Source organism: Rosa rugosa, chromosome 2 (genome assembly GCF_958449725.1).
Source record: "Rosa rugosa chromosome 2, drRosRugo1.1, whole genome shotgun sequence".
Lineage (NCBI taxonomy): Eukaryota > Viridiplantae > Streptophyta > Magnoliopsida > Rosales > Rosaceae > Rosa > Rosa rugosa.
The window spans coordinates 5,637,275-5,689,525 of NC_084821.1; the positions used below are offsets into that span (position 1 = coordinate 5,637,275).

The 52,251-nt window shown below is 37.5% G+C and overlaps 6 protein-coding genes and 1 long non-coding RNA gene across 12 annotated transcripts in view; 5 read left to right on the forward strand and 2 right to left on the reverse strand.

Moving 5' to 3' along the window:
• The first annotated feature begins 6,013 nt into the window (after positions 1-6,013).
• LOC133732535 (pentatricopeptide repeat-containing protein At5g55840) lies at positions 6,014-11,118 on the forward strand. 5 transcript variants are annotated; one of them, XM_062160108.1, is made up of 6 exons: positions 6,014-6,222; positions 6,535-9,945; positions 10,044-10,130; positions 10,240-10,328; positions 10,417-10,544; positions 10,645-11,118. In XM_062160108.1, the coding sequence occupies exons 1-2, from the start codon at positions 6,072-6,074 to the stop codon at positions 9,780-9,782; spliced, it is 3,399 nt and encodes a 1,132-aa protein (XP_062016092.1). In that variant the 5' UTR covers positions 6,014-6,071; the 3' UTR covers positions 9,783-9,945; positions 10,044-10,130; positions 10,240-10,328; positions 10,417-10,544; positions 10,645-11,118. The 5 variants fall into 5 exon arrangements, with proteins under 5 accessions (XP_062016092.1, XP_062016090.1, XP_062016091.1 ...); XM_062160106.1 differs by having other exon boundaries at positions 10,049-10,130; XM_062160107.1 differs by having other exon boundaries at positions 10,049-10,130; positions 10,659-11,118.
• A 970-nt stretch (positions 11,119-12,088) lies between these two features.
• On the forward strand, positions 12,089-15,256 carry LOC133733140 (protein NOI4). Its single transcript, XM_062160752.1, has 3 exons — positions 12,089-12,247; positions 14,024-14,209; positions 14,873-15,256. Exons 1-3 carry the CDS (start codon positions 12,242-12,244, stop codon positions 14,915-14,917), a joined length of 237 nt encoding a protein of 78 aa, XP_062016736.1. The 5' UTR covers positions 12,089-12,241; the 3' UTR covers positions 14,918-15,256.
• A 703-nt stretch (positions 15,257-15,959) lies between these two features.
• LOC133734219 (transmembrane emp24 domain-containing protein p24beta2-like) lies at positions 15,960-18,092 on the reverse strand. Its single transcript, XM_062161859.1, has 5 exons — positions 17,907-18,092; positions 17,222-17,425; positions 16,856-17,042; positions 16,643-16,750; positions 15,960-16,297 (listed from the first exon to the last, which is right to left on the reverse strand). The coding sequence occupies exons 2-5, from the start codon at positions 17,423-17,425 to the stop codon at positions 16,164-16,166; spliced, it is 633 nt and encodes a 210-aa protein (XP_062017843.1). The 5' UTR covers positions 17,907-18,092; the 3' UTR covers positions 15,960-16,163.
• A 2,152-nt stretch (positions 18,093-20,244) lies between these two features.
• LOC133728039 (uncharacterized) lies at positions 20,245-21,793 on the forward strand. The gene is made up of 4 exons (XR_009855564.1): positions 20,245-20,483; positions 21,243-21,431; positions 21,516-21,593; positions 21,730-21,793. It is a non-coding gene; the product is annotated as an uncharacterized LOC133728039 (long non-coding RNA).
• An 11,363-nt stretch (positions 21,794-33,156) lies between these two features.
• Positions 33,157-36,817, reverse strand: LOC133734218 (cellulose synthase-like protein E1). Its single transcript, XM_062161858.1, has 7 exons — positions 36,303-36,817; positions 35,455-35,923; positions 35,182-35,313; positions 34,875-35,087; positions 34,473-34,700; positions 34,027-34,368; positions 33,157-33,908 (listed from the first exon to the last, which is right to left on the reverse strand). Exons 1-7 carry the CDS (start codon positions 36,572-36,574, stop codon positions 33,345-33,347), a joined length of 2,220 nt encoding a protein of 739 aa, XP_062017842.1. The 5' UTR covers positions 36,575-36,817; the 3' UTR covers positions 33,157-33,344.
• A 3,013-nt stretch (positions 36,818-39,830) lies between these two features.
• LOC133734355 (cellulose synthase-like protein E1) lies at positions 39,831-46,738 on the forward strand. Of its 2 annotated transcripts, none has more exons than XM_062161991.1 (8): positions 39,831-40,911; positions 40,992-41,328; positions 42,078-42,218; positions 42,316-42,447; positions 42,539-42,748; positions 42,842-43,090; positions 43,377-43,724; positions 45,968-46,738. In XM_062161991.1, exons 1-8 carry the CDS (start codon positions 40,640-40,642, stop codon positions 46,523-46,525), a joined length of 2,247 nt encoding a protein of 748 aa, XP_062017975.1. In that variant the 5' UTR covers positions 39,831-40,639; the 3' UTR covers positions 46,526-46,738. The 2 variants fall into 2 exon arrangements, with proteins under 2 accessions (XP_062017975.1, XP_062017976.1); XM_062161992.1 differs by having other exon boundaries at positions 42,866-43,090; positions 45,968-46,737.
• A 4,443-nt stretch (positions 46,739-51,181) lies between these two features.
• Positions 51,182-52,251, forward strand: part of LOC133730215 (uncharacterized) — a 1,752-nt gene continuing 682 nt past the window's right edge. Inside the window, exons 1-2 of the mRNA XM_062157847.1 lie at positions 51,182-51,432; positions 51,631-52,251. The exon at positions 51,631-52,251 is cut by the window's right edge and continues 682 nt beyond it. Coding sequence (XP_062013831.1) covers positions 51,182-51,432; positions 51,631-52,251 — 872 coding nt within the window. The remainder of the gene's footprint in view (positions 51,433-51,630) is intronic.

The window sequence follows — 52,251 nt, forward strand, 5'->3', positions numbered from 1 at the left end:
CAAATCAGAAATTTCACTCAAATTAACCACTAAAATGACTATCATAACCTCATCTGACGTGGATAAACATATTTCCATAATTTCTATCTTATTTTTCCTCCAAAAACAATTTACTCTTTCCCCCAATACAATTCATGTGAAACTTTCCATCATATTTACCTCCAATTATTGTCTAACGATAGATAATAACAATATCCAACATTCCAGCATCATGTTTTCTTGAATAATTTTTATTGTTCTTCAAAAATTAGCCCAGAATTCTAATTAATTTTTAGAAAGTAAATTTAAGAAGAAAAAAAAGTTATTATACAACAAAATACTCTGAAAAGATGAAGCTTTTTTTTTTACTTTGTCAAAGGGAACCCAAAGGCTTTCTAGGCCCAAGATAAACCCCCTTCGGCGCATGTGAAATGCTCCAACTGTGCATTGCAGCACAGTGTCTGACCACTTTGACAGCTTCGGGGTTCAAACCTAGGTTGGGGAGCACACCCAACTAGGCAAGAACCACTAGGCCACTTGCATATTAACTGACAATAAAATAATAAGATTACAAAAATTATGGTAACTCAACCAAGTGATTATCTTAACACAAATAGACATATCAAATTATATAAAAACAGTATTATAATTACCTAAAAAAAGGTATTATAATAAAGATTAATAAATACTTTGTTGTAAATCATTTTTTTTTTGTTCCTTAATTTTACTTTGTAAAAATTAATTGCAATAATTTTTAAAGAACAATAAAAATTATTCAAGAAAACATGATGTTGGAATGATTACCGTTATTATTTATTGAGAAACAATAATTGGGGGTAAAATATCAAGGAAAGTTTCACAGGAATAGTGTTGGGGTTATGACAGTCATTTTAGTGATCAATTTGAGTAAAATATTTGATTTACCCCTGCACTTAACAGAGTGATAACGGAATACAGACGGAAGTACCTTATTGATGTGGTTTTAGAAGTTCAGGTCTCTATTTGATCACTTTGAAAGTCCAGGTACCAATCTGTCCGGTCCGGAAAAGTTCAGACCCCACCTATGATAAAAACCCTTAAATGTTTAGATATTTTGGTTGGGAAAATCTCACAAATTGTACCTGACGTATCGGCCACTAATAACTTTCGTACCTTAAGTTAAAAAAATATTAGATTGGTACCTGGACTTTTAACCCCGACCCAATATTAATACCTGGGAACAGTAAAGCCGTTAACAGGGTTAACTTTTCAAGGGTAGAGTCGCCCATTCTCTACCTATCTTCAACTCTATTCCTCTTTCCCAATTTTCAGACTCTCTCGGCAGGGACGACGACGTTGTAAACGTTGTGGGGAAGGAGTCTGTGAAGCAGATAAGAGGGTACTCAAAATTGGAGCTCGGGTCGGTTGGACCGGACAGCTCGTGGAGGCTCGGGGCGGAGATAAGGACAAGGGAGTCGGATAAGGAGAGTCTGAAGGAGTTGGTGAAGGCTGGGATTGATGTGGTGGTGTTGGATATCTCACAGATCCAGCTCATGGCATTGGTTGTTTGATGGTTCATTTTCGACTGCCATCAATGAACTTGCACGAAGACCTCCATTGTCGGCATCTTATCCGACCTACAGATTTTGGGAGCTAGTCATCTTCGTTCGAAGGAGCTAGCCGACCCTCTCTGATTTCATATACATGTCAGAGCAACCCCATAACAACCACCTCCCTCCAATGGGCTTTGTTAATTATTCAAAATCTCAACTGGGTTTTGTTGATTATATGAAATTTGACGTTTATTGTTAATTATGCTATTTTGTCTTCAGTGTTCAACTTAGACTCATTCAATTGTCAAACATAAACTGAGTTTTGTTATTTGTGTGAAATCTCAATTGGGTTTTGTTAATTATGTTAATTATGCAATTCTCGATTGAGTTTCTGTGATTGCATATGTGTTTGATCCATTTTATGATGAGTCTTGGAGCTAGAGGGAAGGAAGGCAACTCGCAGATGAGCTAGAGAGGATTTCATCCTCTCTCCCAGAAAGAAAAAGTTACAAATAATCAAATTCTGCTTCAATCCATTTTGCTATGCATCTACTCATCACACAACTACCCTTCAAAGAAAATTCACTTCTAGATGCAAATTAAATCCATATCATGATAACTACTGATACTCAATTGCGTTGCTTGTCTCGAAAAGTCAAAAGCATAATGGGGAGCTTTACCGAAGACAAATTTGGGTTTTTTGATGCCTATGAGGATATTGCATCAATGTCTAATGCAAGCTGTGAGAACATTGAGGTGTTGGATTCGACTTCTTCGACTATGAGTTTCTGGTGTTGCAGACAGTTTGAAAATTGGGGAAGAGGAATAGGTTTCCCTTGAAAGGACATGTTTACCCTTGAAAAGTTAACTCCGTTAACAGCTTTACTGTTCCCAGGTACTAATATTGGGTCGGGATTAAAAGTCCAGGTACCAATATGATATTTTTTGAACTTGAGGTACGAAAGTTATTAGTGGCCGATAGGTCAGGTACTGTTTGTGAGATTTTCCCATTTTGGTTTGTAGTAATATTTACAAACTTCTATATTTGGGAAAATTTCAAGAACAGTACATGAAGTATCGACCATTCTAACCTTTCATGAATCAACTTTTGAAACTATCAAAACGGTACATGAATTTCAAATCTCGACCTAATTTTGGTGTATGCTGTTACATGCTCCGTTAATTAATGTGTTTTCTATCAAATTTTTTAGGGTAAATCCGTCTTTTCAAGGATGATGGAAAAAAAAGAAAAAAAAAAAACCCAACCAAACTAAGCACCCATCTCTCTCTCTCTCCCTCATACTGACCGCAGCCGACCACGGTAGCTGAATTCCCATTCCCTCCGATGACCACACCCATCATCGAAAACCCATAAAACCCAGCTTCGCCTCACTCTCCAAACCATGTTCCTCCCTATCCAAACCCTCCAAATTCCTCTTCATCTCTATGGCCTCCCTCGTCTTCCTCTCCCTCTCCTCCACCACTCGCCACCGCCATCATTCCACCATCGCCGCCGTTACTCAGATCCAACTCGCCTGCAAAGCCACCCACTTCCCCGACAAGTGTCAATCCTCCCTCACCCAGCTCTCTAACCTTCCCCAGAACTGAACCCCAATCGAGACCATCAGACTGGCCATCCGGGTCTCCTCCGACGACCATCGGATCTACGTCGCCCCCTCCGTCGTCATACATCCACAACAACCCCTCATATGTTAGCCCCTTGTCACTGTCGATGAATTCGCCGTAGGTCCAAAACACCTCATCCAAAATGGCATTGATCTGCTCATCGCTGAACTTGGCCTATGGCCACCACAAGCGCGACAATTTCCTCCTTGTTAAGCCCTCCATCATGGTTGACATCAAATTGGTATAAAATCCTCTTGACCTTTTCTGATTTGCTCCCTTTCATCGCCATTATACCCCGTAATTAATTTTCTTCAATTCTCGGTAGGGTTGGAAAGGGAAGAAGAGGAAATTGGTACAGGCTGTGAGGTGATTGGAATAATTTTCTTCAATTCTCAGTAGGGTTTGAAAGGGAAGAAGAGGAAATTGGTACAAGCTGTGAGGTGATTGGAATAAATGGAAAAGGAGTGAGGAACCAAAAAAAAAGAAAAAAGGGGATCCTAATTCATATGGAGGGTTTAAATTTGTTGAATACGAAAATTACATGGGAGTTTGGTTTGGTGGGTGTGGATTTGGAAGTGGAGGAGATGTGGTGGTTGCGGCATGGAGGAAGAGTTGAGTCTGGGGGGGGGGGGGGGGAGGGAGAGAGAGAGAGGAAGGAAACTGTAAAAATACTATATTACCCTTTAACAAATAAATAATTACATAAAGTTAACGGCATCCGTAACGGCATGTACTCAAATTGGGTAGAAATTTGAACTTGATGTACCATTTTGATTTTAACAAAACTTGATTCACGAAAGGTTTGAATGACCGATACTTCATGTACTCTTCTTGAAATTTTCCCTTCTATATTCCATAGAGAAAATTTTAAAAACAGTACACCAACTAAAGCTCACTATGCATTTGTGTACACGAAGTTATAAATTATGAACTTTGGTACACAAAATTTGAAGCCCGACCTACTATCCGTACACGACGTCAATAACACCGTTAACTCTTATGTCATTATTCATTTGTCAAAGGGTAATTTAGTACTCTCTCACTCTGACTCTTCTTTTTGGTCAAAAAAAACAAAATCACCTCTCTCTCTCTCTGACCCTCTCACTCTCTTTCCAGTTTCCCCATACCCAAAACATGTCTAATCGAAGAGAACAAGAAAAAAACAACAACAACCCAGAAGGAGCCTTGACTTTAGATATGCACAAACAACTACTTTATTCTGAAACATAATTCTAAAAAACACCTTCAGAATTGAGATACAGAGCCAGACACATGGACAAACTATTATAGAGCTATTACTATCAAGCTTTTCTTCTTCAAGCACCAGACTCCATTAAAGCTTCAAGACCTTGCTCACTTGCAATTGCAAGGTTGCAGGTGCAGTTGACACACTTGTAGCCACCAGAGCCTCTCTCAGTAGCCACACCAGCCTCATGCCGTCCATAGTTCAGTTTCTGTGTTCCCACGACACCCATGACAAGAGTCTCAAAGGCCGAGCTCTGCTCTGTGATGTCTGGATAGTTGCCGCAGCCTCCGCAACCACAGCCGAGAAAAAAAAAAAACCATAAGTCGACGCCTCTGTAAGAAGAAGAAGATGGAGATGTATCGACCCTGAACCAAACCCAGAACCCGAATCGACTGATAAACCAAAACATGTTTGATGGAAGAGAAGAAGGTGAAAAAATAACAACCCAGAACCTGACTCTGGAGATTTCGGATATCAACATCAACATCCTGAAACGGCTGTCGGCGAAGTCTCTAGTTCGATTCAGGTGCGAGTGCAAGCCATGGGGCTCTCTGCTCACAGATCCCAACTTCATCAAATCTCATCTGGAGCGAAATCGATCATTATTCCAATCTAATCTCAAAACCAACACTCGGCTCAGATGAGGACACACCTCCTTATTTCGTTGAGCATATTTTTCAGGCTACTGAGGTGAATGATGGGCTGTATTGGCTGGTTGAGGATCATCAAATCGCTAGGTATGTGATTATCTGAGGAGAAGTTCAAGGTGATTGCTCCGCCCCCGGATGAGTGTTCCAGGGGCATAGCCTGGGTTAGGCCTTTGAAGGTGAACACCGGGATTGGGAGTAGATGTTTCGGCGGAGAAGCTTGAGAATTGAAGGGTGTGGATTGATGGTAATGGTTGGAATTGCAAAGGTGATCGGGATTGGGAGGGGGGAAGAGAGATGGGTGCCCATAGAGAGAGAGAGAGAGAGAGAGAGAAAGCTGGGTGCTCAGAGTAAAAATCTGAAGAGACCAAATTACCCCTCAAATTAGGCCAGGTGGCATTGAAACTAACGGCGTCATTGACGTAGTGTACAGATAGTAGGTCAGGCTTCAAATTTCGTGTACCAAAGTTCATAATTTGTAACTTAGTGTACACAAATGCATAGTGGGCCTTAGTTGGTGTACTGTTCCTAAAATTTTCCATAACTTAGAAATATGTGAAAAGAATTAGGGCATGTCATTTGCACTATTAGAAGTGCAGTTGTACATGGATTCTTAGAAGCAGACATTTCATACGTCTTACTCAAAGAGATTATGAATTGGTTCTTATAAGCAAACATTTGTATTTACATTCTTAGAAGCACACATTTAGTCAGATAAAAGACTTTTGGAGATGAATTTTTGTCAGTTAGGAGGCTCTTAAAAAGTTTGTTTATGTATCTTTCTTATAAGAAATTTTTGCTGCCGAAATTTCTTTAAAATAAAAAGCTTTTTGCCTTTTAAAAAGTTTGTAACGCTACTGAAATTTTTGTCAGTTAGGAGACTCTTTTTATTATTACATTTTCTATTTGAGCGGTAAAAAAAAAAAAAAAAAAAAAAAAAAAAAAAAAAAAAAAAAAAAAAAAAAAAAAAAAAAAAAAAAAATAGGTGGTCTCTCTGTTTTGCCTTGCAGACTGTCATGACAAACAAGCATACCACACTCAATGTTGCCTTCCAAGACTAAACAACTCTCCCAAATTTCCCACACAATTTCAAATCTCAGAGCTTTTCATGGTGGTTCCTCTCCAAATGTCAAAAGCAATCTCAAAGAAAATGGCTTCAGAAACAGAGCTCATAGAACCACCCAAACCTCAGGTATATCACTCTCTCTCTACTTCTCTCTCTGTTTTGATGCTAAAGTGTCAATTTTGGGAAGTGGGTGTTTGATTTTGAGACCAAAGTTTTAATCTTTAGGAAGAGGTGTCTATTTTGATGCTAAAGTTTCAAATTTAGGAAGTGGGTGTTTGTTTTTATGCTAAAGTTTCAATTTTGGGAAGAGGGTGTTTGATTTTGAGGCCAATGTTTTAATCTTTGGGAAGAGGGTGTTTGTTTTGATGCTGAAGTTTCAAATTTTGGAAGAGGGTGTTTGATTTTGAGGCCAAAGTTTTAATCTTTGGGATTGAACAGGTTCAGATATGGAGCAAAGCATATACTCAATTCTCACTATAGACCGATGGGAGTCACTGAACCACATGGAGTATAAGTTGGCTTCTCTTAGACCAGTGCATGGAAGATTGGCTCTGAAATTCTTCAACTGGGTCATTGAACAGCCTGGTTTGGAACTCAATCATCTCACTCATATACTCTCTGTTACAACTCATATACTTGCTAGAGCTAGAATGTATGACTCTGCCAGGTTAATTTTGGGGCATTTAGCACAATTGGGTGCTGACTCGAAATCTGTTTTTGGTGCTTTGATGGATACTTACCCTCTTTGCAATTCAAACCCTTCAGTATTTGACCTTTTGATTAGAGTTTACTTGAGGGAAGGGATGGTTGGTAGTGCTGTAGAGACTTTTTATTTCATGGGTTTAAGGGGGTTTAGGCCGTCGGGTTATACTTGTAATATGATCCTAGCTTCATTGGCAAAGGACCAGAGGGCTGCATCGGTATGGTCTTTTTTCAAAGAAATGCTGGCTAAGAATGTTTGCCCTGATGTTAGTACTTTTAATATATTGATTAGTGTTCTATGTGTGGAAGGGAAGCTTAATAAAGCTAGTTATCTTTTGAAGAAGATGGAAAAGAGTGGCTATGTGCCTAATGCAGTTACTTATAATACTTTGCTCAATTGGTACTGCAAGAAGAGGAGGTATAAAGCAGCTAATGATCTTATTGATCATATGGGTTCTAAGGGTATTGAAGCAGATGTGTGTACATATAACATGCTTATTGAGGATTTGTGTAGAAACAGTAGTAGTGCAAAAGGTTATTTGCTGTTGAAGAAGATGAGAAGGAAGAAGTTATCTCCTAATCAGGTTACCTACAATATCCTTATTAACGGGTTTGTCAAGGAGGGGAAAATTGGTGTTGCCACCAAGGTTTTTGATGAGATGTCAACGTTTAATCTTTCACCAAATTGGGTTACTTATAATGCTCTGATTGACGGGCTCTGTCGAAAGGGTAAGCTTGAAGAAGCTTTCAGACTCTTGGACATGATGGAAGCAGTGGGACTAAAACCTAATGAAGTCAGCTATGGTGCTGTTTTAAATGGGCTGTGCAAGCATGGTAAGTTTAATTTAGCAAGAAGTACTTTTCAGAAAATGCGATTGTATGGGATTGTTAGTGGTTGCATTACGTATACATCAATCATGGATGGGTTATGCAAAAATGGGTTGCTTGATGAAGCCGTGCATGTGCATAGTATGATGGTCCAGGATGGTGTGAATCCTGATATCATAGCATTTTCAGTGCTCATAACTGGATTCTGCAGAGCTGGGAGGATGAAACATGTAAGAGAAATAATGTGTAAAGTGTATAGAGCTGGCCTTACACCGAATAAATTTATATATTCTACCTTAATCAACTACTCTTGCAAGATGGGCAACATAATCGAAGCATTAAAGATCTATGCAGTTATGAATCGTAACGGTCACACTGCCGATCATTTCACATGTAACATTTTGATTACTGCGCTTTGTGAAGCTGGGAACCTTGGTGCTGCAGAAGATTTCATGCGTCATATGAGCAGCATGGGTCTGGTTGCCAATTCCAGTTCTTTTGATTGTATGATAAGTGGGTATGGAAACATGGGTGATGCGTTAGGAGCGTTTTCTATGTTTGATGAATTGATTAGATTAGGTCATCACCCTAGTCCATTTACTTATGGAAGTATAATGAAAGGGCTATGCAGGGGTGGTCATTTGGAGGAGGCAAGGAAATTTTTGAAGAAACTCCACAGCATTCCATCTGCTGTTGATACTGTTGTGTACAATACAATACTTTCTGAGACATGTAAGTCAGGGAATTTGCAAGAGGCTGTTGTCCTTCTTGATGAGATGGTTGAGAATAATGTGCTGCCCGATACTCATACGTACAGTAGCCTTCTTGCTGGGTTATGCAGGAAGGGAAAAGTGGTTGCTGCCATCCTATTGTTTGGGAGAGTTATGGAAAAAGGAATTTTGTCACCAAATCCCATAATGTACACCTGTCTAGTTGATGGCCTTTTCAAGATTGGGCAACCTAAGGCTGCTTCATATCTATTTGAAGAGATGGAGAACAAAGGTCTGTACTCGGATACTATTGCTCTTAATGTAATGATGGATGGATACTCAAGGATGGGAAAAATGATGAAGGCAAATGATCTCTTTTCAACTATGGGGGGCCGAAGATTGTCCCCCAATTTGGCTTCTTGTAACATTCTGTTGCATGGATACTCAAAGAAACAAGACTTATTGGCATGCTCACTGGTGTACAAAAACATGATCAGGGTCAAATTATTGCCTGACAAATTGACATGTCACTCTCTTATTCTTGGATTATGTGAGTCAGGTAAGGTGGATATTGGCCACAAAATGTTGCATAAGATGATTATGGAAGGTGCTGTACCTGATCTTTTAACATTCAATTTGCTTATTAGCAAGTATTCTGAGATTGGGAAGATAGGGATGGCATTTGAGCTAGTGAGTGTCATGAATCTGTTAGGAGTTTCCGCTAATACAGACACTCATGGAGCAATCTTAAATGGACTGTTCAGAATTTCAGCTTTCCGCGCATCCCGTAGTCTTCTGTATGAAATGTTGGCCAAAGGATTTACTCCCAAGTATACACATTATTTCACTATAATTAATGGTATGTGTAGAGTGGGAGATATACAAGGAGCATTTGAGCTAAAAGATCAGATGGAAGCTCTTGGTGTCACTTCCTGTGACATTGCTGAGAGTGCTATGGTTAGAGGGCTTGCGAAATGTGGGAAGGTTGAAGAAGCGATGCTGGTTCTTGATCGCATGCTTCGAATGCAACTTGTTCCAACTACTGCTACTTTTACTACTTTGATGCATAAGTTCTGCAAAGAAGCCAACCTTGCAGAGGCTCTAAGATTGAGGGGTGTAATGGAACACTGTGGTGTGCCACTCGATGTTGCTGCTTTTAATGTTCTCATTTCAGGCCTTTGTGCTAATGGTGATGTTGTGGCTGCATTTGAGCTGTACAAGGAGATGAAACGAAGTGGTCTCTTGCCCAACACAACAACGTACACTCTTCTCCTTGCTGCTGTTTCCTCTGGTAATAATCATATTGAAGGTGAAGAGATTTTGGGAGATTTATTGGGAAAGGGGTTGATATCTGGAAATTTGGATGGAAGCACCTTAACACTGCATGACCAATTGAATGTTGCAATGGGAACATTAAACTCTTGGAGGTGCAATAAATGGAAATAATACTAAACTTCGGTTGTGAAGCAACATCATTGATCGGGAGATGAGACTACGATGGGCCCTCCCAAGTAAAGAAATAAGCTTTTTTACTTGAGGTCTGATGAGAGATCGGATTGCCATGGGCTCTCATTTCTTATGCAATTCATGATACAACATGACCATAATGGTATGGATTACAGTTCAGTTTCAGTATCTTCAATTCTTTGTTCATTTTTAGCATTTTTTAACGACACATATATCTCAGAGTCACCTGTTTTCTGTTAGTTCAGATGAAATGCAGTCTACTAGATGCCTGGGTATCATGTTTCATGATGCGATATGCTTGCCTAAGTGAATCATGCCACGTGCTATGTAAGTTTGCCCGATTTCTTATATGCAGTGTATGCCATCTGATTCCATATATGTCATTACAAGGCTGTAAGAGGGTTCAATTGATGATTCAAGTCCCTGTTCTCTTTAGGTAGCAAAATCTTCTTTCAACTTTCAAGCAACGAGTACCTGGAGTGTTGCTGAAGACCCCCTCATGTGATGCATAGGAGTTTCTCAGAGGTATGAGGCTAATATTTAATTTAGGCAGCTCATTCTTTTATCTTGATGTCTGGTTTTACTTCATTGTTTCACTGCAACTATTTAACAGACATCCTCTCCCTCTTGGTCTCTGCACGATGGATGATCCATTACGAGCTCATTCTTGCACACACTTCTTGAGCACCATGGTTGGAAGGCTGGGATCCGTAATCAGTGCCACGCCTTAAAAACCAATCTGTAAGTTTTGCTCTTCCTAGAAACACATTTACAATGCTTTCCATCATCCCCCAAACTTTCCTGTTTTTTATCTATCTAAATTCCCGATTTCTGATTCCAGTAAAGGAATTATAGATCATCCTAGGCGGATCATGACTCATGACTCATCACTATTCAAAGTTTTATAGAGACATCACATGCCAATAAAGGTGGAGGAAACAGCTCTTTGATAGAGATAGAAGTTGGCCACTGATGAGGGAACCAAATGAATTGGGTGTCTCAAGAAATATCTATAGTTCACACTTTGATGATGGCGGCAAACGATATTGCAACGGAATATGCTGATGATATAAGGAAACCAAATGAATTGGGTGTCTAAATCAATATCTACAATTTGCACCTGGTGTTGGAGACACAGGGACTACACTGCAATGACATATGTTGATGATGGAGGCACAGGGGTCTACGTTGCAAATTTGCCAAGGAATGCGATGCCATCGCCATGGCAGACAGAATCTAGCTATTTTGGGATGCTATTGCTCTTGTTGACTTTGTAATAACAAATGTGCATTCCCATTTTCTCAATATTTGCTTTGCTTTTCTGATCAACAACCAGATTCCTCTAGGCTAAGCTAGGTTCAAATTACAAATATGTTCAAAGCTTGAAACTTGCAAGAAGCAGAGTGGTGTGCTTGACTTTTAGCCGCGTGCATTATGAATCCTCAATCCAGAGGGGCACTCTTTTCTGGTGTGTGATCATCCGTGTGAATACGTAACACCTGAATTTGTAATGCACGATTATGATTGCTCCGAAAACATCCAAACAAAGAAACAAAGTCCAACACAAAAATAAAAAATAATTGATTTTGAAAGAGGAACTCGGTAAAACCCGCATGCATAACCACTTGATGTGGTAAAGCTGGTCGAGCGGCTTAACATAGACCTCTATATCTAGTGTTCGAGCCCGACCCCCCACCAGTTTGAGGTTAGCAGATTTAAGGGGCCATCGGGTTCAAGCAACTGTGGCTGGAGATTAGTTTGACTTTGCCGAGATACTCTCATGGACCTCTGTTCAAATACTGATTGAGTGAGTGTGTTATTAATTCGTTAACATAATCGAAGTAGCTTGTTACCTCACCCCTAATAAAAAAATAAAAAAAATCCCACAGTCATATACATAGTTAACAACTCTCTGTCCTTTTGGTAAAATACTCGCACTAAAAACTATAATTACAGTATTTACACTATCATTTTCATCAAAAAACGACACTGAAAAAGCTCCATAAAATTAAAATTAATTATTATTATTTTTAATTAAACCCAACATTTTGCATTGCCAGCTAGTCCCAATGTCCTCTTTGCCTCCGTGCAACCCTACAGCTACTAGTCTACTACTTCCCTCACTCCGTCTGCCAGCTCACCACTCCGTTCCGTTACCATCCACAGGCCACGTCACTGCTGACGCTCGACTTAACAGTCTTTCCCTATTGTTTCCCGTTACCCCATTAACGCCGTCTATTTAAGGAAAAAAACCGTTAAAAACCATCAGAAAATATTCCCCAGATTTCACTTTTGCTTTGCAATAATAGGCCCATTTCTGGCCCAACTCTCTCTCTCTCTCTCTCTCTCTCTCTCTCTCTCTGGTTCTGATATTACTTTTCCGACTCATTTTTCTTTTTCCCGGAAAAAAAGTTCTCCTTTTTGTGATCATCGAATTCATGTCGGTACGTAATCCTTTTCGTCTTCTTCTCCCAAATCCAAACTATCAATTTTTTTCTTTCTTTCTCTGATGCTTAATCTGCTGGATTTGAGCATAATATATTAGATTTCCTTGTTAATCTGTATTAATTTAATTGCAATCGGCTCGGATCAATTTTTTTTAGTATTGTTTTTTGCGTTAATTTGGAGCAGAATTTTGTTGTTAACTGTAAAATCCATGGTGTTCGGTCAATTTTGGAGGAGCGGATTTGAATTCTTTAGTTTTTGTTCATTGGGAATAGTGAAGATTGGATTTTTTTTGTTTGTTTGTTTGTTTGTGATTGTTATGAAATTATTAAGTTTAATATTTTGAGTTTAGAATCTGTCTATTATTTTATCCAAATTGGAAATTATGGTTTTATCTTGTGATTGCTTTGTTATGATTTCTTTGTCCAAAACAAGGATTTTCGTGTAGATGAATCTTGTGTGTTCGGAGAAGTTTGGCAATGAGCAATCTTTTTTACTTTGATGAATTGTGTATGCTTATAGAATCTTATAATATGATTCTGGTGGGTTGAACTTGTGTTGAGCGCTTGGTGAAATGACTTGGAGTTATCTTTCGTAGATTGCTTTATGTTTTGATTTAACAGTCACTTGGTCTTTTTGAGCATTTTCCTGTTCTGCCAGTTTGATTAACTCTCGTGATCTTTCTGGTTGGACATTAGCTGCATTGCGTGCTGATTGCCTTCTGTCTCTGCTTAATGCTTCCTGAAAACAATCATCTTGTTATCTATAGTATATCGTTTTTTTTTTCCTTTCTTTTAAATGTTTAATTCACTTAAATGATTATATGACTGCAAGCTGGTTCTGTATGGTTGATTTATGAGAGTTACACCTCCCAACTTTCATTTATAGGACAGTTCTAAAGACACACCACTGAATTTTAAGTTCAGAAAGCTAGTGGTAGCTAGGTTCTTAACTCTTTGTTACCAAGACAAATATGTAAGCTCTTAGTTTCTGCTTGAGAGGCTTATCAAGTGTTTTGAGAATAGTGTAAAAGCTTAGACCAGATCAGATTGAGTTGCTGTTATTTATTTGAAAACCAAATAGAAAGTTGTTGGTTTTCTTTGATCGATCCTGTTGGGAGGGGTCATCAGGCCGTCTAGAAAACTAGGGGTGGTGACATTGGGTTTGCGGTGGTCTCTCCTCTCTAGTTGACGCAAATTTATTCTGCTGCCGGTGCCGGTTATTAATGCCAACCTTGAGGAAATCATGGGATTAGGGATCTAGCAGACTGTTGGTCAGTCCTTTTCTGCATTTTGTTGCTTGTGAATCGTTAGATGTATATGCTAATGTATCATTGTTTTTCATGGAAGATAATGAGTTGTATATGCTATGAGTTCTGGAAGCTACTTGGATTAGTGTAGTTAATTACTAGTGATGACTTACAATGTTATCCATGAGTCTAAATTTTGCTACAAAAGTACTTTTTGGGTTGTGAGTCCTCGAATTGTCAGTTCTGAGCTGGCATGGATTGCACATTGGTTTGATTCCTTTTCTCAGGTCACTTTGACTATGGTTCTAGCTTATCAGTTTGTTGATTATATTGAATATTACTATTGACCTTTACGTATGATAACGGCAACCAAACACTTGCAGAAGTGTTACTTACTGAATCCAAGTCCAAATAATGATGAAATGCATGAAGTCGTATCATTTGAAAAGATACCAGTTGTTAATTTACTTGGCTGCCCTATGCCATCACTGAATATTAATGGGGAATTTTTACTGATATCCAACAGGAAAAGGGTAGACCTCTCCCAAAATTTGGTGAATGGGATGTCAATGATCCTGCTTCAGCAGAAGGGTTTACTGTGATTTTTAACAAGGCTAGGGATGAAAAAAAGACAGGTGGCAAACCCGAGTCACCAACCAAGGATGCTCAGAATAATGTCAGGCCTGGAGTGGATCCTGGCAGGCCACCATCTGTAAGTTGCTTTCTCATATTGTTCTTTCATTTATGTGTGAATGATCTGATATATGCTTGTTATAGCCAATAGCAATACACTCTGCCTACTTCTTAAGCTACATGCTTTTGCTAAGAGTACAATCTACAACCACAGTAAACTTCATGCCCATGTAAAACTGCCTTATCAATGACACTCAGCCTATCTTTTAGCTTTAAATCAATTTTACTAACTTATTATATGGAACTGTAGTTAGGAATAGATAAAAGGACTTGTATAATAATTAGCGTCAGGATATTGAAGAAAGAAAAAGAGAAAGGAATAACGTTTGGCTGTATTATCAGCATTATATTGCTCCATGGAGCAGGACTGGAACATCAAAACTTCAATTCTATCTTCTTATAGACAGATTTAACCTAATACGCACAGTTACTTCAGTACCATTAGAAAATCTTAAGGCCCTGAAGATTGGTGCATATATCTTCCTTTAAACCTAATACGCACAGTTATGCTCTTCTTTTGGTGCATTATGTATAGCCTTTCTTAATCTGAGTGTCTTTATTGTGTCATTTTGTGTCCATATAGAAGAAATAATTGATCAGTGTGTAATTATGTTTTATTCCTCAATTCGATCTAATTGTCTTGATTTTCTTTCTCTTATGTTGATGATTCCCTGGCTCTCAGAAAAAATGGTTTTGCTGCATGGCCCAACCACCTACACAATCTTGACAAGGTTCCCTACATGTAAGTGCCTTCAACAGAAGAGCATGTTGTTCTGTAACTGGCTCCACCATATTTTTCCAAAGAAGATAGGAGCTGTATAGCAGTGATGGATTTATTGTGTGGCGTAAAACTTTGTGATGGGAGGAGTAAAAGAAGGCAAAATACTTATTGTATCTATATTGTCTGATGTGATTGTTATTAGATGCCGATCTGTTTCCGTCTTTGTCTTATCTATGCTACACACTTTAGAGCTTTGCTCGTGACATTCTTTTCTTCCCTCATTGTACTATCAAACTAGTCTTGTTTGTGAAATGATTTTCTATTTTCTTTTGAAATATCCTACAACTCTTTTCAGGCTGTAAGAATGTTCCCATCTCATTGATATCTCTACCAATAATAGAACAATGGAACAATAAATATTTTAGTAACTCTCATCCTACTTATTATCAATCAAATACAGTGGAATATGGGGTTTTGGGTCTGAAAAACTTGAGTTTTGGCATCTGGGTTTTGCTGGTTTCGGATTTAGAATTTGTATTTGGGTTGTAAATTTGGGATTTGGGGCATGGTCTCTGGGGTTCGCAGCAGTGTTGTAAGGGCCAAAATGTTCATGATGCGTCTTGGTCATGAAATCCGTACTTCTGTCTGTCTTCTTGATTCGATCACAATTGAACAGCTAATTGTTTTTCACATTTTCAACAGGTGATGGTATCCCTAATGTTGTTTTAACAATAAAAAGACTATACTTGCAGCGTTTAGGCTTCTTTTCTAGTATAAATGGAGTAAAATTTGGTGGTGAGAAATAGAGGGAAAGGTTTGGGATACTTGGGTCAAGGCCAGCTAGTAAACAGACATAACAGTAACAATTGAATTCTACACGCTACCATTAGCCTTCCACCTTCAGGATTTGAGATACCAGAACCAAAACAACAAAGATACAGTATGCTCGATATGATAAACAAGTAGCCACTGATGAAATACGTAAGATACTTTGTATTTGCACACATGAATATTCAAGCAAAAATAGGAACAAGTTTGGGCACTCATATGAACTAGTGTAAAATCAAGGATTCCACAAGAAAAAAGTGACTGGATTAAAATTTCCAAACTGATGGTTTCTATACATGGATTATTCTTGCTGGACAAAATAGAAATGAGAACAAGGCAGAAGGCAGAAGCATGGAATAACAATCAAGTATAAAATTAACTACTGGATAGTTAGGTGCAAATCCTGGGGTTGGCTGTAAAAAGGTCAGACTCTGGACATCCCAAGCTTCCGTTCAAAGAGGCGGCGAAGAAGGTAAACTTGGAGAACACTGGCACCAACAAGTCCTGCTGATTCAAAAAAGGCCTTGTGAATCGCCCTCCGGCTCATTGCGTCGTTCACTGCAACAAGGATTGCAAGAAGAATTTACTTACTAAAAGATTGACAAATCCAAAGCTTACATGTATCACAACCAGACAGCATATGCAAATGAGAAAGAGAGAGACAAAATATGCAACATTTGTTTTTGCAAACACTACGAAAGTGCAAAGGAATGATAATCGCGCCGTATTTCGGCATCTATAAGTCTAAAAAGAAGTCAAAGATGCAATTAACGACAGTGAAAAGGGCTAAAGTATTCAATTCAAATGACTATCAATGATGGAAGCAATCAAGCATCAAATAAAGGACCACATTTCTTCATCTACTAGAGCTTCTCGAGGAGGTATTCAGAGTTCAGCAGATACCTATTGCCTGGCGTTCGGTCTGAGCCTCAAGCCAATGCTGCTCAAACTGAATGTTGTAAAGAGCTTCCTCTAACTTTGTTATCTGATCTAACAAAGGGTTAAAATGCTCTGCAGATAAACCACAAAACTATAGTAAGTCCAGCCGTATTTTCCAACCAGTGTAACAGTTATCAGAGACTTCAATAAAGATGTCCAAAAAGTACCGCGCCTCACCATCTTTTGCATGCTGATCATAGTATGTAAAATGGCTGACATGTAAGTCAAAGTCTATGGTTTCATGATAAGGTGACTTGTTGGTGAAACAAAACTGATGGATTCCTTTGTGACGAGTGACAAACTCGAATTTCTCGCTTGTCTTATCACGAAACTCATGTATCTGCTCACCAGAAGGCCCCTTCACCTACAAATTCCAATGACATTGCACAGATCATGGTTGGTATCCAGTTCATTACTAACATTATACTATGTCACTGATACTCTCTGCATAACATGGAAATATGCATGTAGACGAAGATTGCAAGGTCCTAGCTAAGCTCGCAGAATTATACACCCAACTTGGGCAAAAAACATGGGACTTACCAGGAGATCAACACCGTCTTGAGTATAATGCCAAGATGCATCAACCTTAATTACAACAAAAGAGAGGTGGACAGTATCTCCTTCATACAAAACATTATGAGAGAAGCATTCATCTCTGTCGATCACAAATCTGATCCCAAAAGCTCCTTGTAGGCTCAATAAAAAAGCCAACAATGTAACAGCAGCACAATTTGAAATTTGCATCTGTAGATTAAACTAGAATTGTTAACAACTTACAATATTACCCAACAGACCTATATAACATTCAATCTTCATAAATTAATTCCAGAGAAAAACTAATATCACATGTCTATTGATTTATTTTTCACGGACTCGAGGTACAAACTTCGAAAAACAAACCCGTGCTTAAAAAACCACCCAGAAACTATATTCCACCAAAAGAAACACAAAACAAATAAGAATTCTGATACTCCAGGAAAATTATTCCGCAAACTACACAGTAATCTGATTCAGAAATTCACATGTTAAAAGCAAGCTTTTCCTTTTCAAGAGATTGAACAAAAAGGACAAGGAAATTAGAGGTACCCTCATTCTAAACATGAAGAAAGGTAACAAATTTGATCGTATTCATTAGTTTTATTCCAAACAGAGTAACAGAGGGATCGAACAGAATGAAAATATTGGAAACTAAAGCTTCAAAATTTATAGAAGAGATGGGATTTACCTTGGAATTTGATTAAGCCCAGAAAGAAAAGAAGAGAATAGAAGGTGTTGAATGTTTAAGGAAGAAGAAGAGAGTTTGTGTTTAGGTTTCAAATCTCAGGGGAGGAGGAGGAGGAGGACGACGAGAGACTTCAAACATAACGAGACTGCAACTACACGGAATGCTTTTTTTGAGTTTCGAGTACTTTTTGTCGCTTCAACAATAAACGACATGTCAGGTTTGATTTTGTCTTTGGTTCTTATAATATACTATACTCTTTGACCATCCTGTTACTTGGTCCGAGTTAACTTGATTATACATGATTTTTTTATTTTTTACCTCATGTATTTATCTGTGGTAATTCATGATTATAAAATAATGGAGAGCTTTTAATATGACCTTATGATAGGAACCAATTGAGAATTTTTGAATGAACGGTTGGATGAGTGTTTTAACTTTAGCTGATATTTTAAAATTTTAACATGTATGTCATTTTGCCATTGAAGTATTCACTTGATCCTTATTATAAGGCCTTCATTAAAAGTTCTCCCTATAAAAGAACAATTTTCAATCTTTTACAATAATGGTTCGACCATACCGTGGTTGTTCTTATTGAGGTTATTAGATTTTTATTTTATTACATAATAATTAGTGCACAATAATTAGTTTGTGATTCGAATTCATGACCTTCAATTCTTATAAAGAGAAGATTGATAAACAAATGGTATTTGACAAGATTATTGGATGCTTAACGTTAAAACTTACAATTCAAAAATCTAATAAGTTGTGCGTACTGTTATAAAGTAGAGAGAATATGCAGAGAGAATAGTTGGGAGGAAGTAGAAGTATCTCATTCAGTCTCATTAGCCTCCTTTATATAGAGGTAGGGTTTACATAACTAATGAGTATTTACATGGACATCCACATAGATAATAATATTTACAACACTCCCCCTTGGATGTCCACCAATGAATGATGGTATTGGACGCGCTTATTGTTGCCTCGTTAAAAACCTTGCCAGGTAACAAAAACCCAGTGGGACAAAAATAACCCTGGTCGAAGGACAAAAAGAGCACAACGCGCATATGTCCTAGGTAGCATGCTTCTGGATGCTCCCCCTGATGAGAATCTCCCCCTGATTGTTGCAAGCCTCATTTATGTATGCGATAAGCTACATGTATCATGTATAGTAGTTTGATGTGTCTATCACCGAAGTAAGACCATGTGTGCTTTGCATATAGGGGCTCATCACAAATTTTATACCTGCAAAGGTTAAGCAATACCAACAAAGGAATACCTCATATGATAAAGTTAGAAACAATCACTACAAGAAAATGACTCTTTTACCGCGCACATTTTACGGCGTGCATTAATGCGTGCCGTAATAGGCACACATTTACGGCGCATTTTCACGCAGGCCGTTAATACCCTTTCTGATATGGTCTTTTACGGCGTGCATCTAATGCGTGCCGTAATAGACACACATTTACGGCGCATTTTCACGCAGGCTGTTAATACCCTTTCTGATATGGTCTTTTACGGCGTGCATTAGATGCACGCCGTTAATGTCATTTTTTATTTGGTCTTTTATGGCATGCATAGATACACGCCGTAATAGTATTATCTTTTACAACGTGCAAGAATAGTGCGCTGTTAATGCCTTTTTTAATATGGTTTTTTATGGCATGCATTGATGTGTGCCGTAAAAGTAAAAGACACAAAAATTTTCACCAAAGTTTTTATTTCCCTCTACACATTTCATTTTTATTTTTTTCATTTTTTTCATTTCATAACACAAAAACTTCTCTCTCTCCCTGACACAGACCTCAATTTTCGCCATCTCTTCCTTCCACGTCTCTTCCCACCGCCAAGTCGCCGTTCACTGGATTTGCTCCACCTCCGAGTCGCCGGCCGCGTATCTCCCACCACCACCACCACGTTCTCTACTCCTCTCATCGAGATGTCGTGGATCGATTGAGCTACGAATTAAAGAACATTGAAGTGGTTGCCGCTCTCGGAGATTGGGGCCACCGGTTTCAGGGTCTTGAAGTTTCTGAAACCCTTTTGGAGAAAGTTGAGAACTTTGGCCTTGTCTTGCTCATTGGTTTTTTTCTCTGGCCAAATCAAGGTACAATTTTTTTCACTTATTGTTTCAGTTTTCATCTTCTGCTTGATCTATTTAGGGTTTTCAATTGTGGGAAGGTTTCTTGTCTGCTTGGTTTGCTTAGTTTGTTGGTTTGGCTGCTTATTTTGATCAATCTTAGTCGGGCGCCCAGGCGGGCCTAGGCTGCTGGGCGGTAGGCGGTAGGCGGAAGGCGCTGGGCGTTTCATATATATATATATATTTTAGATTTCCGCGAAACCTAAAGCCCCAAAACGGGATCGAATCTCACTTCGTCACTGACTCACTGTCAGTCCCACTTCGCCGTCGCTGATCAAGCCTTCGCCGTCGCCCTCTCACATCGTCGTCGCTGATCAGTTCTTCGCCGTTGCTATCTCACATCGCTGTCGCTCTCTCTCTCTCTGTCTGTCCTCACCGCGCCCCTCCTCCCCAAAGCTCATCCGTCAGCCTCCAGCCTTACATCTTAACGAGTTAACGTAAGTTCTATTCTTCCAATCTTCTTGTTTTGAGAAATTGATAATCTGGGTTTCTGGGAATTATTCATCTTTGCTTGAATTAGAAAATTGGAATTTGTCAATTTGCTAATCAATTCTGGGAATTCTTCATCTTCTTAGTTCTGATAAGTGATAAATTGATAATCAATTTCATAATTGTTGAGTTGAATATGGAAAGTTGGAAACTTTGATAATCAATTCTGGGAATTATTCATCTTCTTGTTCTGATACGTGATAAACTGATAATCAATTGCAATCAATTGCAGTCAATTGATAATCAATTTGATAATTGTTGAGTTGAATATGGAAAGTTGGAAACTTGTTCATATGCTATCGTTAAGCTGCAAACTTTTGTTCTGCTGGAGTTGTTGAGTTGGCTTGCTCATATGATAATTGTTGGCTTGTTGAGTTGGCCACATCTGTTGTTGCGATAATGCTAATAGCCTATAAGTGAAAATGAAGTTTTGGAATGCTAATATGCTCTGTTAGAGTTTTGTTCTATAAAGGACAGAATCGACAGATTGTTCTGTTAAGGTCAGAATCAATCTTCATAGAGATGCATTTTAGTTAGAGAATAGAGATGCATTCTGCCATCTTATAGTACTTTAGTTTCAGATGCATTTTGCCACTATTTTTATTTTAATGCATTCTTCTACCACTATTGTTAAATCACTTAAATGTTACTGCATTCTGCCACTTTGTTTCATTGTTTGAAAGTGCTCAAGCCTGTTAATTTTGCAGATTGAACCCATTCGCAACCTTTTTGCTGCCCTTTTCCTTGCCAGCATTGGGATGCTGATTCATGTTCAGTTTCTCTGGAATCATGTTGATATATTTCTCGCGTCTGTCATCTTAGTTATCATCATAAAAACAATTATTATAACCATGGTTGTCAAGGGATTTGGATACAACAACAAAACATCATTCCTAGTAAGTTGGATTTCCAGTTGCATTGATATTGCTTCTTTCTAGTAATTCAGTTATTGACAGATGTTGGATTGTGTATTTGTATAGGTTTGAATATCTCTAGCACAGATAGGCGAATTTGCTTTTGTTCTTTTAAGTCGTGCCTCTAATCTCCATCTAGTCGAGGTTAGTGCTACCATTGGAGTTTCCGCAATAATTGATGTCCTCCTAAATAACTTATGGCCACAGTACCTCTAAATCTCTTAAACATCCACCTTGTAGCATATATGTAAGATATTTATGAAACTTTGACTGTTTTCAGGGGAAATTATATCTGCTGCTGCTTGGAACCACAACACTTAGTCTGGTAGGATATAATCTTCATTCTGTGGTCTGTGTATGTACCCGACCTGCCTTGAACATTTTCTAACTTCAACATTTCCTGAAATTCTTTTGCAGGTGACCACCCCTTTTCTATTCAAGCTAATCCCTGTTAATGAGCTTTGGTAAACCTTAAAAACAAAACGATATTTTGCTCATGTTAGTATACTTGTGGCACATATTATCCTTGAAACATAGGCCACACGAGGATGGTTAGGATGGTTACTCTCGTTCTAGTTTTGAAACCTAATCAACTTGGTTCTCATGTGCTCTACGATCCTAATGCAATGCAGTTTCTTATTTTGTCTCATGTTCTCAACATGCTTGGTCTCTTCTACAAATTTACTGCATTAATTGGGAATACAAATCATGCTGTGAACTTGTTTGTTTGTGTAGACATATTTTGTGCTACCAGTCTTTTCTCTCCCGTGTCAACATTTTTATTCTTGTTGTCATTTTCTTTATTCTAATGCATGTTTTCATTGCCGAATAATAAGAGTGAAAAAAGAGGAAAATATTATGAAGGGGATAGTAGATATATATTAAAATGGTGGAATATAATGTGTCTTGTCATGTTTATAATGCGTATGAATAATAACAGGTTCAGTGGAATTGATATTGGCAAATACTTTATGTACAATGTTCATGGCACACTTGGATTATATGAATTGATAAGTATTTCAGGTTTAAAGTATAGATATGCATTTTAGTTGGCTTTTAGCCTTTCTGGACATCTCTTGTTTCCTTCCTATTTCAGTCAAACTTAAGATCATTTATTGCAGTTCGTCTGATGAATCTTGCCACCTTGCATTGATCTCCATATAGATACAGTTCTTTCCATGATTTTTTTTTCATACATGTAGTTCCAATACTGTGTAGGATGGAGACAGGTTTTGGAGGATGCGTGAGTGCTACATCCATGGAAATACTACTAAGTATCTGCGAGTTCCTGATGGGATAGTTGCTAGTGTCGTTGCCCTTGTATATCAGGTGATTGAGCAGCAAAGAGAATTAGATGATTTGGTATATATTTTCAGATTATGTGGGTTTAAGTTGTAGAGTTGAAGTTTGATGTAATGTGATCTGCTACTTATACATTTTCATGCAAATATTGTTATACATTTTGTAAAAGAAATTAATTATAATTTGAAATTGTTTCTCATTCATTTAATTTGTCATGGATGCATGAGTGATCAGTGGTGATACTAATGTGAAATTGGTACACCTAAAATTTATTTATTTATTTTTGTTTTTGAAACCTTATTTACGGCGTGCAAAGTACGCCTTAAATAGGATCTCAATAGCTCTTTTACGGCACGCATTATACGCCTTAAAACAAAAGTCTTTTACGGCGTGCAGAGTGTGCCGTAAATAACGTGAGTGACATTTGTGATATTACTTTGACGGCGTTCTTTGATGCACTTTAACGGCGCATTTTAGTGTGCCGTAAATGAGGTATGTCTTTTACGGCTCGGGCATTTACAGCCTGCGTTTTTACGCCGTAAATACCCTTTTATGGCGCACATTGTGGGCGGTAAAAGACCATTTTTGGTGTAGTGAATCTCATATGCTCAAAATCATACACAAAGTAATAGCTAAACAATATAAAGAAATTAATACATTTAACTTTGTATAGTTTAAAACATTGAAAAATCATCATGGCATACCTAGCCATACACATCAATATCTTTGTGTATTGATATGTCTCATATAAGCTCTTCAAGAGCTTTAAGTAATTCATAACTTTGTGAAAGTTAGAATATGTTGCAACACAATAATCATAATTCGAATTCGATAGTAGTCTCGTCATAGTACTCATTAAGGCAATTTAGATCTCGTTGACTAGAACGAAATGAGTACATATGAGCTAGTTGTAGACTCTTTGATTCCATGAGGGAGCTTCAGGCTCTTTCAACCTTTCATGGACTTGCATTTGAATCATTCATGTATTTGAATCCCTTGAGGATTGATAAGCAATACGCTTATAATGACACTTTACTTTTGAGATTTTGCTTTTAGCAATGTGTCTTTAAGATCTTCATAATATACGATGACAACGTGCCATAAATCTCTCGTCAATATAACAGCTATATGTAACACTGTATTTATAGAAAATTGTCATTCGTATAAGGGAAGATGTTCACAATCTCATGTCTCTATAAACAGACATTGTGTCATAGTGATTTTGTCACGCCCCGAATTTTGAATAACCAATTCAAATCCGAAACATGAATAAACAATTAATACAAATAACGTTCTGAATTTTTTTCTCAGAAACAAACACACCACTCGCCACTCAACACAAAACTCGAAAACCTCGAGTTAATTATTACAATTCACTCTTACAAAGTAAAATTGTAAAGCTCTAAATGAGCATAACAAACCTCACAATATAATGCTGTAATTCACATAACACTACTCTAAGCTGCCCGATCACCGTCCTGGTTCTCCTGACCTGCAGGGTTATCCGCTACACCGTTTGAATAGTGTACCGGGATTGCAACAACACAAAACCCGGTAAGCTTTTGACAGCCCGTATGAGTAAAAAGAAAGAACTGTTGATTTATTAAATTTCAGTTCAAGTAAAATTCAACAGTATTACGTCTGCAAAGAGACATCAAACCACTCATGTAAAACCACAAGGAATACATTTTCACAATCCTCAAATCACAATACACCACACTGGTCCTGCAAAAACCCAACCCACATAACACCACTTTGGTCCATCCCAACAGCACGTTAGAGCTCTAACCACATCGCTACCAGTCACCTTGGCCTAGGTGCAAGTAATGCGACATACTTCGGTTAATAATAAACCGTCGCGCTTTGGACATCCCCGTCCTCAGCACCATATACTTCGGTTAATAATAAACCGTCGCGCTTTGGACATCCCCGTCCTCAGCACACAACTTCGGTTAATAATAAACCGTCGCACCTTGGACATCCCCGTCCTCAGCACACAAACACTCCGGTTATCCTTAACCGTCGAACTTCGGACACCTCATCCTCAGAACCCTACATTCTCTAACTCTATACATCCTCCAATGTAAATCATGAATATTAACAAGAACTCATCAATCATGTTCATCACATATAAATATGGTAAGTCACATGTCAATTCATAATAATTTAATCATCCCAATTCCACACTCTTCAATGTCACACCATTCACATATAATCACGTAAATATATATATACGTAATTATCCGCTCAGGGATAATCACTAATACCAACTATAGTTCACATGCAATAAAACCGAGAAATTCATTTGTATAGTAAAAATCATTTTACTTACCCATGGACCGTAGTTGATCAAGTCCATATGATTTTAAAACAAATATTTATTTCATAAATATTTTCACGCAATTACGACAAAATAAGGTAATTAAATTTATTCGGTTCGTAATATGAACCACGTGAGGTTTACTCACCTCTAAATTCCCGCTGCGTCTTCTTAACAGCTCAAAATACAATTTCACGAATCGTCCGCCAAATCCAACCGTCGATCACCTAATCAAACATGACCTTAACTTAGCCAATAACTCAAAGACAAAATCAAACGACAATCCAACGGTCGGATCGAAATTAAATGATGATCCAACGGTCGGATCGAAATCAAATGATGATCCAACGGTCGGATCCTCACAGATCACCTTTAGGATCATCCTCCAAAAATCATTACGAAGATCCAACGGTCGGATCTTCCTGAATCGTCCTTACTAACATCTCCGCTAATTTATACGAAAATCCAACGGACGGATTCTCACGAATCGCCTCCCTAATCACTGTTTAGCAATTATACGAAGATCCAACGGTCGGATCTTCGCCCATGACCACACAAAGCCTCTGGGGCAGTCATACGATCATCATATCAAAATTATAGGTTCATCTGACGGTCCTAATTCCACAGATCATAAATCTAACGATCGAAATCGATCGAAATCTCAAAATTCATAACTAATTCATACGATAACCGAAAAATGCGTATAATACGCCGAAATGATCGTATCGAAACATAGAATCATAAAATGGACAGAAACTAAATTTTTGACCTCCGGAGGTGGCCGGAAAGGGCCGCCGGAGTTAGGGACAGAGCCACCGCCGACCACCACAATTGGTATCGGGGCTGTGCTTGTCCCCTTCGTTTTCTCATTCTGGACACTTTTCATAACTAGCACAAGACCAAAAAATGACAGGAAGGGATCGAAATGTACCAAAAATCAGTCGGTGGCCGGAATTTTTCCAGAAACCGGCGAGCTCCAAAATCGACGTGAAAACTACAACCTCACGCCTCGATCCCTTCTGGAGAATTGTTCAGAACTTCCTTATGAACTCAACAAGCCAAGAATCACAAGAAACGATCGTGTATAGCTCGAGATATCTTGATCCGAAGGTTGGTTGTTCGATCCGCACGGGTCAAGCTCCGACGAACGTGAAAACGTTCGATCCAGTTCCGATCCTTCTTGGTGCTTGTATAGGAAGATGAGGCGAGCTCAATGAGCCAAGAATCAAGTGAAATGGTGCTCTGTAGCTCGAGATATCGAGTTTGGAACGAAAACGAGCTAAACCGGACTCGGGGTCGCCGCCGTGGCTGCCGGCCGTGCCGCCGCGCAAGGTTACCTCCGGTAGCTGCGCAAGGTCGAGGCGAAGCCGTGGAAGGTGGTCTGAGGTTGTTTGGTGGTCTGTGGTGGACGGTGCAGCACGATGAACAAAGCTCTGTTTTGTTTCTTCGACTGTGACGAGAGGAAACGAGAGAGAGAACGAGAGAGAAATAGAGAGGAAAGGAATTAAGTTTCTGCTGTCGGTCGATCGAGTGTCGGCAACAATTCATAGTGCTCTAATCGACAATCATCATGAAAGGTAAAGAATGAAATGATCATGTTCCTTGCTTTTGATTAATTATAAAAAAATCCGGTTATTACAGATTTATCTTCACTTTTGTAAATACCATTTTGTAACTTGTAGGGTTAAAGGTCTAAGTATTTCATCACGTTTCAAATTCAATTTCATTGGAATTGCCTCTTTCCAATTTGGCCAATAATATACTTTGTCGACATTCATAATGAAACATGGTATAGCGTTAATACAACCCTTAATGATTTTTGGTAGCTACCATATGTAAATTATCATCGATGATCATTAATCATAGATCCCACACATTCTTATATGCATGCATTAGCTGTAAGAAGCTTATTGATATTGGGTACCCATGCCACTTCTGGGGCATATATTGTCACTTCTAGGACAATCATCTCTCATTAATGAATTATGTAGAATGTGGATCTTTTTACGTATAACCTCATGTCAAGCACTATAGGACTTGTATGATCTTCCCTTTTTGGGAGTTTAAAACTTTAGACCTGGTGGATATAATCCACACAAATTCACGCCGTTATTCAAATGACAGTAGTCTTTCCTCCCCCTAACGACGGGAAGACTGTCTTATTTTGACCATGCTCAAAAGATGCATTCAAAAATCTATCACTTTCTTTGAAGTGAAGATGCTCATTGGTTGGTGGCGAGCCCAAACCAAGATTTAGGTCAAAACATGCTTTATTCATTAGCATCAACCATATTGATTTATTATTGTATCACTAAGACATCATTTCCTAATGGCATACCTACACCCTCTGTATGTGTAGCCATATTAGGAGTTGTGATATTGTTTAATGACATTCTCTTTAGGAGAATCATGTCAATTGGATACACTTGCATCCCACAAATCAAATGGAGTCTACATTGTTTGTATTAATATGGTTGGTCTCTGGGAATTTAACCCAGGCAGATGCCTTTGCATTTAGCATATAATTTTGTCACTATCTTTTATCAAATCACTAGCTTAGATATTTCTCAAGATCAAATTGAGATGGTGGATAAATATCTCACACCAATTCATGTCGTTCTTCAGGAACAATCTTTCTCCCCCTCATTGCAAGAGGAATGTCTCATTAAAGTGACAACTTGCAAATATGCGGTAAATAAACAATCTGCTTATGAGTAAGATTAGCAATCATCAAACTTGTAAGTGATTCCACGCAACATGGTAGACAAAAGATGACGTAATCAATCATGCCAAATAGTGTATTTGGTTCAATGAACTTCTGGTTCATGATATTACATATATGCCTCAATTTACTGTGAAAATTCGATACAGTATATATCCGATCGATGGCATAAAGGCTTCTCCAACCATATAGGAAGCAATTAATGCAACAATATTTCAAATTCGGTAACATGATAGTAGCTCATTGGGAGTCATAAATCAAGATCTACAACTCATGATATGAGTGTTACCTTAGCTTGAGTAAACATCAATTGTGAAATATTAACAATTGGAATGGACCAAATTCATTTTGAACTGCAGGCCAGAATGATATACTCAAATGTGTACCATAGGTGACACACACCCAATTTTTAATTTCCTCACATGTGTGGATGTTAGGGCAGTATTTGCATTGACTCATGATTTTTCTCTTGCCATGATCCACTTCTGGTGGCATTTCATGCTATAGCCATGTCAATCGGCTTTCTTATCAATGAGTCTATAAGAGGGAGAGATTATACATCTCTGGTAATATTGGGGGCACAGGATGCAAAAAGACAATAATGTGTGCTCTTCTGGAGCCATCAATCAGATATGTAAGATCTGAGATGTTGTTATATTAGCCTCATAAGCATAAGCCTTAATAATTTTTCTGGACACCATGGATAAAATTGCATTGCCTGGAAATCACTCAAAATATAAGTTTGAAGATGACACAAATCAAATTTGCAAAAATTGAACAGTGGATCTCATAAGATACACACGAAGCTTCTGGTCCGTGTTATTTATGTAAAATTTGATGTTCAATTACTGTATTGTTGTTTGATGTAGATATTAACATCAAATGCATTTTGAACTTCTGGCCAAAATGACATATTTGAAATGTCGAGTTTAAACTTCATGACCATAACTTATGAGTGAAGGACTTTAGTTGGTCATCTAGTTAGTTTGATCATTGAGGAACTTCAAGTCCTCATGTAATTAAGGATCAAGGAACTACAGGTTCTGATCTCTTTTAATTACAAAATTCACAATCACAAATTTGGGGTATACTCATACTCATTCGTCATAAACCAATGGTTGAGTATCTGCTTACGTATAAATTGGTGTCAATATAATTCCCTCAAAACTTCAGGTTTGAGGTTAAAGCTCTTCGATAAATTATCCATATACTCGAAACTTACGGCCCGAGTCTGCACAATTAGAACTTCAGGTTCTAAGGTGGAATGCTTTAAGCAGGCATAAAGAAGAATGTGTCAATCGACATATGAAAATTTACTCAAAACTTCTAGTTCGAGTTGACATAAAGTCAAATGAACTATGAATGAATTATGTGTAATCGAAGCTTCAGGTTTGAATTTTTTTTTTCTATGAACTGCAAGTTCTAAGATTTTGTAATTTGAACTTCGAGTTCAAATAAATTTGGTGCTCGAAACTTCAGGCTCGAGGTGACTAAAGCAAATCTTCAAGTTCACTTTGAACTAATTTATATTTTATACTCAGAGCTTCGGGTTTGAGTTTTACTGTTAGAACTTCAGGTTCTATTATGAAATTTTGAACTTCTGGTTCAAAACTATTACATTCGAAATTCATATGTTCGAGGTATAGGACTGCTGGTCCGTATGAGTAACAAAAAAAATTAATTTAAAAGTACATAACAAAATAGGAAAATTGCAGGGAAAATAAATAGATAAATTATGCAATAAAGTTAACTGTGGAAACTTCTGGTTCCATTAAATGAAGAAATACACAGAACTTCTGGTCCGGTTAACTTCATAATACATAAATACATGATAATCTTGTATCTCATCTAACAAAAGACAATAGGAGAACCAAGTTCTCTGATCTAAATGCTAGTCAGAAGCTTCTGGCTTCGATTGATTGTCCAACTTTGAACTGCAGGTTCTAAAGGTGGTTTGAATTCCAAATTCAAAAATAGTCATAAGGAGGAAGGGACCCCAGCATAAAAAATAGAGGAACTTCAGGCCTCTTATAATTGGGGATTAAGAAACATTTGAGTTCATATACTCAATTGCATAGTTTTGAGGATCTTCTGGCCCTCGTAATTGTATAAATTTGAGAGACTTTATATCGCAATTTTCCACTACACATTCTTTGAGGAACTTCAGGCCCTCGTGTAATCATATAAAGAAAATATTTTGATCGCATTGAATTTACAATGGTCATTGAAATCCGTCTATGAGCAATAAAATCATATCATACGGCCTTACCTTTTGAGCATACTTATGCATATAATTGTAAGATTGTATAACTTGGATATCAAAAAATATTGATCCGCCTTTGGGAGTTACTGATCCTGCCATAAATTTAATCAACATAGATAGTGGTCATCACTCTCATCACGTCAAGATTGCTTCTCATATTAATCAATTCGTAAATACATGTGTAGATGACAACATAAGGCATATACTGATACTTGTAATCATGAAATATATGACGAATTAGGATTGATGTCTAACGACAATGAAGGAAACACACAAAAAAAATCTTATGAGTGTATACTGACAAAAACCCAGAAAATGCTATTAAATAGTCAAGTAAAAACTAATGCCTCTATTGCACCTTATGGGATAATACGTTGGGTTTTGGTTGAAAAACCAAAAATAAAGGAGAGAGGCATGATTATTGACAAAAGAAAATTGGGATTGTCAGAAAGGAAAAACGGGTATGATTCTATTTGCGTGATCAACTAAAAACTTTCAGCAATTATACCCATATATGAACGCATGTGAAAACAAACACCAATATACCCATATATACATAATCAATTGTATTCAATCATCGATCTGATCAATCGTCTGATGAGGTATGTTAGGATCCATATATAGTGTTAGAACTACAGGTTCTTAACAGATAAGTAATCAATATCGAAACTTCAGGTTCGAAAATAAAGTGAACATTGGATCACAATTATATGCAAGAAGCTTCAAGTTCGTGTTCTTATGATTAGAACTTCAGGTTCTAACATTCCGTATTTTTGAACTTCGGGTTCAAATGGATATGTACTCGAAACTTCTGGCTCAAGTAGCAGTAGTGAAACTTGAGGTTCACTTGTATTATGAATAGTAAGTATGCTTGATAAAACAGATAAGATAAATTTATTTAAATACATATTAAATATGCGATAAGTAATGAAACAGAAAACATATATCCATTATGTTAACGGCATATATATATATATATATATATATATATATATATATATATATATATAGGAATCGTGTTAAACCATCAGTATACGAAACCATATGAACTAATGGTTACTCAATATCAATAAAGAGAGAGGTAGGGTCATATATGAACTAATAGTAAGGGAGACCAAACCATCATTTGGATATGTACTCGAATCATGGATCATATGAAACCATATATATATATAGAAGCAATGATCCATATATATATATAGAAGCAAAGTGCAGTTAGAGATCATAATTAGCAAACATAAGAGAAAGCTTTGACGCATGCTTGGCAATAAAGATTATACAGTAAACGTAAAAATTGCTGCAAAAAGTAAATTGAAGTATAAGACTCATAGATCTTGAGTAATGGTTAGAAGCAATAGAGTTGCACCATAAGGACTCATGGATCATCATAGAGTTTTAAAGAAAAGAATAGAGCGTGCTGATAACGTGTTATAAAGTAGAGAGAATATGCAGAGAGAATAGTTGGGAGGAAGTAGAAGTATCTCATTCAGTCTCATTAGCCTCCTTTATATAGAGGTAGGGTTTACATAACTAATGAGTATTTACATGGACATCCACATAGATAATAATATTTACAACACGTACATGATATTATTCTACTAAACTACTACAAAGTGCTCTATTAATATTGAAGACCGAAAAGTTCTGACATTCTAATTAGGTGGAGCTAGTGTTGGAAGAGACAATTACATAAAAGTGGTTTTATTAGAAAGATGGAGTTCAGTTTTGGCCTTCTGAGTAATTTGTTACACATGCATATGAATAGTGAATCTGAAAATGCTAGGATGAACGTTTTCTAGATATCGGGGATAGAAAGCAAGGTTGTTATTCTAACACGTACTGATAACAGAAATTACCGACGAACATAGCAATTTGCTTATTCAGTGAAAAACCTCAAATCGAGGAAAAAAACATTGCGGGGCTTTAACTCTTGAAAGCCCAAGTGAAAGACAATTCACTAATACAGAAGAATGAGTTTCTTTACAAACAAAAGTAGCTCTAACCACGGCTACGATCACTAGTCTTTCTAGATGATGTGTTTGACTCGAATCTCTCCTATCTTCTTCACTTGGAATCTTTTTCACTTGAACGAAAGGTACTGACCATGCCCTTCAATCTTCTTGCACCACAAACTTCTCCACTGATCTTGAGATAATTATGCAAGTGTATGAGCAATGAGTCACTTAACAAGGAACAAGTGATTTTAATGATGCAAACCAAAAACTCTCTTGCTAAGCAAGAACACATTTTGCACTAATATGAGATACACACTAATCTCACACAAAAGCACCCCTCTTGACCACGTTTTTCAGAATTATATGGAGGAAAAGATACCTTCTCAATCCATGTTTCTAACCTAATTGACTCATATTAGGAAATAATCTTGTTGGAAAAGATTGACAATTAGTTAAAAATAATCCTAAATCAATTAGGACTGATTCTCTTAAACAAAACGAATTAACCAGCTGGAAAAGATCTTTTCTAACCCACAATTAAATACATAAAATTACTTACCAAAGAAGGACGACCTAAACAAACCGACAAACTCGGGGATTGCAATTAGAGTTCTTATTGCATTGGCATCCATTCATAATCTTGTTATTCATCAAATGGAGGTTAAAATTGCATTTCTGAATGGCGAATTGGAATAGGAGATTTACATGGACCAACCCGAAGGATACACCGTTGGAGGGTAGGAGCATGAAGTTATGTAAGCTTGTAAAATCTTTATATGGTTTGAAACAAGCTCCTAAGCAATGGCATGATAAATTTGACAAAGTTATGCTTTCTAATGGCTTTATGATTAATGATGGAGGGGCGCCTTAACTTGATACACCAAGACTTAGTCTTCGAGGGGCGGTTCTACTTTTAAGGGCAGTGACTACACGCCTCAACCTATCAAGTTCTCATTTATTCGAAGCATCATCCATCTCCATTGTCCAACAATCTTAATGCAGACACATGACACATGCATGCATTTACCTGAGATGAGATCAGTTTTGAGGTACCTTTCAGCTTCTTCAGTGATGAAAATACATGATATACTTCACTTGCATGCTTTATATGAGAATGCCAAAAAACTTGTACTTACATAATCAAATAAATCCGAAACCTTAAAAGTACAGTATTTTGATAACAAATTACAAAAGTTAAGATACAAACTTAAGTAGGTGATCCTAATATATAAAATCCAACATGGATCTTAATTATTTCCTTATTAAAGGAGAGATTTCACAAAATGAATAAAAGGGGAACAAGTTGACTGTGAATCAGTTTTGGACAACCTAGCTAATACGAAAAATTGAAACATGTTAAACCAAAGACACCAAATGCCATCGACTTCAAAGCTATGGAGCTTGGCAACTTCCCCTTGTCCTTCCTTAGATAAAGGGCTTGGTACAAAGGCAGGTTGATGAGAATCAAAAGCCCACATAGTAGAATTTGCAATGCCATTGTATCGTAAACTTCTGCAATGCCGCCCTTTGATCCCAGACTGATTGCTTCCTTCACAAAACCAGCAAAGCAATACAAATTTAGTACTGCAAGTGATGCCAATATGGAAAACAGTGGAGAAGAGGCTCCGAATTCCATAATCTCTTTCTCATATCGTTGCGACTCATCTTCATCCGACGTCTTGGCTGTTATTACAAATGCCGAATCAGAATACCCCAAAAGGTACAAAATAGTGTCGATGAAGGAAAATATGTAGGAGCTTGATCTTTTGTATAGCCACATTCGTTGGTCGTTCCACCAACCTAAGGCTGAGCCACCTGCCCATAGAAACTCCAAAAAGCTCCCAGTGTACTTGGCAATTATCACATATGCAAATGGTATGATCCATGGACTTGAAACCTGAATCCAGTACGTAAAACCCATTAGATATATATATGCATTGAGGAAGTGTGTGTTTGAGAAGAGTTTTATGTAAGTATAACATGAAAAACTACGAGAATAGAAAACAGAAATATACCCGAGGAAATAAGGAAATGCCCTTAAGGAGGTAAAGGGAAGGGATCACTGTGTAAAATAGCGTTGGTAGGAAATTGATAGACCAAGCCCCGACATATGCGTATCCAAGTTTTTGGCCCAAGCTAATCTGATCAGAGAATGCAGGATTGTGCCGTGAAAGCAAAATCTGGAAACTACCTTCCGACCATCTCTTTTGCTGCACCAGCATCTGAAGCAATGTCGTTGGAGCTACTCCTAAGAAAGCTTTCCTTGTTGGGTTCAAGTACACCGATCTCCAACCGCGGCATTGGATTGATAACCCCGTGAACACGTCTTCAATTGCACAACCATATTTCAAACCCATCTGCGCGCAAATTTTAGAGCTCAATCTTTGCAAATATTTATATACATATGAGAGAGAGAGGAGGGGGGGGCGGGTGTGGCGGGTGTGTGGGGCGAGAGAGAGACCTCTTTTCCCCACTCAGTGTTTTGCTCGTATGCACAGTTTGCAAGACCTTTTGAATCTTCTTCCAATTCATGAATTGGAGTTTCTTCTCTTTTTCTACTGATCTCCCATTTCATGTCACTCTTACATCCCTTGGTGAACTTCCTTCCACAAAGAGTATCCCTTCTGTGGAAGCATCCACTTCCAACGTAAAAAGGGCCATCGAAACCATCCAAAGCATGCAATTCCACCTTCAATTTCCCGCACAAACAACTTTAAAATTTGTTATAAGAATCCATAAATTTAATAAAATGAAATGAAACCTTTATCCAAAGGTTTGATCCATCGTTAAGATATATATATTTTTATAAATAACTTGAGGATTAGGTGAGACCAATGAAATGATCTATACATGTAATTTGTACCTCGCTGATTGTTCGCATAAATGGAATATATAATTCATTCTTGGTGAGGTTTTCAAAATTTTGTGGGAATTGTATGAATGCAACTTCATGGCCTTTTTCTTCATCCATTAAGCAGCAAAGTGCATCCCTTATGGCCATGGAATTGTTTGAATACATGTCACAGTCTACATTTAGAATGACCTTCCCGTTGCTAATATTTGAAGAAACCCTAATCTGCACAAAACCAATAAATGATGGAAATGTTGGCAAATTAATAGAGATAAATGATTCACGTGCACAAGGTTGTTTCAGTACGTCTACTACTTACCAATGCATTCATCGAGCCAGCTTTGAAGTTATGGTGATACTGTGGTCTTTTCTCCCGAGCTAAATACACTAAAGTTGGCAGTACAAGTCCTTCAACATCGATTGCCTTTGGGTCTCTTCCATCAATTACTACCTGAGAAAAAATAGATGCATGCATATATTATGGTAAAAACAAATTGAAAAAAAGAAAACTATGAAGCATGAGTACTACTAGCTAGGTTCACCAAAAATTTGTTCTACATACAAACTTTGTTCATCAAGTTAAATCTCTTACTTGAAGATAGGTGTCATGATCACGTTTAGACAAATGTGAGTCCCATTGAGAAAAGCCTTTCTGTTTCGATCGTACTTTCTCTGGAATGTGGCCTAATTTGACTGCATTTTCGATTTTAGTCTCCATGTCCTTGTATGATTTCTTAATGACAGCCAAGTCATTAGCCTTGTTATCATCAACACCAATTGCATCACTAGCTATTGAGACAAAGTAAGCAACTGGGGACCTTGGCTCCACACTGTATTTCTTGCAGTATGGTATCCACTGCTTAGCAAACTCAGCAGCCTCCAAGAGTGCGTAGTATGTAAGCTCGGAACCGCCATCATCGGATAGATACACGCTGATCTTCTCGGTTGGGTAATCATAAGCCATGACTGATAGAACGGTGTTCATGACCATCATTGGTGGCTCTATGATAGGGTCTGCCGTGGTCACAAAAATGTCCACTCCCGGCAACTCATTCTCAAATCTGTTAATTCCAAATTAATAAGCATACATATATACATATATGATCAGAAGAAAAAATAATTCTTGCATTTAATTATAACAAAATTTATGGCTATATATGCACATTCAATTATTAATTTCAAGCATTCGAGGTCTAGTTATGTTGTTAGTTATGTCAATTGAATTCTAGTGAGTAGTTGTATATATAGCAACGATCCTATTGTACTGAATATTCTTATGCAAAGTCGTCTAACCTCCTTTTTCTTTCAACATATATGTTTAGAATTTGGTGTAAATTAAGGGGACTTCTAGCTTTTATCTTGCTCTGGCCACCCTAATTTTAGAAACGCAATAAATTAGATATATCTAGCTAATAAGAGAACATTGTGTAATATATATACCTCTGAGATAGTCTATCCTTGAAAGTTTGCCTAAAGGTAAGGTTCCATCGGCAGGATTGGGTGAGGATCCAATAAAGCCCGAACCATAACTCAGCACCCAACAATCCCATCCACCCAAACCTTCCATCTTCTCCTGGTTTTGGTATGTGACTCGCCCTATAAACCCAAACCAAGCATATACCTGCAAACAAAGAAGCAGCAAACACCCTATATATGACTCTTCCCTTTGCTCTCTTGGTCTCAAACAATGGTAAATACCCTTCAATTCCCATATCTTTCAGCTAACTATATATCTCGTAAATTGTTTGTTATGAAATCCTACATGCAGGCATAGTTATTTATATAGAGCAGCAATTGCAGTCTTACAAATATTGAATAAACAACACATAGCCAAGTCTAACACTACTCCAAGAGCGAGAGAGGTAAAAAAAATGGAGATTATTAGAGCCGGCATTATCCCGGCCAATTAGGAGCGGGCCGCCGCCTCGATAGATTTGATGTCTATAATTGTTTATTTTCATAGAGGGGGTCGAGTCTCCCCTTCAGTTTAAAACTGAGGCCTCAGAAGTAATGTATGTGTCTGGATTCATTAAGAGTTAAGAAAACACCCGATTAAGAAAATTGATCGTCATCAAATTCGTCATTGTAATTTGTCGGTGGTGCTTCTTATTTGCCGCCAACCACTTTGGCAACAATAAAATTGCCAAGTCCTGTTTTGCCTTGTACTTCCACAATTCTTGACCCGGCATAGTTTATCTTTGTATCTAAATCCAAGCCCTAGTCCACCTCCGATGTTGCATCACTTGGCATCGTACTAAATCTGCAAATCATCGCTTTATCTGCTCCAGATAGTTGATACATTATTGATGTGTTTGTTATCGTTTTGTTCAAATGTTGCTTTTATATTTAATTATAAATTCAAACTCAATGTTGCAATTTAAATTTTGGATGTCGCGTATTTTATTTTAGGGAGAGGATGCTCTCCTAAGCCAAGCTCTCTCCTGACCTACTTAAGCTTTGAAGGAAATGGCGACACGTGGCTATTATTGGATCCAATAGTTTGCAGATACTTCAATATTTGCTTATTTCCAGTCTTTACCCCTATCTTCAAACTCAGCACCTTCTCTCTCATCTGATCTTTGAAATCTCTCTCCTCTTCTCATCTTCTCTTTACCTCAATCACTGCAAGTGGCCTAGTGGTTCTTGCCTAGTTGGGTGTGCTCCCCAATCTAGGTTCGAACCCCGAAGCTGTCAAAGTGGCGAGGCACTGTGCTGCAATGCACAGTTGGAGCATTTCACATGCGCCGAAGGGGTTTATCTTGGGCCTAGGAAGCCTTTGGGTTCCCCTTGACAAAGTCAAAAAAAAAAAAAAAAAAAAAAATCTTCTCTTTACCTCTATCATCTTTATATACTCTTGCATTTCCGTTCAAATAATTGATAGAGCACCTTCTCTCTCATCTGATCTTTGAAATCTCTCTCCTCTTCTCATCTTCTCTTTACCTCTATCATCTTTATATACTCTTGCATTTCCGTTCAAATAATTGATAGTCATGGACAAGTTTTTTTTAGCTTCCATGGATACTTCAACAATAATTTAAGCATTTAAGCAAAAATCCAGAACAAAAAAAAAAAAAAATCAAAGATTGAGTTCAAAAGATGGGGGGAAATTCTACGGTACCTGTATGTATGTGACACTCATTTACAAATCTGACAACAATTTTGTTGTCATTGTGGTAAATAGAGTTATTTTTTGGGTAATTTTAGTTCTATTACAGGTAATTACTCCACCTACGATATATTTATACAAGTTTATGAACAAATTGTTGTCGATGTAGTAACTTGGTTCAATTATATGTAAATGTGTAAAACAAATGTGATAACTTTGTTGTTAATGTTTTAAATTTGGTTCAACTAAATTGTAATTTTGGTTCAATTAGATGTAAATGAGTGTATGATAAACATCCAAGTACTGTAGACAACCCCATGATGGGTACGAAGAGCGGAGAGGATGGAGAAAAGAATATGGGTTTCATATCTAATATGAAAATAAACATTTACATACGAACAGATCAAACTTAGATGAGGTTTTAGAGAAAACGCAATGGTAATTGATTGTGCTAATCTGTCAATTTAGTTTAATTTATGGAAATCTTGATTCGATGATGGTCAGTTATGTACTATCCAACCACAAGTCCATATCCCCTAAAAAAGAAGAGCATAATCGAATGCTTTTCCTCTTCTTTCACATGCCCAGTTCCTATTTGTTTAATTTTTTTCAGCCATATGAAGAACAAAAGAAAGATATAGAGCAGCTGAGCAGGGAAGGATTTGATTCTGCCGAAGAGCAACCAGGAACAGCTGAGAGACAGAAAAAATTAGAAAAAAGAAAAGCTAAGCCATTGGATCTAATAATAGCCACGTGTCGCCATCTCCTTCAAAACTTAAGAGGTTAGGAGAGAGCTTAGCTTAGGAGAGGATCATCTCCCTTTATTTTAATACATGATGACATACACTAAATAGAACGAATTTGATCAGCCGGCTATATTTTTTTAATCACTAAGGGTAAGAATTATGCTTCATACTACTTTCGTAATTAATTCATAGTTGATAGACAAACAAACATGAGAAACAAAATAGGATTTTTAAAAGGGACTTTGTCCCTTTGGGCATGCATGACCAAAGGATTCCAATGAGTATAGTATCTCATTAATTTACTCCCCTCATCTCTAAATTTCTCCTTGGGTAATTAATCAAGACTTGAAGACAGCTGCACCAATTTAAAATAAATTATTTTACTGGTGATGAGATTTGGTATCATGGGCATCCATTTACCATATCTAATTATTCATGGGCACCAGTCCTTTATTCAAAATATATATATATATATATATATATTATATTGGTGATGAAATTTGGTATCATGGGCATCCATTTGCCATCTCTGATTATAATCCAATTCCAAATATCAAACATAAAAGATCCATATGAAGGTAGTTAACAAACAAAAGTAAAACCTAGGTATCATTTGAGTTAAGAAAATTAATATTGCTTTACTAAAAATATATGAAGGTATTAAAGGTGGCATTAGTACTTTACTTTCTTCACTTTCTATTTAATTCATTGTAGATAATGACCTACTGGCAGGCCCGGCCTTGCTGCTGGGCAGTCTCGGCAACAGCCCAGGGCCTCAAAGCATAAGGGGCACCAAATGTAAAAGCCCAAGAAACGAAAGAGAGCAATGAGTGGAATACCAGTGTCGATCCATACCAACAAAAGAAACCTCTATCCAAATTTAATCGAAAAAAGGAAGAGAAAAACCCCAATTGATCGCAGATATGCAATACCCATGAGACTTTGGACTTGGTGCACACTAGTTTGTGAAATGGAAGCATTATATATTAGTAATATGTATGTATTTGCTATGAGTCCATTTTTATAATAATAAAGACAGAAAATGTTAACCAATAGAAACTGGAAAAGTCAAGATAGTTGTATTTAATTAGAATTAATGTTAGGATCTCTCTCTTCCAACCATTTTTCTCTTTCTTTGCAACGTCTCACTTCTCTTCTTCCATAAATCAAGAAGAAACTTATTCTTTTCTCATCTCTCTCAATCCCTCTTCCCTCACAAACTCATTTGAGTCATTGCCTCAACTGATAATTTATTCCTATTGTTTTCTCTTCTGACATTTTTTTTTCTTCTTTTTTTTGCTGCAATCTCTAAAAATTGAGGTTTTTGAAATAATAAGAGGTATGTTTTCTGCTTTTCTAGACTCCAATCGAGAATGAGAAAAAGATTATGCTGTTTCTTTTAAGGAGTTTGGTTAACCTCGATATTGATGCAAGTTTTGTTTATAATTTTTCTTGTGCAGTAGAGGTTTTTCATTGGTTGCATGAATTTTGCAGTAGAGTTTGACAGTTCATAATATATATATATATATATATATATATATATATATATTAAATTTTTTTCAATTAAGAGAGAAATTTCATTTTGTTTATGTATAGATGTGTTAATCCTCAATAAATTTTGAAACATGGATTTATATAGACTTTTTAACAATTTAGAGATTTTTTATTTTATTTTAAAGAATACTCTTTAACAATTTAGAGATAAGTGGCCTAACGATAATTCTCTCCCGGGGCCTCGAAAGACTCAGGACCGGCCTTGCCTACTGGTGGCATTATATTAAAGGTGGGACGCATGAATTAGGTAGCAAGTGATGGGTTTGGTATCTACAATGAATATATGCAAGGACCTGTTCCCGGGTCCTTCACTATCATTAAACCATTTTAGATAGAGAAAGAAAGGTCAAGCAATTAGGCTGAACTGAAAAATGGGAGAGGAAAGATATTTACCACTGTTTGAGACAACGAGAGCAAAGGGAAGAGTCCTATACAGGTTATTTGCAGTGTCTGTTTTTGTTGGTATATGTTTGATATGGGTATATAGAGTGACTCACATACCGAAAGCTGGAGAAGATGGAAGATTTGGTTGGATGTGTTTGTTCGCTGCTGAGTTATGGTTCAGCTTTTACTGGGTCGTCACTCAAACCACTCGGTGGAGCCGCATCTACAGACACACCTTCAAGGACAGGCTTTCTCAAAGGTATGTAACAACTTCACAGTTTGACAATACAACAGTACTCTTACATCACTCTTTCTTATGATGGTATTGTCTTGGAACAGATATGAGAAAGAATTGCCAGGGGTGGACATATTTGTGTGCACCGCGGATCCAATCATAGAGCCACCGATGATGGTGATGAACACCGTTTTGTCGGTCGTGGCTTACGACTACCCACCGGAGAAGCTCAGCGTGTATCTCTCCGATGATGGTGGCTCAGAACTAACATACTATGCTCTACTAGAAGCTGCTGAGTTTGCTAAGCACTGGATACCACATTGCAAGAAATACAGTGTGGAACCAAGGTCGCCGGCTGCTTATTTCGTTTCAACAGCTTCTGATGCGGTTGGTGATCAAAGTCAGAATCAGAATCGAGCTGGTGATGTGGCTCTCATTAAGGTAATATATCTTTATCTTATTAAAATCGTTTAGTATCTACTTTTGATTTGCTTTGTGAGGGGCTTAAGGAGACGCAAAGATACGACGAAATAGGGTCATGCAATACAAAAGAAAAGGCGGTTAATGAGAAATTCAATGTTAATTTCAACTGTTCATATAGTCTCGCTCAAACTACTAGTTGATTCCGTATTTAGGTATTTAGTCATATTCAACTGTCATTATTGAATTTATATCCAAGAGTGAAAAATAATGAGGTAGTCATTGTCTTACTATTCTCCTCTCTTAAAATAAAATCTAATGAGTACATATTAATTGACTACCAGAGCATAACTTATTGTATATATACAATCATAAAATTCTAAAATTCTTGTTACTGAGTTGAATATGATCACATTTCCGAAAATATTTCATTTTAACTTCAAGTGAATTAGTTTGATTGTTTATCTTCAATTTCTCACATCATGACTTTTTGATTTTCTCATATTTAATTTTCTACAAAGGAAACATGGTTGTTGATATTTTGGCTCATTATAGTACGAATTTAACTGAAATTAATGATATGGTGGGTTGGGATGTGTTGCCACTATTTATTTGGTTGTATAGCGATAATAACATTTTGGGTGGTCCTCATTATCATTTTCACTAGCTTGTTTCTGAGGTTTAGGCTTGATTTCATCCCTCATTCTTGTGGTAAATAACTAGTAAATCCGACTATTGAGCTGCCCTTGTCATCAAATTATTGTTTATAGAAATTATACGAGAACATGGAGAATAAAATTGAAAATGCAGTGAAGCTAGGCCGCATTTCAGAAGAAGTACGATCAAAACATAAAGGTTTTTCTCAGTGGAACTCATATTCATCAAAGCTAGACCATGATACCATTCTTCAAGTAAGTCATTTTGATATCTAAATTAATTAATTAACTGATCAAAGAATTGACTTTTTACCTATTATTAGATGTTTAAATTGGTTAAACTGTTTGCCAGATAGTAGTTGATGGGAGAAACCCAAATGCAAGAGATGTTGAAGGGTGTATGTTGCCAACTTTGGTGTATTTGGCTCGGGAGAAGAGACCCCAGTACCACCATAACTTCAAAGCTGGCGCTATGAATGCACTGGTGAGGAATTTAACTGTAATCAAATAAATAAACGAGCACAATTCGCACAGATATATGTACATATTAATATATATGACCATTTATTATGCAGATTAGGGTATCATCGAGCATTAGCAATGGGAAGTTACTTCTTAATGTAGATTGTGATATGTATTCGAACAACTCCATGGCCATAAGGGATGCACTTTGCTTCTTTATGGATGAAGAACAAGGCCATGAGATCGCATACGTACAGTTCCCACAGAATTTCGACAACCTTACTAAGAATGAATTATACGCTTCATTAAAAGTAATTAACGAGGTGAGTTTTATATGATCATGATGGAGATATTATGTGCTCATGGAAATATTAATTTTCGATTAAATGTTACATATCATATAATTTGGACTTCAGTTATTGTTTTGGTATATACTGAAGGTGGAAGCCCATGGTCTGGATAATTATTGGGGGACATTATATATTGGAAGTGGATGCTTTCACAGAAGAGAAGTTCTTTGTGGCAATATATTCAGCAAGGGTTGTAGGAGTGAAATGAAATGGGAGGGTAAAAAAGGAGAAGAAATTGCCATTCATGACTTGGAAGAAACTTCAAAGAGTCTTGCAAGTTGTGCATTTGAAGAGAACACTCAATGGGGAAAAGAGGTATCCTTCTCTCTATCAACCACACAAATAAGCTCATATCGACAATATTTGAGCTATAATTTTACTATAGCATCCCAAATAGTGTGTGGATCACCTGTGTATCATACATGTTAGAAATAAATACGGCTTATGTGATCCTAGATTAGTTTGACGATATATATGATACAGTATTACCGAATATTTGTTTTTTTAATAATACAGTATTACCTAATTATATTTCTTTACAATTTTAACGAATGTAGCCGTACTCAAATTTGAGCTCAGTCGAAATCTTTATGACTTGCAGATGGGTTTGAAATATGGGTGTCCGGTTGAAGATGTGATAACGGGGTTATCGATCCAATGCCGAGGATGGAAATCAGTGTATTGCAATCCAACAAGGAAAGCTTTCTTAGGATTAAATGCAACCACATTGCTTCAGATACTTGTGCAGCATAAGAGATGGTCCGAAGGTAACCTCCAGATTATGCTTTCAAAGTACAGTGCTGTATGGTTTGGGCATGGAAAGATTAGTTTAGGCCATCAACTTGGATACCTTCGCTACAACTTATGGGCTGCTAACTGCTGGGCAACACTAATTTACTCGATTCTCCCTTCACTTTACCTCCTTAGAGGCACATCCTTATTTCCTCAGGTATAGTTCATCTTATTATTTTTTTTGAAGGGATAGTTCATCTTAGGGTTAAATACTGTTTACTCCCTGAACTTTTACCCAAAAAATATTTCAGTCTCTGTCCTTCTAATTTCACACGTTTACTCCATGTACTCTCAATTTTTAGATCAATAGGTCCATTCCGTTACTCTCCATTAAATTGATGACGTGGCAATTCTTCCACACCAAAATGTCTATTCAGTGGCGGAACTAGAAAGTTATATTTGAGGAGGCCGAAAAATCACCAAGTATTTTTAACAAAAAAAATATACTATAAAAAATAATTTAACGTATGATATATTTACCAGTATTAAATCAAGCTTTGATATTTTAAGATAAGTATTAATGCTTTCTTTTACGATTTTCGTTTATGTGTTCTTTTTATTTCATCACAAACAATAATTATAGTGTGAATATAATATTATTTATTATTGCTTTCATGCATGGCTGAGTACTTTGGGGAGGGGGCGGGGGCCAATACATGATTATGGTCTCAATCTTATTAAACCCACAGCCAATTACAGATAATCACACCAACATCTTTAAAAGTTTGGGGGGGCCCGGGCCATCTCCCGCCCCTATATAGTTCCGCCACTACATCTATTCTAACCTTACTCTTTTTTTTTTTTAATCTCTTCTTCTTCTTCCGGCTATCACTTCTCTAGCAACCTCAGCACAAACCCCTCCGTCTCCTCCACAACCTTTCCCTTCTCCTTCAAAACCCTAAACTTCAAATTAAACTTCCAAAATCAACGAACAAAAAATTCTAATTCTAGAATTGACTCCATCAAATAACCTTAATTTCTAACCAAGATCAAACCGTGACCACTCAAATCAAAAACACATCTCACTTTCAAACCAAAAACACATTTCAGATTCTGAAGCAATTCAAACTCGAAACCTAGAAAATGTCTTCCTCCGAAATCCAATCTTAGGAGATCTTGTTCCTTCCCAAATCTCCTCCTGGCATGCTTGAATTTCATCCTCTTCATTCTCTCTGTCACATCTCTAGTCCCCACTATCCTCCTCCGAATGCCCCCAACTTCAATGGGTATGGTGTATCTCATGATTTCCGGAACCTCCCTTCTCTCTTCATTCATAAGCTTCTACTCTCACCTCTGCTTCATAACCCACATCTCCCTTCTCCTCGCCTCCTTGATCGGATAAATTCTTGGCAAAGGACAAAATTCTAGCACAGAACACTACAACTAAATGAAATTGAAGCAAATTAAGTAAACCCAGAACTCAAATCAAGCTACATAGACATAATATATCCCAAATTAAGAAAACCCAGAACTCAAATCAAGCAAACTGAGATCTTAGAGCTGTGCATGACTTGAAACTCGTCCAATTTCAGACCCAAGGCCACCACGAGGTTGACGATGAAGAGAGGATTCGAACGGCACCGGTGCGCCGCCGTATTGTCGCCGGACGGAGACTGAAAGAAGAAAGAAGGTCTCGCCGACCTTGTTGCCGGTAAAGGAGAAGATGGGGATGGTGGCGAGCTCAGCGGTTATGGTTAGGGGTTTGGGGGATTTGAGGGAATTGGGTCTGAGGGTGGCGGAGAGGGGTTTGTGGGAAGAGGAAGTGATGAAGATTGAGCAGATGAAGGAGTGATGAGGTAAACTTGTGTTCGAGAGAGAGAGAGCTGGAAGAAGAGGTAAACAACAGGAAAAAAAAAATAATAATAAAAGAATAAAAAATAAATAAATTAAAAAAAAAGAGTAAATGAGGGTATAATAGACATTTTACCGCCAAAAGACTGCCACGTCAGCGATTTAAAGGAATTTTTGGACGGAGAGTAGCGAAATGGACCTATTAGTCCAAAATTGAGAGGTAGTGTGAAATTAGAATAACAGAGACTGAAGTGTTTTTTGGGTAAAAGTTCAGGGAGTAAACAATATTTAACCCTTCATCTTATTATAATTTGTCACAAATTTACATGTTTCTAATTACTATCCGACTTATCCGGTCTTTTCCCAGTAACTAGGCATAGATCGTCCGAGACAATTTGTTATGATTGAATGCTTTCCGAGACTTAGATACACAAGATATTGAATCTTTATTTTTTAATTTGTTATGATTGAATGCTTTCCGAGACTTAGATACACAAGATATTGAATCTTTATTCTTTAATTTGTTAAGATTGAATGCTTTCACGTACATGCATATATAAATTATATCTCTCCGCTTTCTATAATATGGGCTGTGTCTTGTGGAATTAGATTTCAAGCCGATGGATCATACCATTTGCATATGTTATAATTGCTAAGAACATTGGGAGCTTTCTGGAGTATATGTGGTGTGGAGGCACAACGTTAGGTTGGTGGAACGACCAACGTATATGGCTTTACCAGAGAATAACCTCATACCTATTTGCCTTCATCGACACCATTGTACACTACCTTGGATACACAGATTCAGCATTTGTAATAACAGCCAAGGTGACCGATGAAGATGTGTCCGAACGGTACAAGAAAGAGATCACGGAATTTGGCGGATCGTCTCCAATGTTTACCGTACTGGCAACACTAGCATTGCTCAACTTGTACTGCTTTGCCGGGTTTGTGCAGGCAGCAATCGCTGGAACAATTGGCGTTGCAGAAGTTTATGAGACAATGTGCTTGCAGATTCTTCTATGTGGGGTTTTGATTGTCATTAACCTACCGTTGTACGAAGCCCTATACCTAAGGAAGGACAAGGGGAAGCTGCCAAGCTCTGTAGCAGTTAAGTCAATGGCATTTGCTGGATTTGCTTGTATATGTTCTAAATTTATATACTAAACATGAGGAAATGGTTTAGACTGATAAATGTAGAATAGCAGCTCAATTTGTCATTGATTGTGCGTATTTGCATTATGCGCAATATATAAGATCATAAGAGAGCTGCGATATAAATAATCGTTGTAAACAGGACTTTAGTTGCAACAAATGAACTATGCTGTAATAAAGAAGTATTTAATTTGTAACTAAATTCAAGGCATAGTTCTAATTCCATTCATTGGTAGAGAGCTTATTAACTCGATCGCAGACATTTCTTGAACACTTCTAATAGAACGACAAATACTCAGTTTTGAAAGGGTTGACAATAAATTCCTTTTAGATATGAATCTATTTGATTCAGAATGGAAGAACTTGGATTAATATCTCAATTTCAATTCAAACATGGTTTTGATTCACACTTCTTGTTCTAAGAAATATTTACCATCCAAAAAGAAGAAAAAGCGGGGTCGTTGTCTATAGAAATGCTTTGAGAAAGAGTAGATGTATCGAATCTTTTAACGAGATAGTCCTTTTTCAACTTTCTCAAAACGGAATATTTCCACACATATATGTAATGGTTCCTTACTTTGACAAGATACAAATATCTAAATTTGATATTTTTAGACACTTTTTCAAGCATATTGCCGATACTAAGTAGCAGCCAAAATATTTATCCATTTTTCATGATATTATGCATGGATCAAATTTATCATGGCGAATTATTCAGAAAAAATTGTGTCTTCCACGATAGAATATGATAAGTGACATTTCGAGTAAAAACTGTTTACATAATCTTCTTTTGTTCAAAAAAATGATTCATCGAAATAACGAGTCAATCAGATATTGACACATCTGAGATCCTCAAATGTTCAAGAGTTTCTATTCAATCATTTTCCTTCTCCTATTGCTGGATATCTCGTTCATACACATTTTCTTTTTGAAAGGCTTAGTAAATTTGCAAATTATATGGCAAGTAATTTTATAACAGTACGTATATATTTTCGACTAACTAATATCATATCATCCCATATAAATATTTACGTGCTTATGATCATTTTACTCAAATGTGTTATCATATATATGTAGTCTGCAAAACACATGTAAGAAAATTTTCTCATATAAAAAAGAACAGTAACAATTATAAAATAAAAATAAAAAATAAAAAAAATTAGGAATTTATATAACAATGGGTAGTTATTTGAATGATCCACTCCTTGGCATGAAATAGTAGAGATATATTAAAATATCCTCAGAAAATTTCAGCTCAAAATATCATGTATACTGGAAGCTATAGTCACCCAAATTCAACTGAATTTTCTGGACAGAAACTGCTCACTACCAAATTAATTCTCCTTCACATTTTCAACTCTATACACCTCCCATCATTCCAAAAATGATCAAAAGCTTTATTCACAACAAAAATAAACTAAGAAAGAAATAAATACTACGATGATGTGCTAGCGTTGCCTCCCTAGCGAGCGCTTTGTTTAAGGACTTCATTGCCGGTCCATATAGAACATGATCTTGTTAAGGTGTATACTTCTCAAGTGCGACCACCCTATTGTTTGGGGCTAAGGGACTCCTTGACGTATCATAGAGGCAAGTCCAAGAGCTAACTATGAATATTCTAATTGGAGAGCAAAAGTGTAGCTTCTTAATCTTCTCCTTCTTCTCAATATTTCTTCTACGAGCCAACCTTGCCTTCTCCTTCAAAAATGGTGTAAAAATGATGCTTATAGGAACAATAGGTGGTAGAAGCTCTTGAGAGTGATGGGAAAGGTTGAGTGCAAGTGCTCCATTTCCTTTCCAATCCATCACCTCATTGTAGAAACATTGACCACTTAATGGTGGATTGGGAGGTAAAAGTACCTTGATCTCAATCTTCTCATGAATAACATAAGTGCTCAATATTCTACAATCCACCTTGGGAAGCTCATGATGGATCTCTATGGATGTGGGACGAGAGAAAGTCCTAGGTTCTTCAACTTCTTCATCACAAGGTAGTGAAGGACTCTCTTTCTCCATGGGAATATCGACCTCAATGAATAAGGGATTATGGTGTATGACTTCAAGCTCCGCATCCTCCTTAATGAACAAGGGCTTATGGTGTATAACTTCAAACTCCGCATCCTCCTCACTAGACAAGCAATCCTCCTATTCGGAATCATTTTCAAATATCTCCCCTCCATTAGGAAGCATCTCCCCTCCATTAGGAAGCTTAGATTTCCAATATTGCACACATTCCTCCGAAGTGTAGTCTCTCACCCCACTTGCATTGGAACTTTCATAACCAAGCTCACTTTCTTGTACATCAACATCACTATAATCATCTTCAATTTGCATAAACGACTCTTGCTCAAGATGCTTGACATGTACTTCTTCTCTTGAAATAGGCTCTTGGTCAAAGAAAGACTCATGCTCAAAAATGGTGAAGGGTGGCTCTTGTGCAAGACTAGCCTTAAGTTGCTTATTCGAATGTATAAGCATTTCTTGAGAAGCTTGCAATCGAGCTTGGGAGTTGGGACGCTTGCAATTGAGCCAGCAATTCTTAAAGAGAAGGCCTCCTAGACTCATACGCTTGCTCATGAGGATATGCTTCGGGAACCATGGTCTCTTGTGAAATCCTAGCTTGAGAGGCATGTAAAAGATCTCGGGAGGCTTGCAATTGAGCTAGTAGTCCTTCAATGAATTCCTTCCTAGGCTCATAAGCTTCACCTTGTGAATATGCATCGGGTACAAATATCTCTTGATACATGCCCATCTTGTACTCACACTCTTGCATAAAATCCGGGCACTCAAATCTCAAAGAGCACTCAAAAGGTGAATGCTACGGAGAATTACACAAAACACAAGTTTCATTGCAAGAAGACATAGAACCCACCGCATGAGAATTCCACTCTTGATGACCTCCACAAAAGAAACTTTCTTGCTCATATCCTCTCGGATCTTCCCATCCATAGCTCCATTGATCCATAACTCAATAAGATAAGAAATAAGCACCTATGAGTTCCCAAAAGTAAGATTAGTAACCAAAAAAAATTAGAAAATATAAAATTGGAGAATAAGCAAACAAAATATAACAACCAAATTTTTTTTGTTTTTCGTCAAAATAAAGAAACAAAAATATGCTAATGTGACCTAAAGAACCGATTCACCAAGGGATTAAGGCTATTAAACCCTAATCCCCGGCAACGGCGCCATTGACTTGAATCATATACTCTCGCAAGCGTACGAATCGTGTCAAGATAGGGAAGTATTAAGCCCAAAATTATCGTACCAGGGGGATTAGTGACTAACCTACAATCCTTGGGTAATCGGAACTAAAGACACTTAGCATGCAAAAGAAGAACAAAATAAACAAAAATTCTACTCTAAGGCACCAAGCCTTAGCAATGCTCGGCTTTGGTTTTCACCAAAACCTAATCAAAACTAAGAGCCTAGTGGTGGTTATTTACAACGAGTCGGAATTTCAATATTTTGAGGGAGAATTTTAGATTAACAAAATGTGATGAAATGTAAAGCAATTAACAAAAATGCAAAGAAATTAATAAAAGTATAACCAAATAAATGGGAATGCCGGGTGTTAGGGAGGTTCCTTCACCCAAATTCTATGTGTCGGAAGCTAATATAATGTAGATTCAAATCTCCTACTTTGGCGGTAGTCGTATCCAAGGCAGTCCAAGACTCAAGGACCGAAATTCCCTTTCATGGTATTCCTACTCCGGTTCAAGGGTCGTAGGAACTCAATTGACATGAATTAGAGCCGGTTCAAGGGTCCCTAATTCACATCAAGAGGCGTAGAGATCGAGGAATTAGACTACTAAGCGACCCGCCCGCGCAAGCACACAACGGGTGTAAATCACCATGCTTATAACCCCTCGAATACGAAATTGAAGGTTTCTAGCTTAGGAATTAGAGGGGGTCAAGCCTCTAACTCCATCCTAGCTAGACATGCTCAAAATACACACCCTAGATAGATATAAGCATCCATCATATGAAAATTGCATCATTACATTAAATTAAACATCTTTTACACAAAATTTGGGTTAGCGCACACAACCCTAACCCCCAACAAGGAAATTACTCACAGCCCATAATCATAGACATCAAAATTATAAAATTCAAATACAAAAGAGAAGAGAAATGTAGGAGAAAACAAGGGTAGCCATAATTAGTTAGAAAACTAACATGACTATTCTTGAATTATAACTCCCACAATTACCCAAATATTGAAGCTTGTAGAGGTTGAGCCCCTTGATGGATCTTTGAAGCTTTGTGTGAGTAATCCTTCAAATCTTAAAATAAAATAGAAAGAAAAGAGGAAAAATGATGGAGAAGAATGGGAAAGAGGGGCAGCCCTTTGGGCTGCGGGCTGCCTCTGTTTTGTGGTGCGGCTACTGTTCATAGGGTTCCTTTCTCCTCGATGTGCAAGTAAGGGATGTATATATATGTGGCTGGTGTGTGCGCAATAGGACCAAAGGGGTAGAATTTTTCCCCAATGACAAGGCAGACCAAGATATACACCTGGTTTCTCAGCAATAGGGATTTGAAGAAACACTTGCTTACATCCGAGATCGCATTGCAAGTAAGATCAAAGGCTGGAAAGCGAATTTTCTTTCCCAAGCGGGTCGAGAAGTTTTGTTAAAAGCAGTTGCCTCGGCTGTTCCAACCTATCCCATGTCCATATTCCTGCTCCCTAAAACTCTCTGTAAAGCCATAAACTCTGATCTTGCTAACTTTTGGTGGGGATATACTGACACCAAGTCAAAAATTCACTGGAAGGCTTGGCCTAAGTTGTGTGAAGAAAAATCTAAGGGTGGAATTGGTTTCAGAGAGTTCAACACTTTCAACAAGGCTCTGCTCGCCAAGCAATGCTGGTGCATCCTAAAAAACCTCAATGCCTTGTGGGTGAAGGTGTTAAAAGGAAGGTACTTTCCAAACTCCTCTTTCTTGAGTGTCAAAAAAGGTAGGCGTCCTTCATGGGGATGGAACAGCTTAATTGCCGGTAGGGACACGATTTCTAATCATGCTTTCTGGCAAATCAACAACGGAAGATCAGTTGATGTTTAGACTGACCGTTAGGTACCCAACTCTAATGGGGGCCTTATCATACCTATCAACACCAGGAACCGGTTCACCCTCCTTGCTGTTCAGGAACTTATTGATCCAATCAAGCATTGCTGGATGATCGACCACATTGAACCTTTCCTGTCTATTGAGGATGCTAGAGCAATCAAGTCAATTCCTTTGGGTGATCTCAACAAAGATGATTCTCTTATCTGGCCAAAAGAGAAAGCGGGTAAATATAAGGTAAAATCTGGCTACCACTGCTTAACTTCCAAGCTTGTAGTTCCCGAAGTCGGTAAGCCCTCTTCCTCTCACCAAATTGATGGTAAAGTTTGGAAAGTGATTTGGAACTCTGGTCTTCTCCCGAAAATCTCAAACTTCCTCTGGAGAGCTATTTCTAATGCACTCCCCTGCTTCTGTAATCTGTTCAAAAAGAAAGTCGTTCCATCTCCGCTTTGTAGCCTCTGTGGTCAATACCCTGAAACAATTGAGCATTACCTTCTTCTTTGCCCTTGGACTAAACGGGTTTGGTTCGGCAGCCTACTTGGTTATCGTCCAAGACTTGAGAAAATCTCTACTCTTGATTGTTGGCTTCTAAGAACCATTGAGGAAGGTTCAAAGCTGGTCGATGATCCTTCAGTCTTCTTGGAGCTGTTGGGTTTCATTCTCTTTGAAATTTG

Excerpts from the sequence above, each read along its gene's own strand:
- LOC133732535 (XM_062160108.1), top strand. The coding sequence starts at position 6,072 with ATGTTGCCTTCCAAGACTAAACAACTCTCCCAAATTTCCCACACAATT. Across the intron at positions 6,223-6,534 it reads TAGAACCACCCAAACCTCAG|GTTCAGATATGGAGCAAAGC; the intron begins GTATATCACTCT and ends GGGATTGAACAG.
- LOC133733140 (XM_062160752.1), top strand. Across the intron at positions 14,210-14,872 it reads ATCCTGGCAGGCCACCATCT|AAAAAATGGTTTTGCTGCAT; the intron begins GTAAGTTGCTTT and ends CCTGGCTCTCAG.
- LOC133734219 (XM_062161859.1), bottom strand. The coding sequence starts at position 17,425 with ATGCAAATTTCAAATTGTGCTGCTGTTACATTGTTGGCTTTTTTATTG. Across the intron at positions 17,043-17,221 it reads AAGACGGTGTTGATCTCCTG|GTGAAGGGGCCTTCTGGTGA; the intron begins GTAAGTCCCATG and ends TGGAATTTGTAG. Across the intron at positions 16,751-16,855 it reads TGATCAGCATGCAAAAGATG|AGCATTTTAACCCTTTGTTA; the intron begins GTGAGGCGCGGT and ends GTTTATCTGCAG.
- LOC133734218 (XM_062161858.1), bottom strand. The coding sequence starts at position 36,574 with ATGGGAATTGAAGGGTATTTACCATTGTTTGAGACCAAGAGAGCAAAG. Across the intron at positions 34,369-34,472 it reads ACACTGAGTGGGGAAAAGAG|ATGGGTTTGAAATATGGTTG; the intron begins GTCTCTCTCTCG and ends ATTTGCGCGCAG. Across the intron at positions 33,909-34,026 it reads GCATTTCCTTATTTCCTCGG|GTTTCAAGTCCATGGATCAT; the intron begins GTATATTTCTGT and ends TACTGGATTCAG.
- LOC133734355 (XM_062161991.1), top strand. The coding sequence starts at position 40,640 with ATGGGAGAGGAAAGATATTTACCACTGTTTGAGACAACGAGAGCAAAG. Across the intron at positions 40,912-40,991 it reads AAGGACAGGCTTTCTCAAAG|ATATGAGAAAGAATTGCCAG; the intron begins GTATGTAACAAC and ends GTCTTGGAACAG. Across the intron at positions 43,725-45,967 it reads GCACATCCTTATTTCCTCAG|ATTTCAAGCCGATGGATCAT; the intron begins GTATAGTTCATC and ends TTGTGGAATTAG.